Source organism: Daktulosphaira vitifoliae, unplaced genomic scaffold, assembly GCF_025091365.1.
Source record: "Daktulosphaira vitifoliae isolate Bord-2020 unplaced genomic scaffold, ASM2509136v1 Scaffold_5, whole genome shotgun sequence".
NCBI lineage: Eukaryota > Metazoa > Arthropoda > Insecta > Hemiptera > Phylloxeridae > Daktulosphaira > Daktulosphaira vitifoliae.
Genome location: NW_026099576.1, coordinates 8,182,825 through 8,236,658, shown reverse-complemented (window position 1 = coordinate 8,236,658; position 53,834 = coordinate 8,182,825). Strand labels below are relative to the sequence as shown.

Sequence of the window (53,834 nt, the reverse complement as noted above, 5' to 3'; positions counted from 1 at the left end):
GTATGTAGTGTTTTTGTGGGCTATTTATTGAGAAAACAACATTGAAGTTATTATTTTTGAATTTCTTGTAAAATTTCCTTTACTTGAGTTTTACTTTTATTATTCTAAGTTAAGAGAAAAAAAAGTTATGAGACATAGATCAGTTATTTCTATTAAATTTGACTCTTCGACTCAACTTAATAGGCCCGGGGGCACGGGTTAACCTTAACGGATCGGTCCCAAATTTTGCACAGCTCATTTTTTTGACCATTAAAAAAAAATTAAGGGGTAGCGTAAAAAAAAAAAAGACATTCGATTTTTGAGGGCCACCCTAATGTCACATATTATGAATATACATTACCAAAACAGGGTTCTCTTATTTAAAATACAAAATAACCAGTTAATTATGGGATAAAATCTACTTATTGTAGATATATTTATCAATTTAAAAACACTTAGTCTATTATCTAATTTTTTGGACTTATAATACTTTTCTTTAAAGAATTAAATGATACTTAGAAATTTTAAAGTGAATTTGTTTTGGTGAATCTTTTAATATAAATTAATTTGTTTATTAAATTATAATATTTTATTTACTTATTTTTCTTATTATAGAAATAAATGTGCAATAGTATTTTATACATTAAACCTTTTTTTTCTAACTATTTTATAAACCCAACACAACTTAAAATTTTTATTTAACATTAAAAATATATTGTGAGCTTTCCTTATTGGGTAGCTAGTCTCGTCACTCAATGTCATGTTTTAACAAACATCGTCCCAGCAGACAACGTAGAGAACCTTACGGTATATTTGTAGTGTTTAATTTTTGTCTTGGTTATTATTGTACCCAGTGCTCAAATTGAGGGGGGAGTGCGTAAGGGGAACGTAGCTCTTTTACTTTTTTTAAAATTTTTTTGCGCACCCAAACTAATTTTTTTTATTGGGACGGGAAGACGGTGGAAAATACGACCGCTTTTTTTTTTAAATATACATTTAAGAAATATTGGTGTCAATCTCTCAATAAAATATATTCTCTCAAAAGAAAATATCAATTCAACAAACGTAAGAAAATAATAAGGACAAATTATAAATTATATTTCTAATAAAAAATAGTGTTTGTAATCTTTTACAAATAAAATCAGTCTTAGACTTTGTGCAATTAAATCATATTCTTTAAAATTTGAATCGTTTTTGTAAGTAATTATAAGACTATAATGACGTATAGTGTAAATCGTATAAGTAGTGCATTTAGTACCAGATTCAACGTTGGATTACTTGAAATATTATTGCATTACATAGGACGTAAGATAAGTACAATTTAACCTATGCTTTCGAATCTCCATCAATCTATTGCGTAATAAACAATTAATAAAAAATTATACAAGTTAGACAATAAATATTTATCATCCAAATTTTCCACCACCAAGTCTGTTCTTTTATTTTTAATTTATTACAGACACAAACTTAACTTTACACATCAATAAGAAATAACTATCACTTATGATTTATGATTTATAGAATATAGAACATTTTTTATAATATAAATTAAAATTTTATTATGTAGCAAAATATTTAGTATAACACTACATTTACAAAAATTTTAGTTGAAATTTTATGAATAATAAAGTATTATTTCTACATATAAGCAATAATTTAAATATTTTTACAATACAAGTTTCAATTTGTAGGTATAATTCTTTTACTACATAAATTAATTAAATGTTATTCAAATACTTATAATTATTTTTTATCTATTTATATTTTAATATTGTTTGAAATTAATTAGCATATGTAATACAGTAAAACCTCGTTAATAGACTCTCAAAGAGTATATCGTATTACCATATATTAAACTGGAAGGCGTATTAAGTGAGATCCCTTTGATGCACTATAGAAGAGATTTAAATAGGATTTAAAACCAAATTATTAAGAAAAAATGAAAACTTATAACACTTTATCTATACATAAATATACATATATTATTGTACGATATAATTTGATAGTATAAAACGACCAAACTATCTGCGAAGGTTGTAAAGTACAAACTGATAAAACGTCTTATTTTAGTTGAATCGTTTTTTAATAAAATTAAGTTATTTCATTTGATGATAAATTGTTATATTTTCTTTGATTTTTATCGACGTGTTAAGCAGGATTATTTTAATATTTAAAAGTTAGAGATGCTTATAAACATATGCAGTTATTCGTATTAACTGTGATTTTTTTTAACGTTAAAAGATAAATGAATAACTGGGTTAATAAAAATCCGTGTATTAACGAGTTTTTACTATACTAATTTTGATAATCTTTCATGTCTCAGAAGGATTTCCTCCTATCCTAAATATAGCAATTCTTTTAGACATTTGAGAGTTTTTATCCAAGCTTTTTATGTATATATCTTCTATCATAACTCTATCATAAATTGCTTCATCAAGTTGAAAATCAAACATACATTGTCTTTTCTTATTACAACCACCATAATGATTTATATACTTAGTACCAAAAAAATTATGAAGCCCGCATAGTCTGCACAACATATTATTATCATTATTGCACAATTTCTCGTTATCTGAAATAAATATAAATTGGTGAAATACTCAATATTTAGCTGAAAGTGATAAAATTATTAAAATATTTAATTTAACTTAAAAAATATCTTAATTTGTTATATTAAGAATACATATAAATCTAACTATGAATTTTCATTCAGAATTTTTTGGCATTGGTAGTATAAATTTCAGTGGTGTATTGAATGGCATACTTATTTCTCGGTTTTTTGTTAATTTTGTCTTTCTAATTTTGGTGTAATATCTTGGTTCATGGTCACGGTAACCTGATATGATATTAGATGTTCGGAATACCAGATATTAGGAGCAATAACCACTTAACTAAATATCGGAGTAAATTTGCAACATTCTGTTCGTGGCAAAGTGTTTTCCCGTAACACGTATATAAATACACTGTTGGCTTATATATAGTACACACTATCAAAAATGATTGAGCGATGAGCCTAATGTATTATTTTTAACATACAATGACCATTTAAGGAAAGGGTATAAGACTATTGTTAAGAAGTTGAATGAATGTCACATTGTCAAAAGATCTCCACGTTCGTCTATCAACATTTTTAAGCGTAACATTAATTAATAAATTTACGATTTTATTACTAATATATTTTACACTGTCGATTTTATCGTAAAATTTTTGAAGTAAATAATTTATTTATAGTATCTTTTATAAATTTTAAGATTGCGATTGAGCATAATTGGACGATTATTGTTATTTTATTTATCTGGTTTCCATAGGCCTTTCTCATCATGAAAACTAGAAGCGGTACTTTAGAAGGTAAGTCACCCCCTCAACCTTAACTACCAACTAAGCAATTTGGTAAGTTTAACAATTCGGTAAAGAAATCGCTTAAAAAAAAAAATTTAAGAAAAGAACAAAAATAAAGTTTATACTCAAATTTTAGTTGGCAATTTTTTTTTTAAAATGTGTTGACTAATAAAAAACTCTTTAATAAAAAAAAAAAATTCCAGCTCTAAAAATAAGTCGGCTAACATTTCTAGGACCACTTCTATTGTACAATTATTTAATGAGTCCACGTATTGCGTTAAATATAAAGTCCATAATTGTTATTTAATACATACAAAAGCTTGTAATCAGATAATTATTTTAAAATTTACTGAAGTTTTTTTATATGAGACTAAAGATTTAAATACCGCTATTATAAGAATCCAACAAATGTTCAAGAGATTCCCATATTATATTCTTTCGATTGTTAAAAATGGTTTGATATTCGATATTTTCTGGTAATTCTGAAAATTATAAAAAATATTAACTCCAAATAAATATTTTGTAAAAAAGTTTTTTAAATTCAAATTTAGAAGAATATTTTTAAATAAATATCGTAACATAGGATAACTTTGATAGTATAATAATCATTTTTCATTTTATTTATGGTTGGTTTGTTGACTAGTCAAAATCTTTTTGGTTAATTAACTAGATTTTAACTTATTAAATGGTCAAATTCGGTAAAATTTGTTTTTTATTTTATTATAAATTTAGGCTGGATAAGTTGGTAATTTTTTCTAACTTGTAATGTTAAGAGTTATATAAAGTCACTAAATTGTAACAGTAAAATAAGTTAAGTTACTAGATATAATTTTTTACCCTAAGTTGAGTTAGCTAATAGAAATTTTTTCTATGTACATAAAAGATAATTTTATTTTCAAAAATAAGTATGAAATCGAATTACCTACTATAAAACTACAACAAGGAAATCAATTTTTTAAATTTTATAGTGTTACTATAAATATAAATACCATATAATTTTGTTATGGCTATTCATACATACATGTATGTCTTAGGGTGATTCATTTACATTTCAACGTTAATTGAACTTAACTTCCATTTTTAATACGTAAATTTGAAAAAAAGTAAAACAAATATTTTCATTACGTGACCAAATGTGCAAAAAGATTGTGTTTTATAGTAAAATTTTAAAATTAAACACACAGTTTGTATATCGACCAGATTATGACTGGTCAAAATGTTTTTGGTCAATTAACGAAATTTTAATCAGTCATTGACATTGCACTAATTCTAATTTTACTATATCCATATAAATTATTTTATAAATAATTAATTAATTTTTTTAAAAAATATGTATAATATGCACAAAGGATATCAAAAAGTAATATTTTTGTTTTACTTTACACAAATAGTTATAATGATCCTAGTTATTTACTTGAAATGATGCTATTAAAGTTAGGTTCGTAATAATATGTCTTTGATTATCTACTTTATTTTTCTTAATAATTTGCTTAATAATGTTATCGATATCAATAAAGCAAAAAATGTTATCGATTCCGTAATTTTATACGCATTAAGAGGATAAAAAAAACTATTTATTTAAGTTTTATACATGGTTATGTTATCAGCCATTAGTATTATAACAAGTTTTTGGCAATAATATTATTATATATGAAATAATTAATTTATCAAATTTTAACTCAATTCTAGGAGTTTCTAAATAAATACATTTTTTTTTTTAAATAACTATGTTATTGTGAAATCTTATTTTTATCATTCGAGTAATTTAAGTAAAAATATTTGTATTATATAAAATTAAAATTTATCACAAATAAATTATAATTTTAATTGACGTCATAAAAATTGGAATATTTTAAAAATATTTTAACTAGAAATATCATTGAATTCATGAATTTTTTGTCAATATTACTGATATTTTAGTAATTTATCAGCTTAATAATGTTATAGATATCAATAAAGCATAAGTGAAGAGTTAGTGATGAATTTAAGAAATATGCAAAATCATTGCACATATTAATTTCATGGTAAGTGATTTTTGTTTTAGAAAAAAAATATTGTTAACAATCAACATATTTTTAATTTTGTAATGCGGCCTCTTAAATATAGATCTAGTTCTTGAATATCATATTTATGTTATTCAATACTCTAAATATTTTATATCATAGCTAAAATTATCAATTAACGTAAAATGACATTACTATTTTTTATTAGACTGTCTGGATCTAATTCCAAACAACTGATAATTATATCCTCGTCAGAAATCGAATGATTACCTGAAAGTAGAAATTATGAAATTCTGAATAATCAAATATCATATATTTTGTACTACATAAATAATCATTATTAAACTAATTTTTAGCTTCGATGCGAAGCTGAGAAGGTATTAGTTTTACTAAGATGTGTTTTTTTTTTTATTTTTATTATTTTTTTTTTTTGTGTCTGTTACCACTTTTTCTCAGCTCTCACCGAACGGATTTCTTTCAACGATACGTCAAAAGATCACAAATCGTATCTAGTCGAAGACATTACCCTTCAAAATTGAAAAAAATTCCCTCGTTCCCTGTAAATGGGGGAAACCTCCAAAAAAATTACAAATTTAAAAATCGCTAATTTTCGAAATTTTTTCAATTTTTTTTACTAAAAACTGCCGTAACTTTTTCAAAAATGAACATATCAATATAATTTTTTTTTATATAGATGCTTGATGTCTTTACCTATCATTTGGTATATTTTTTTTGTAAATCTGACACTTAACCTGCCCACAGGGGGGGATTTAAAATGACAACTTTTTCACAAAAAATTAACTTTTTCAACTTAACTTTTGAAAATGTTCCGGAAGGTCTGACACTTTTATATATATCTTAAATTAAAGCTAATGTAATATACTTTAATTTGAAAAAAAAAAATTTGACCTCTGGACTTGTCTTCACGGCGAAAATGGCTACCGAATGCTATTTTCGTGTGAAAATTCTCGATTTTATTATTTATATTATATTTAACTTTATAATGCTATAACTTATTGAAAAGTTTATGGATCCACACAATTTTTTTATGAGAAATAATATTTTTTAATAAACCCTTTTTCATTCGACATACTTTATCTTAATCGAGATATTAATAAGGAACCAGCAGATCAAGTAGCTTTTGGAATAAAACACCAATTTTTTTAAAATTAAACACTATCTAAAGATTTGCATCGAAGCGTTTATTTTTGATAGTGATTTTAATCACTGTCAGATATCATTATACTTGATCCAACTATACCACGTCACAACTGTGCCGCGACCCCCCTGTGCTGGGTTTTTTTTTTGTGTATATTTATCCAATTTAATGTTCCTTCATAAAAAGTATTTTTACATGACGAATAATTATTATTTTTCTGAATTTTTGAAAGGACTAAGCTTCCCTGAACTCCCCCTAAATTTTATTTATGACTTAAAGAATTATTCATTTTATTAAATAATTTACAATTAATCAACTTAATTTAACTTTTATTTGTTTTCTTTATTGCAGTAGGTGTAATTTCAATTATATTTTTGGAGGGACTTTTCTAATTTCTGTAATATTCTCTTCTAAAAATTTTGGAAAATATCAAAAAACTCCTAGTATATTGATTGATAACACATTAATAAATTGACACACAGGGGTGCATTCAGAATGCACTGGTCGCAAACACACTGGGTGACACGTTTTAAGGTTTTACCCTTGAAAAAATGTTAGCCACTTATCCATCAATATAAATTATAGAGTTGAAGAATCCTTTGTTGCTCCTGTGATGGTGTCACGTTTTCATAATCGTGAGAATTATTTTAATAAAATACAGACAGCACATCCGCTGCCTGAGACTGGTGAATTAACAAATAATATTNCGTGTGAAAATTCTCGATTTTATTATTTATATAATATTTAACTTTATAATGCTATAACTTATTGAAAAGTTTATGGATCCACACAATTTTTTTATGAGAAATAATATTTTTTAATAAACCCTTTTTCATTTGACATACTTTATCTTTATCGAGATATTAATAAGGAACCAGCAGATCAAGTAGCTTTTGGAATAAAACACCAATTTTTTTTAAATTAAGCACTATCTAAAGATTTGCATCGAAGCGTTTATTTTTGATAGTGATTTTAATCACTGTCAGATATCATTATACTTGATCCAACTATACCACGTCACAACTGTACCGCGACCCCCCTGTGCTGGGTTGTTTTTAATTAACGCTGATTCATATATAAATTATTGAGTCATCAAAGTTCAATAATTTTAATTATAATTTTTATAATAAATCTTTAAAAAATACAACCAATTTAATGTAATATATTTGTTGTGTAATTAGATCAATTAAAGAAGATAAAACAAATAATGCAATGTTTAGATAATGAATCACACGGTAAGAATTTAAGATTTATTTAAATCACCATTAATTATTTTTTCTTAATCAATCTTTTATAAAACGAGCCTTGCACTATTGAAATCTTTACAATAATAATCCCATAATTTTCAACTCTAGCTAACGTGTTTTCTTTTAATTTTATGGTTATTCTGAAATTCATTAAAGAGGGTTAGAAGGTACACATACCTGTCGTATTTTTTTGGTCGTCGAAGTATTTCAGAGATGAAGAAAAAAAGTTTCTCATCTCACGTAAATTTGTTTGTTTAAAAATAATTTTGCTTGCTTGTTATAAGGCTTAGAGTGTTATATCCCTTACACAATGCCATCACTAGATTATGAGGTCTGGGGCGAATCATATTTGCGGAGCTCTTTATGCCACGAGGATAGGATTGATCCCTCTGTAAATTGATTACAAGATGAAATTAAATTTGTTTTCTTTTAGAGAGGGTTAATAAACTATTTTTATGTAATCTCGCTCCCCCTCACTAAAAAACCTTAACTACGCTAATGCAATGTGCTAGGCTCAGGGCAGCTGATCCACTCTTTACGTCCTTGCGTTGGCACAGTCGTATTATAGAATACTGTGGTTATATTGGGATATCAAATTCTCTAACTTTTCCCTGATTTACCAGTCAATTTTTAAAAAGTGATATAGAAGAGTAGGCATACATTATTACCGCAAGGCTGTGTAATTTTATCAACCCATATTATATTTATTATTATTTGCATAATCCCAATTAAAGGTCAAGAAGGGACTTAAACTCTCCAGTTGAATATTTATCCCACCAAAGTGTTAAAAATTATATATATTGTTATACAAACAAATTTTTAGAGAGTGAAATGAATTTAGCACGCCCCAAAATTTGAAGTTGCGACTCAAAACTTATACTTTACACCCTTCTTCTAGCATCAATAAAGAACTTAAATAAAAATTCTATATAAAATTATCAAATTTTCTGACCATTTTAAAAACCCCCAATTTTTTTAGCCAACACACATAACTTATTAAAAATTGTCTAAAATTGAATTAAAAATTACGTGAGGTTAAAAATCAATGTATTCGTTAATAATTTCCATATCAATTTCTACATAGTATCAAAAAAATAAAAAATTTTCAGTCACTTGAAAAGTTGTTCAACCTGAAATATAAACAAACAATTTAAAAAACAATAATGTTATTCTCATTGAGTCACTATTTTCACAATATTAAAGATATAATCATTGGGTTGTTAAGGTTATCCAAGTATTTGCCCCCGAAGTTAAATATTATTCCGAGAAGACTGCGAATTTTCATTGAAAAATGTATAAAATGATAATAAAAGATGTGTACAATTTTAAAACTTAGATATATGTCTATTGGTATAAAAAACTCATTTAACCATTGTGTACTCCACGGTACTTAAAACAAGGTGAAAAATACTAGGGGTTATTTTACTACTTATGCATTTAGATTTTGTAACAAATCTTAAATTTTTTTTTACATTTTTCATAAACTTTTAAAAGAATTAATTTTATTTATAAAATCCCCAATGTATAATAATTAAAAAATAAATAAATAATATTATATATATTGATTGGATCAAAAATTATTAATGATGACAGAACATGGTAGGCCCCCTGTAAATCAATTTTAGTGTATTTTATATAGCTAACTCATCCTTATTTTAATAAAAATGAGTTTGCTTGAATTAAATATTTAATTAAACTTTCTAATAACAAAATCATTTTACTACCACTGTGTAAAGTGTTATATTTATTTTTTCATTTATATTTCAGAAACCTTTAAAGAAGTGCTATTACCTACAAGTAAATATTCAGTTAGATACTACTAACGCAGTCGTAATTAAAGGAACTTAGGGAGTCTTATTCTTTTTTTTTTTTTTTTTAGTAACATATAATTAAGAAATAGTAATTAAAAATAATTAAAAAAAGAAGGTTTGTGGAGAGGTAATGTGAAGGACACTGTCTTAAAATTACTCTTACCTAAATATATTGAGGCAAGAGATACATCCAGAGTTATATCCCCGAAGAGATGATGACTAACGATGAGCAGCAATGATTAGTGAAGTAGAATGTCAACTATTTGACATTAGTGTTTAATGGTATTATTTAAAAAAGAGATTTGTAGTTATTTAGGAGTGTTTATTAAAAACATACGTGTTAGTTACATTGAATAAGGTATGTTTTCAGCTAAGTTAAAAAACAAATAAAACTAAGAGTTAAAGACTACACAAACATACACTACGTGTTGTTAAATTGTACAAAATCACTAAAATTACCCATATAGGATACGCAACTGACTGATATAAGAACAAAGAAAATGTGAGGTCTAATTTTTGAGACATTTATAATGAACTTTTATATGCGGAGGTGGCAATCAATGTATTATGTTAATAAACGGATACTCCTTATGATGCGATGAAAATGAAAATCTCTTATTACACTTAACTGTAATTGTGTAAACAAGAGCAAAAAGATGAAGATTAATATGGTGTGATAGCAGAGTTACATTTAAGAATTGTACCGACCGGAGTACTCGATTCTTTTGGCTCCCGTAACCGTTTTATTCTGTTTATCAAAGAAGTTTTTTTCTGCATCGCTGTTTTTTTTTAAATTTTAAGGAGTGTCGTAACACAGTAAAAAAGAAGATAATTNTTATATTTAGGTATTATAAATATAATAATTGCATATGATGTATTGGAAATCATACTTAGTGGCCTCATAAACTTCTTGAATGATTACTGCAATTGTATAGTAACCTAGTTTTGTCTAAACAAATTGTTTTTTTAAAATAACACATCAATACACTTAACTCGGTATAATGACGGACAGGTTTTTTACATTTATTCGTCAATAGACTATAAGGAAGCAGGATATACGGTACGATGGTTCAAGGCATTTATCGAGGGGTTTATAAACACAGTGTAATATGTATGGATTTGTCGTCCCTCGGTGGGATGACATGACAATTGACCATTTACGCTGCTAATGATTTTATTTATATGAATAGCACCAACAAAAAACATTGTGTTAGAAAAATCAAAAGGAAATTCTAATATTAAACATCGTAGTTTGGTTAGGCACAGGTGTGAAGCACCCAATGAAGGATACACAAAGTTGTTTCTTATTTTATTGCATGTAATCCAAAATTTCGACTTAGACCAATGTTCCGGCGTGTGCGCACGATAACAATAGTGTGTAAAGGAAGCAAAAATTAATTTTCTCGTAATAAGACATAAGGGTTGTCCGTGAAAATATATTACATAGTCGAAGGGCTTCGTGGGAATTGCTTACCAACCGAAACCGCATCTACGTGAGAACCTATGCTCATTACTATGTTTTTGATATACCAGCAATAATTTAGTTTATTAGCCTTTATGATAATTAATAAATGAGTAATACTCACATAAATTATTATTTGTAACTAAGCTCTATCAAATCGGATGCAAAAACTTCTAGATAAGTTAGTTTTACTGAGTGAAATTTTAATTCAATTTTGAGTAAGCTAATAGAAATGTCTTATATTAGTGTTCATACGTTTGTTACTAAAATATTTTCAAATACCTTTCAAACAGATAATTTCGTTAAGTAAGGTTATCTTTGAACTTTATTAAGATTGACAAGATGACAAGCTATGATACAATACATAAGATAATTTTTACCACTTATAAAATCATTATATAAATGATAAATTATTGAAACACTTGTTTTTTTAAATTCTTCATATTATGACAAAATAAATAGTACTTTACTGTAATTTCTGATTTTGATATGAGTAGAACGGAGTAGCCAAGTAGAGCTAAAGGGATATAGCTGACCCCCAATTATTACTAGAAATAGTGTGTGTTGTAAAATATAAAAGTTTATATAATATATAAATGTACTAATTTTAATATTGTTAATTTTGTATTTGGTTTTATAATAGAATTAATATTAAACCCAAAATATTACCAGTAATTTTGTAATTTTCCTTTAACACTAAAATTCAACTTTTACTTACGTTAGAGGATTGATACAATAAATTTAAGTAATTGGCTTTTTTATGTAATAATATTACTATTTTTATAAACTTTTTACTTTTAGTACGACTTTAAAATTTAAACCTCATAAAATGCACCGATAATAGCGCACTTGGTGATCATAATTTGATAAATTTTAATAAAAAAAAAAGTAATTAATGTAACCTATCAAATAACTATTTTAATATTAGTGAAAATTACGCTGTTATAATATAAGAAAAAATATTAATTATGTTTAAACTTATTAGGAATTTATTGTTAGAGTATTGCGCATAATGGTATTTCTATTATAAAACAAAATATAAAAAAGTTTGAGTAATACAAATTTAATGTAAATTGTATAAGCAAATTAGTCTTAGAAAATCTATTTATATGAAAATAAAAGTATATACACAGTTGTATACGTAGTCCAATTTGCTTTATTTAAGTATGAGAACTTCAAGTGGCGCACAGGTGTATTATCTATTGTTCTTTTGTACGCTCGCACATATATTAGCTCTGGAAAAGTGTCTTCACCAGAAAGTCTCACTTATACAGAGGTTCCTATAACATTGTATCCTTGCTGCTTACCTATACCTGTTTAAGGGGAATAACTGATGCGTGACACCCAGCATGTAACTCCTAATCGCTTCCTGTATGTTATTCATTATGTCCACCAACCAAAATATTATTATCATTGAATACATCTAGTATTTATTAAAATACTAGCAAAAAATCCATCTTCGTTCTAAATAATTTTTATATATCGTCTTTCAATCTTAGTAAATTTATTGTCAACTCCTAATTAATAATTAAACATAAATTTCCTTATAATTTTTTAATATTTCTAAAAATGCTTGTTGCGTCTTAATGCTTTGCAAATAAAAAACCTGTGTTTTGAACTGGGTTCTAAGAGACTATATTAAACATATTTTCCAATTCGGCCTAGCCCTCGATGAAAAAAAAAATCACAAGTAAAAAAGGACATGTATATCTCATAAAAATGGTTTTACAGATAAACTCAATTAAAAAAAAATAGATAATCTCATTTTTCATTTTATTATTCATATTTCTTCAATAAATCTTTCGTTAACAGCGTGATTTTCTATTCGGCTTGATCCTCGTTTAACAGTATTTGCATGTCAAACTGGTTTAATCACATGAGCACTCTACTATACAAGTATTTAGCTTAACACATATGTAGAGGTCAAATAAGCTTGTAGAGCCTCGCCTTTATCATTTTAAACCACCTTAGCAATTTGTCAGTTTTAATTTTAAGTTTTATTTTGTTAATTTAATACAATTTCTATGAAATTACACAGTATTCATCAGATATATCCGTGAAATTATTATGATTTTAATTAATTGATGACAATCAGCTGTTATCCGTTTATCTTATGAAAAGTACTGAACTGTAAATTACCGATTGAACAACAGGAGATACTTCTAACTCAGTCAATTTAGACTACATATATTTTTATAACAACATGTCATAATGGACAAATAAACATTGAGGCGTGTGTATGAATCTGTAAGGAAAAAATATATTTCTTTATATTAAAATGTTTAATATCAGTCAAATTTATTTGTCAAGAAATCCAATTAGTTTATCAACGACAAGAAGATAAAAAATATATTCTTTTTTTTTTAACGTGTAGATGAAATGAAAATCAAAGGTTGTATGTAGCAGTGATCGATTTAAATTGAACTTACAGTAGACGTTTAGACATATATTCAGTGAAGTGAAACATTAGGAATCTGGTGTATAAGAACGCGTGATGGAATGGCATGGTCATCGAGGTTAATCTTCTGCTAGATTAGGATGCGTCTAAAGTACGTGATAATATTGAAATTGATTATTATTGTAAAATAATTCTACTTTGATTGTCATTTAGGTATATAAAATATACATTTGACAATGTAGAAATAATTTTGATGTTGACTTATATTATGTGAATTTCTAACATATTTTTATTTTAACTACGAATAATATTGTTTAATCTTCCAAATAAATTGTATATAGACAATTCCTTAACTTATATACAGTTTATTTGGATTATATTAAACGAAAAATAAAAAAGAAGAGGAGTCCCTTTTAACCGAGATTGGTCAAAAATTATTTTATCCAAGTATACTTTATATGAATACACTGTAGTATATTATACAGTTTGAAAGCATGAGAATGCATGAAACCATATTGGAGAAAGGTTTTATTTGTTATTGCCTAGAGCAAAGTTTGAGGAACTTTGAATTCTGATTTGTTACTGAGTGACGTTCAATATTTTGTAATATGTATTACTACATTTTACTATTAATTTAGCCTTGGAATCGTAAAAGAAAAACAACATATAAATAATACTTGTTAAATTACAATATTTAGGTTTTTTTTGTATAAAAGTGATAAGTGTGATCGATTTTGGACAGAATTTATATATATATAATTTTTAAAATTATTACATTTAATTATACATCAATATAAAGAGTTTTAGAAACTTTTTTCGTCTGATAATTTTTTTCTTAATGGTAATTTTTTGTTACTGTCCTTTGAAATCGGAAACTTCATGTGTTTCTTTTGACCGTTGGATACATTGAAGGATATTATATGGTATACCATATGCTACCTGAATATTTATGTAGTTGATGCGCAGGTGTACCAAAAAAAAAGAGAAATGAGTTTTACTATAAGATTATTATGTGAAATGATCTTAGGTATCCCTGTTGTCAAAATACTCAAAGGTAAAAACTAGATTTTACCAGGACCCACCTTCCGTTTGGATGAATCAAACATAAGTATTTTTTTTTTTATTACTATTTAAAAAACAATTAATGTTTATTTCTTTAACATTGTTGTTTGTCATTTGCTGTATAATATATTATAAAATACAAATATTGATACATGTATACAATTTTTAATTTATTTTAAATTATTTTGTATTCAGTACATTCAATAATATTAATATTTTTTTACGAAAATGCTATGATTTGAGTGTTAGTACAATTTATTCTTGTCCCCTCACTTTAAATAAACATTATTTACGACTTTACAGTTTTCGTGCTTAAAAATTAAATTATTTTTATATATTTATGTGTCATTCATTTTACCACGATGTAGTATAATACAAATAGTGAATTGAAGATCTCTTAAAATAAGCGTAATCAGAACAGACATTGAAATAACTGGATAACATAAAAATTAAGTTAGATAATTTAAACACTGATATTTAGTTCTAGTAATGAGTATAGATATAAAATGATAATGTTTTCAAACAATGTTCCATTATAATAAAAAATACATAACAGTGATAATCATTATTACTTATAAAATATATTTCTATAATATTACTATGAACTACAATTCATACAGATATATTTTAATTTGTTTGAATAATATTTCAATTCGATAATAGTGTTATGAGATTTGCCAATATGAGAAAGCCAAGCGACCATCATATTCTTCAGATAATATATATAGATCGAATTATGCCAACAAAATATCCACGTCTGATCTTTAGGCGCCAATGCTAAATGCTGATGTACAGGAGTGGTCAGTATGTTTTTTCAATTTTTGGCGTCAACTCTAAAAAACATATATCGTATGTCTGAATGGTTTTCATTTTATTATTGTAATATTAAGATAACAATAGAATTTCTTTTTTTTTTATTGTGTTTACCCTATCTTGTTTGACGACGTTGCAACGATTATGATAACCTGTTGCGACGATTGTGTCGATACAGCTGTTTATCGCCTGCTTAGCTAGGGAAATCGTACGTTTTTGCATACAATCTACTTAGTAAGTATATTCTGTAACTCGATACTTATTGAATTGACAGATACGTTACAAGTGATGTACTAATATTATGCATTCGGTTGTTTGCCATGAGACAACTATTATCAAATGCTGTGATTTTCAAAAAATAAAAACTTAAAACTTAATAATTAAAGTTAGAGAAAAGAAAACGGCACGCGCTTGTCAATAACCAGTTTATGCCTAGTTTTTATTGGTCTGATCACGCGCGTTGGCAATACACCTAAGATTTATTAACGTCCATTATGTAGACAGACAAAGAACACGCGTAGTGGAATTATATTATTATATTAGTAATAATAAATTTACAAGTTAAGAAAAAAGTTATTATTATTACAGTATCCTTATAGACTGAGGTCGAACACAATAACCCCGACAGTCGCCAGAACCATTAACCAGTGACAGATCACAGACAGTTATCGTGCACAACCACTTTGAATTTCGTGATTTCTTTCTTTGTTTTTATTTTAATATAATAATTTTATTTGGAATAGCATAACTAGTTGTCAGGCCGGTACTCTAATATTCATTAAGTTACGTTACTAAATGTTAAGCTTTTTTTAGTTATGTAGTCAAATATAACTTTTTTAATGAGATTCTGAGCTTATGTGCAAACATGAATATTCTTATAAAAATACACAAAGAATTAATTTCGAAATAATAACTATTATAATGAAATTAATGGTTTACAATTTTTATAATTATGAGTTTATAAATAAAATTTAGGGAACTAATGTTTTTACAAAATATCGATAAGAATTAAATGCATGTTAGTTCAAAAAAATCTATATAGTTCAAAAAATTGTTTTATCTATAAATATTTAATAGTTTAACAGAATTATGTACTTCTTTAATTAGGTGCGCATAAAATAGCTTAGCATTAAATATTTTTCTTATTAATTTCTAATAAGTTTTAAGTATTAATTTTTGAAATATGACAAAGAAAAATGTTTTATCAATCAGTATTTTACAAAAGTAGAGTTTCTATAAGTATGTATGAAAACTATTTTGACTTAAGTGGATCAATTAATATGGAAAAGGTATTGTGAACAGAATAAGCTTTTTTTGAAGTATAATATAATATTTTATTACCCGGCCTCATAAAATATAGATTTGAAACTAGCCAGTGGAGAACGGAAACACAGATCATCTTTCATAAAACTTTTTAGTTTACATGAATTATACGCTTTTAGTTATAAAATATTTTTAAATTTCGCTAACCCGAAAATTCTGTTTAAATTACGCCGGTAATTGTGGGTATTTATTTTACAATATGTCCAGTTTAAATGTTTATCTCATCAACATTTGTTTCCATTTTACTGACGCGCATTGTTATGCAGGTCGCTTTTTAAAAAATACAAATTATAACTGGGAGAGTAACTATTAGAAAGTTAAGAGACTCGAAGAAGTTGTGCGTCTTATTTAATTTAGTGTTCTACGTAAGAAAAGTTGGGATAGAGGGTTAAACTATGTCGATATAAAATATTTTCATTAAAAATTTAAGGGAGGCGCAAAATGAGTGTATTTAATACTAATTTTCTTTTAATAGTAATGTTATTTTCTCTTGAAACAGTTTGCGTAACTCTAAATAAGGCTTAAGGTATATACGACCGTATAAAAGGTATCGTATGTTCTCAGTAATTTTTTGTTTCAAACACTCAAATTATTTTTATACAATTTAACACACAATAAAGAGCGCTATAGTATATAATATGTTCGCAATGATATATTAGTAAACTCATGATTGTGGATTCCACTTGTTTAGTTCATATTTATATACATCATGTTTATTGTGTTTTAGTAAAAACACAATTAACTATTTTTAGTAAAAATAAATTTATTAGTAATAACAATAATGTTAATACATATTTTTTTTTTAGTGTACAAATATCTTTTCATTCTAAACCTATTCAATGTGATATTGTAAATCTATTGTCATGAAATTAGTCTAAAGGGTAATTATAATTAAGGAGTCCGAGACACGTGCGATGAAGACTTGTATAAAACTTGACGTGTATAAAAAAGAAGTACCTTCGACTTCTTCTATTATGAATACGGGCGGCGCGTTATAATATCAGAAGTTGGTAGCAACTGCACGTTCGTACATAATATTGTAACTTACATGCGTCCAAGTAAACCGGTTTCTTTTACATATACGAGCACACAACACTCATGCTAGCGTACGCCACTCACGCCAACAACTTCTCGCACGTCAAATCTTCTGGAGGCTGGAGAGAAGATTATACGTTTATCTATAGTTATACGCTTGTAGCATAAATATATATATAGATAGGTACGGTGTTTTTCGATAAATAATAATATGGGTGATGCAGCACTCAATAGATGGCACGCACATACATTTATTCGTGTAAAATGTTATCGTGGTAATAATAATAGTAGTTTAAAGTTTGAATGTGTATTTAGGATTCTTCATCTTTAACATGAGTTGTACAATTACTCGCAAGTAAAAATGTGAAAATCGTCTAGTCGGGCGCAAGTTTTAAAAATTTGGTCGCTTTGTATCAGTCCTTGAACTCTTGCCGATATTATTAAAACAACATTAAATAATAATAATAATAATATTACTATTCTATAGTAAAAAATAAGATAGTTTCCTTCCTACGGTTCATGGCGCCCATTAATCGACTTTTACAGACGTTGGGCCCGATGTAATGATCGTAGGTGGCATGCTTCATCTTCTTACGTAGGACTTTTCCGGCCACCACGCAACCTCGCCTCCGAAGATCAATATTTGTCCCCATATCAAAAAAGTACTGCTGTTGTTTGAATAATTTTATAAGTTTAATGAAAAACTGTTTGAGAGGGTGGAATATTAGGTTTTGGTTGTACCAAACTTGAGTTCCGGTGAGCAAACAGTTCGTAAATGACACATGTTCATTATCTTTAGTTGTTGTACAAAAGTACACTATAGTTTTAACTATTAATATCTAAGAAACTAGAACTTTAAGTTCGTGAAACAGAAGTACCTATTAGTAGTTATAAAGTATAGTTTATAGCTACTTTGCGTTTTAAGTTCAATTTTTAACAGATATTTGTAAAACTTACTAAATGTGTACGTTACTTTTAAAACAAAAAGTTGCAACCATTATAAGGCAAAAGAGGTAGACTTACCTAATTACATCATTTTATTTATATGTATTAATAATGATTATAATGATTGTATATTTAAGCCAAACACAAGTTTCTTATTAAATCATCTTTCATGTTGTGAATTGACAGTATTCCGCTTATTATAAAATAATTATTTGATAGAAATATGTTTAATCGATTTTGAAAATATTTTTATCGTTCCTATATTCAACAAAAATTCGTTAAAAATAATAAAAATATCAAAACTTTATCTTGAAAACCACTGAACTTCTATTCACTGTCTTGCTACACTTATTGTTACACTGAACTTATATTAAACTGGCATATATAAATAAAATTCAGTGATAAATAATGTGTTTACTCAAGTTGCTGTGGGGGTGACATCAGAAATATAAAATTAAATGTTTGTTAAATACAATAGTGGGTTTTTGTGCGTACGTTTTCAATTGATTCTTTGAGTATGGAGTATAATTTTTATGGCGGGTTTTATTTTGTGTTGTGTTACGTTTATTACTTGCGTGCTCTTAGATATACAATCTCTTGGTAAAACGGTGTAGTAAAAGTCGTAGTAAACTCCCTATGGGTCCTGGAAACCGGTTTCTGCGGTACCGATTATTCAGGACTGCCAACCTCGTCGTCGCGGCGCGAAATTCAAGGGTAGGCATAGATAATCTATGCCTATTTATAATAATTAAAAAAATGTTGAGAAATTGCATATGAAATTTTAAATTTCGGTTGGATGTGTTATAGTGCTATCATTACCTTAATAAACTATAAGCAATTTTAATGTTTATAATTTTTAGTGTTAATAAAACCTTATTGCTTTTCTTAATTTAGCCCAGTAAGAATTTATCTGATTAAGCTAAGTTAATATTATCACACTAGCATTTTTTTTGTCAAATAATATTAACTTAACATTGTTCATGTCAACTAATACTTTGTTTGCTAACTACATTAACAAATTTTTAATAATTTTTAACTAGGTAATTAATCAGTTGATTTTTTTTCTCTTATATGTTTTTTTCATTACGTTACATAAAAATGTTTTTATTACTCATTTTTTTATCTATAATTTATATGTGTAAACTATTATTTTATTATATGTATCGGCATAAATATTTTGGGTTTATATTTTAATTACATATAATAAGAAAATTCTGTTTAAATTTCAATAATATAACTTATGCTGTATTGATGAAAAAGTCAATATTATACGTGTCTCGTAACCAGGAGTGCGTTCATCGTTATCCTGTACTAAGTGCAAAGAAATACATCTTCAGGACTATTACGTTCTTACAACGGCTATGGTTTGCAGGTGGTCTTATGTATATGCGGTACACTGGACGACCGCTTTCCCCACCACTAAAGAAAAGAATAGCGCTAGGATCTGTGCACCTGTGTTACCTGTTACCCAGCATTCAACCAGTCTATTGTAATAGTGGTGTTAGGCCGGTTAGCTGTTAAATTTTATGTAGTTTTTCATGAAGTAGTATGATTTTTTCGAGTTTTTGTGTTTTAAAATGAAAAAGTGTATTAGGGTGGTTAAGAAATAGATCAATTCAAATGGATAAAGGAGAACATCGTCAGGTTTCTTCGAACAAGTCGAAAAGAAGAGCACTTTTTCATATCACCAAGGTAAGAGAAGAGCATGACATTAGTATTCTCTTCTTCTCTGTCCCGCGCTATCTCTCTAGCCGGTCACTAAACTCACTGGACACCCGCCATTTTGATATTGAGTTTATTTTCTTATATCATTGATTAAATGACAATATTTACCGCAGTAATATTTTCTCTATAATATATTGAACATATTTAATAAAAATGTTATTTTTTATAAAAAAAAATTATCCATTGATTGACAAACTTGAATAAAGTTTATTATATTAGTATTATAATATTAATGAAAGTTGTATTAAATTAACATAATTAATGTTATTGATAGATCATAAAATACATTAATTTTTTTTATTGGTATGTTTGAACTGCTATTAAAATATTTGAGAAATTTACTTTTAAAAAACTTGTTCTTGATTTTTTTCTGCTTGTATGATCTACTTGCTAATCGATTATAATAACTTGTAGACATAGTATATATAATACTGAATGTAGCAAAATATAAGCTGATTATTATTATTTAAAAGATGAAAGTCATGATTTCGATGGTCACGACAAACGGTTTCAACATTTATGTTCGCGAATTATTTTAAGAAAAGGTGATGACATTTAATGTCATAAATATAATAAATAATGGGAATTATATGTATTTGAACATTTTATTAAATTATTCCGAAGGCACACACATCATCAGCCAGTACGAATTTTTATTGATTGACTTGAAAACTTAATAATGTTTTGTTATTGAGGTTATAATTTTGGGATTTGAGGGTTTATTCTTTCTTAAATGTGACATATTTCTATCAAATATATTTTTTAATTTTATTTATTTATAATATTTGGAAATGCAGGGACGTTCTACTTCACTTGCGCTCATGCACTTAAACAATTCTAAGTATTTTTTGAATACAACGATTTATGTGTTTTATTATTAAGAAATTAAAATACAGTATTTTATAGTAAAATTTAAAGAAGTAAATTTGAAGAAATGCACAACTTCATCATCTATATGGTAGCCTTTCTATTCTGCACTTAAATGACAGAATTCACAAAAAAAAAAATTTTTAATAGTTTCTAGCTTAAATATAGATGTATTGTAATTTGGTTCATATATTAGAGACGCATATTCTAGTTGACTTCGAATTAATACAAATTGAATAATAGTCCCTTAAATACCTTCCGTATTACGTTTCGATCGTAAAAAAGAGATAGTAAAATTTATTTAAATACATATACTATAGGTTAAATAAACTTGGTGAATTATAAATTGAATTTCTCGACTGTTACGAGTATAAAAAAAGATGTTGGATTGTAGTCATGTCTTTACTATGACTCATGTAGAATTTGTTAGGTTGAACTCTTTTTAAACAGTACAACCCCTACTTACGATACATATTGTCGGCCTATCTTGTCATATCCAACCAGTCGTCTGAAAAAAAAGTTAATTAAATTTTAGTCTAATAATATTTATTTTAAAGGTTTTTGAGTCTTTTAAAAATGTTAGACTTAAATTTACTAAACGACTTACACATTTATGAAAAGTGATGAATTCGATTATAATATATATTTAGTATAATTATGATATTGTAGATTTAAAAATCATACAAAACCTAAATAGTATTTTTATTTATTATATAGGTACTATGGCACTTGGACATATTCAGACGAAGTTTCCGAGAACTTTATGGACATGCTTGTATGGAAGAATCGTGCATATTTTGTGCTTTAAAGGTAAGAGACATAATTTTGTTTTAAATTAAATAAGTAGAAAGCAGAAGTTCTTTTTTGTTTTTCAATTATTATCGGTTTTTATTGTCATTTTTTTTTATTGTCTATTCATGTCGTGATTGTATGTTAGTTTCTTTTTACATTGTTCTTTCTAAAAATTGACATCATATGTGAAATTTTACAATAGGTGTTTAATATTTACGTGGATCTATAATTTTTTATTTATATATGTTTAAATTTCATATTTCCTTCTTATTATGGTCACTCATATAATATATCTTCTAGTTTTTGCACACATCTTATATTTAATAATTTTAGTAAATTAATCTAATAGACAGTTAACAGTTTATTCATAGACGTGATTTTAACAAAATCATAGGATATGAAAAATGAAAATAGGAGCAATTATTGTTTTCAACTTGGGAATGTTAAAGTTCCAAAGATAAAAACAATTTTTTTTATTCCTCTTCAAATGGTGTTCCCCTCCTTTTCTATTTTTAAGTAAACAATTATGTATATCATTTATATATATATACAGAGTGTTCATTAAATAAGGAAACGAATTTCTATTGTACTCATTGTTTGTAACAATTTAACTGTTTCCTAACTTACTGAACACTCCGTATATGCATTTTTTCCTACTATTGTAGTATTAAATATAATTAACTGCATTATTAGTTATTCAACAAAAATGTAAAATACACATAGTATACTGATGACATCGTACACTTATAATATTAAAAATCAAAGTAAAATAAAAACAATTATTATTTGTATAATATAACTAATTATTTTATTTTTTCTTGCAACATTTTTGAAGAATGATGAAATGGCTTTTGATGCTAATGTCACTCCAGAGGGCGCTAAGTAGCCAAAGTATTCTATTATTTGCGCCTATAGTCAGGAAGGGTATTTTGAAATTTTGTAGGCCCAACCATGCCCCCCATATTTGTTCCTATGAATACATTTTTAAAAACAATTATCGTTTAATTAGTTTAGACGTATTTACATGTTTTTTATGATAAAAATGACACCTTTTACAACTCAATAGCGTATTATGTAGAATCTATAATACTAAATAATATTATTTATCAATAACAGAAAATGATAAATTCGTTCCGTGTATATATGTTATATTTTGAGTTACCACTCTTGACTACTCAAAGTGCGATATTTATACTTATATTTATTCATTTTTCGGTTCCTTATGCATTTCTTTTTTTATAATTGCATCGATTATCTTCGTGAGCTGTTTGAAGGATTTTAGGTACTGCGTGTATTTCGTACACGTAGTCTATATAACTGTTGATAATGACAGTTGGGTTGGGTTTGTAGTGGTGGTAGTAGTGTACCTGATTTCAATGTAGCAGTTTTTTCGAGGGAACCGGTTAACAACAGACCGCTCTCTATAACCCCCTGCGGGCAATAAAGAAGTTTGCTCTATCGACAACCTATCGAAAGAATATTGTATTTAATTAAAGTACGTGCAGCGTCCCACAATAGTTCAAAATCAAGTATTTGATGTTTAAAGAAAAGATCGACATTCTATTTTTATTATCATCATCCATCGAAGATGATAAATTATCCACCACAGCTAGTACCACAAATTACATTTTACTTATTACCATTACTATCAAGTGCATTTGAAATAGACGCGTTGAAAAATGATTCACTGAAAAATAGTTGTCTTTCTTTAAAGAAAGACAACTATTTATTAGATTTAGATAATTAATAATAATTTAGACAATTATTTATTAGATATATAGGTGCAATTAGTGGGAATCAAAAAGTAACCCCTATTCCAAAATGTTTTTATTTTATTATATGTGTTATAATTTATAATGTTAATAAAAAGTGATTAAGTGAAATCTTCAAAAAATTTCGTGTTAAATAAGTTTGTGTTTAGTTATAATATTAGAAAATTTGTAACTTAGCTGTTATATGGATTTATAGAAATTGTTACCCGTGTAATTTGATACTGAAATTCAGCATGGTATATTAATTTTAATTAATGTTATTACTCAAATTAAAAATCTGTTTAACTTTTATTTTTTTTAAATATTACAAACTTTATTTATAAAATATACTAAAGAACCGTATTCTTAATTTGTAGTTTGCATGGATTTTTATTTTACATTCGATATATAACTTTTAAATATTTGATTGTATCATTACAAAATGTAAAACAAATTAGCAAAATTCTATTTCATATAATTCATTGAGATAGGTAGACCTTTTTTTGTTTAATTAAAAATACGGCATGTAAAAAAATTATTGCATGTTTGTTTTATTCTCATCCGGTTGTATAATTTCAGTTTTATTCTAAAAACTATTAAAAATTTTAATTAACTTAATTTTTTGTAGTTTCACGTGTGTTATTTTAATCTGCCTATATTACGTACAGTTAACTGAATTTATTGGTCTTATCTTCTCTCCTTTATCACTGTCTGGCACAAATCGATCTCCTTTTATTTTTTTGCTTAAACTAGGCCATAATCGTCTTCATTTTAACTCCTGCAATGTGCCCTACAACCATTCTCCTTTTTGTCCAAACATTCGATGATGAAGTTTTCTGCTACACTCCTCATTTAATTTTAACTGTCCTGCTTTAGAAATTAACCGTTTATTTTATTTAATTGTTTATCTTGCTTTAATATCTCCACAATTAATTGTTCCAATATCTTAACTAAACGATCTCCTATGTAATTAATTGAGTTATTTCTTTTGTCTATTCGGCTGATTTTTTAATTTAACTTTTTAAGTACATTTATTGAAACTAACAATATTTTTAGTCTGTATAATTTTTAAACCTTATGACTTTTCTTGTCTTTTTTACCATGTAACTCTGTATCAAATTATATCAAAAAGCTATAACAATGTTATGTATTTGAAAGCAAAATATTTATATATATATATATATATATATATATATAATTTAATAATAATTTCAACCAAATGAAATTACCTTGATCTATTAAATTTATTATACTTTGTTTAACTGTTTATCATGTTGGTACAAAGTGTAGGTGGAGTAACTTACATTTTTCAAAAATCTATATAAATCGTGATAAACCCATGTCGCAATAAATTACGCTACATTTCCAAGAGCTTCAAAACAATATAACTTATAATTAAGATGATTTATTGATATATAAAAAACTATAGATTTCATATGAATTGTAGCAAGTTCAGTTCTTTGTTTAAATATTTATTCTTTGTATTAAGAAAAGAACTGCTATTAAACCTCAACATTTAACTATGGGAAATTGTTGTGAAAACAGTAAATAACGACCGGATATTGTATTGTTTAAATATTCTCATAAAATCGTATAAGCCAGTGACTGCTTCGAACAGAATAGTTATGTATGTAAATCTTAAAAAGCAAAATATCTTAATTTTATAAGTATTCACGGCTTAGTAACTTTTATGTTGATATAACAACTAATATAATTGATCTAACTAAATAATAATACTAAGTGCAATTTATTTAGAATTCTACCATGACAACAACAAACTAGTAAACATTTTTGATTTTTTTTTTTTTTAGTATATATATATATATACTAATAATTCAGAACAGGTAACAGACCACCCTTAAATTACGTTTCTGCTTATACGGGAAGTGTCTTATTATTTTGTTGATAACTCAACCAGCAAAACTTAAATCTTTGAAATTTTCCCATTTTAAAATGGCTTCACATCATGGGTTATATTTTTTATAATGCTCTAAACTACTAGAGTCTAATCTACACTTCAAATTTCAAAAGTCTATCTTAAGTGGAAATAGAGATACAGATGATAGAAAAGACCGGGTGGATTGTTTCTTGTTAGTTCTACCGTGCTCTCACATTATGCTAATAATCGTTATACTGATACTTCTTGTATCTGAGTAAGCTTTAAGCTAGTTAAAATAATTGTTTTATCTCAGTTTTGTCATATAAGAATTTATGAAATGATCACTATAAAAAAATTCTCTGTAAAATTCTCACTATTCTGTATTTGTGTTCTATTATTCTATATATTTTTTTAATGATCCTAAATTTAACTAAATGAAAAAGTAATAATAATTTAATATATTTTATATTACAGGAGTTATTTACAGCACTAGGGTCCAGTTCAGAAACTGCTCTTCCTCCAGATGCTTTAAGGAAAGCTCTTGCTCAATCCTTTTACGATCAAAGACGTTTTCAATTAGGGTTTATGGATGACGCAGCAGAATGCTTTGTAAATTAAATATTTAAATGAAATAATTTTTTTTTAACTAATTTAATATTTTATTTATATATTAATTTTTTTAATATTTTTTAGGAAAATATTTTATTACGTATTCACTATCATATAGCTAATGAAGAAGCAGAAGATATGTGTAATGCTAACCATTGTATATCTCATCAAAAATTTGCCATGACCCTTGTCGAACAAAGTGTTTGTGGAGCTTGTGGAGCTACCTCTGAACCTCTACCGTTTACTCAGGTTTGTTTAAAATACTATTAACATTAGAATAATTTTTAATCACCCTTTAAATTGTTAGATGGTTCATTATGTTTCTGCATCTGCTTTAACTGCTCAAGTAAAACAATTTCCTACTACAGGTCAAGCTGATTTATTTGGTCAACTTCTAAAAAAAGCTGGCGGAATGGGGGATATAAGAGATTGTCCGGTAAGATCTTCTTTTTGCTAATTTGTTTATAATTAATTATTTTAAAATTTAATAAATTTTTTTATTTTCTTTTTAGAGTGCTTGTGGTGCTAAAATTCAAATTAGAAGAACATTAATGAATAGACCTGAAATTGTTTCTGTTGGGATTGTTTGGGATTCAGATAGGCCAACATTGGATCATATAATGGCTCTCCTAAATACTTTGCGTACTTCTTTACGCTTATGTGATGTTTTTCACGGATCATTCGATGTAATTGATGGGAGTTTACCCTTACAACATCAGCTTGTTGGAGTAGTTACGTACTATGGAAAACATTATTCTACATTTTTCTATCATACCAAACTTAAACTTTGGATATATTTTGATGATGCCAATGTTCGAGAAATAGGACCGAGATGGGAACAGGTCAGTAGAATATATATAATGTTTATTAATAAATATGCATACCATTTAAAAAATTAAAATTGATTAATTTAGGTCGTAGAAAAATGCAAACGTGGTAGATATCAACCTCTTCTTCTCTTATTTGCTTCTCCAGAAGGTATTCCAATTGATGCATCGACTGCTCCTAAAACTATAAGTAAAGCTACTAAGCTTTCATTTTGTACAAATAATGCTCAAGGATTAACACAAGGTCGTAGATCTTTAACACCTAGTCCTGAAAAACCCATTTCTAATCAAATTCATCGGAGATCATTAACCCCAACCCTTGATTCTTCAATCGGGATATCAAAAACAGTAAGTTACTTTAATATGGTTTTTATCAATAAAATATTTATAAATAAATTAAATTTTTCTTAGATTTTAAATTCGTCAGGAAACGAATATCAAAATCTGGCACATTATCAAGCAGTTATTAAGGCTAAAGCTACCGAAATGTATAATATAGATGACTTCAATGATCAGCTTAACTCGCCCAAGTCTATCACACCAAAATGTGATTTAGTTCGTCGAGATTCTGGTAATTGGAGTGGTGATAGAAACAGTGCATCATCATCATCGTCTACTTCATTAGAAAATCCTTATCAGTATTTTGTTGGTAAAATTCAAAGCAGGTGTGTAATCATTTTAATATGATAGTTAAAAATAATTTTCAACATATAGATTAATTTTTCAGGAATGGAAATACATTCGGTGGCGCTCCTCGAAGTCCCAATAAGTCTAAAGATTTTACAACAAACAATCAATTTGATTTAGGTTATGATTCATATTCATTGTCTTCCAATGATAGTTTGCCTTTACAACAAAATATTAAGCATAACTTACAGGTAATTATTTTTTGTGTAATTAATTATTTAAAATAACCAATTTTCTTTTATTTATGTGTTTGATTTATTAGCTTGCTCAAATTCCTGAAGGTCATCAAACTACTCATACGACAGTAATCAACAGTTCAAAACATTCTGGTACAAGTTAAATATTTTTATAAATACATTTATTATTATTTATTGATGGTTAAAATGTTTAGCAGTGGACGAAGTGGAGCGACTTTGTGCTGAGGCTGATCAATTATTAGGAAAATCTGAAGTTGCTGAAGATTTAATTTTGGCGTTGTCTTTGTGTAATGCAGCTGCTGGTAAAGCTCGAGCAGCAATGGATGCACCTTACAGTAATCCACAGGTAGCAAGTTTTGCCAGAATGAAACATAATACATGTGTAATGAGAGCCCGTAGTTTACACAAACGGCTTGAAGAGCCACTTCACTCAAATAAACGTAAGTAAAACTGTTTAATAGTTCAATATTCTTCCATTATTTTAAGTCAACATTTTATTAAATGAAATTTTATTTTGTAGATGGTGAGGGTCGACACAGTCGAGAAGGTAGTAGCTGTAGTAACAGAGGTTCTCCAGGAACACACAGTCGTCAAAATTCAAAAGATAAAACTACTCAACATACAAAACAGAATAGTAAAGAATTACTTTCTTCATCACAGCAATTGTCCTATATTCAAACATCACCGGTAGATAAATCTGTTAAAAGTATTGAAATCTATGCCACTTTACCGAAAAATAAAAAAGGGCTTTTATCACGATCATCGACTAAAACAAAACAAGTAGTGGAAGATGAAGAGTATCTAATGTACGAGAGACCCAGTAGAAGTTTACAAGCTAAAAGCAAAGCCCATAAAAAAGAAGGTGAAAAAAGAGCAAGAAGTGAGGAACGTGGAACTAAAAATACTAAAGAATTCGTGACTAACTCATTGACAAAGGATAATAAAAAACAAAAACCAGAAGAAAATAAACAAGTTAAAAAACAACACAAAATAAGAAGAAAACTATTAATGGGAGGTTTAATCCGACGAAAAAATCGAAGTATGCCAGATTTACGAGAAGACGAATTACAAATAAAGGGATCGCCAGTGAAGGAAAAATCAATGTCCAAAGACGATTCAATGGTAGACTCTGTAAGCAGTCAGCATAATTTAAGTGGTTATTTATCAGAAGGACATTTGGAAACTACGGAAAATCCAAATTTGTTGAGAAGTAAATTAATGAAAAAAAGTTTTTATACCAACAAATTTTTGCATTTTGCTAAAGTTCCTCCTCCTCCGCCGATGAGAACTTCTTCTCAGTTAAGTAAAGATTCAAACGCATCACAAAATGATTGGTTTTGTGAGCCACAGTCACTTCCGTATATTCACCTACATAAAGAAGAAGTGACATATGCCAATGGGGGAATACTTATAGAGAGAGATAGAGAAAACAAAAATGTTATGATCACACAAGCTCAAGTACATCACAACCCTGAACAAAATGAAGTCAATAATAATATTGATGACCTTGGATTTCCGTTACCACCTTATCCAAGTCCATTAAATTCTGTAAATCATTCTAGACAACCAAGTGAAGAATTTCCACCACCACCTGTTGTAGTTGATGAAGTAGATGGATTCTATCCAAGTATGCCAATGGACCAGGTAAAATCAGAAATAAACCATGAAGAATATAGTGATCTTGAAATTCAGCCTTCTCTAGTTACTAAAATGTTAGACGTTCATGCAGATCATCCGTATCAAGATTTAGAATCAAAGTCTATTGTAAAAGACTTAAAAAGTAAATTTGAACAAAAAGGTATTATTGACAACTTGATTACACATGCTATTAGTAATTTGCCCGCTGATAGTATTAGTGAATTTATTAAAGTTGAAGAAGAAAAGAAGACCGATAAAGAATTAAAAGGAGCACTTACCAAATGTCAATTTGATAATAATGATTTTAGAAGAAAATCAGGGAAAAAGAAGAATGTTACTTTTTGTGAACAAGTAGTTCTAGTCGCGACTGCTGAAGAAGATGAGGTAGATAGTTATATACCTAATCCTATTTTAGAAAGAGTCCTTAGATCAGTTCTTCATAAGGATGTTCCTGCGATTGAGTCAAGTCGCGAAGTAACCAAATCTGTAATTCCATTGAAAAGAAATGATTCTGGTCAGTTCAATCGTAGTAACTTGACCTTAAAACCATTTGATAATAGTTGTGAAGATAAATCAAATGTTGAATTAAATATTGATGTGCCATCAAAATCATATTGTATGTCCCCAGTTAAGCAAATAGTGCCACCACATTCTCCAATAGTTCAGAACAAACAGAAGGCACTATTACCTGAACAAACTCAAAAACCAGCCGAAACAAATAAAAACTACCGTACGTCACCTATTCAACAAAATGTTACACCATTAACACATTCGCCAATTACCCAATCAAAATTTAAGTCGACACAATTAAGCAATACATTGTCGAACTTAACTATAAACTCAATGGAAAATAATCAATCATCATCTTCTAACATAACTCATAGGTTTTACCCTAAATCGCAGCAATCATCCCATTACCCACAGCAACATCAAAGTCTTTCACCTATGGTTCAACAAATGTCCATCTTAAATAATGAGTCTCAGTCCTTAAATTATCAACAAATAAATGAAAATAAACTAAGCTCTTCACCAAATTCAAGATCAAATCAATCGTCTTTAGAAAGAGTTGCTAGACAGATTAATACGTTGCCCAATAATTATTATCCACAAAATTCGTCTGTAGATGGAAGAAGTAATTTTCGTTTTAATGGCGATACTCAATCTCAGGCTAGACAACAAGATAACCAGTCTAGTTTAGAACTGAATTCACAACTAAACTCGTATCAAGGATCCCCTGGAACTCCTAGAATGAATTACTCACAAAATGGACTACGATCTACTTTGCCAAACACAGAATCAAATAGTAAACACCTAATAAACGAAAATCGATCTTACAATCAATTAACAACAAATCAGTATCAATCTCAGTCATCCGAAAAGGGAAGTAATAATTGTGCAAAAAGTTTAATGGAGAATAGAACATCGTGCTATGTGCGCCAACCGAGTCCTGAGAAAATACATTCTGTTAACTATATTAATCCTGGAATTAATGATCATAGGCAGAATTATCTACCAGTAGTTGCTAACATTCAGAATATTCAACAACAACAGTGCGAAAAATTAAATCTTTTGCCAAATAGTACTAATCAACAATTTGAAAATCAAAATATGTCTCAGCGTAATAACAATACTGTAAATAATAATAAATCAACTGGTGGTTATCTTCAACAAGGTGTGTCTGCTAATCAAGCTCAACTATTAGAAAGAATGGCTCAGCAATACGATGCAGCTAATAAAGCTGGTGGGTACAATCAAAAAGGACTTCCATCCTTGAATGGTCAGTTTTTAACCAATAATTACATATCTAATGAGTTATCTAGAGGTGGTAACTATCTAGCACAAAGTTCTACAGCTCAACCGAGTAATCATAAAATGTCACCCATTATACAACAAGGACCTAACATAATACAAAGACAACGAAGCATGGTTAATGGCTTTCATTCTATGCCTTATAACCGTACTGACAATGTTACACATTTACCTCCTGCTCATCCTAAGAAAGATCAAATGCAACCTCAATCTTCTAGACCCCAACCTGATGCTCAGAGTATTTCGTCTACTAACTCATCTTCATCATCTTCACTTGATCGCAAGCAACTTCAACAATATAACTGTAATATATCTCAGTCTGATGGAGGTCAACCCAGTCTGCAATCTAAAAGTCGACCACCAATAAATTCACCAGTACAAAAAAATAACATAGCAACTGTTCGTAGACCAATAACAGTGTATGACCCTCTTTCACAACAACTACCACCGTATCAGCATCCACCTCCACCAGTTTCATATAAGCAACAACAACAGTCATGCAGAAGTAATAATAATGTAGCTTGCAAGCCTAGAAGTACAACTCCAAATGGTAATAATGATAGATATATTGTTTATCAACAACCCCCATCACCCAGGCTACAAGACAAGTCAACAATTTCCTCTAGACTGTCTCCGTGTAACCTCTGTCGTAAAAAAATGGTTAACCATCCGTCCATATATTGTTCTGACTGCGATTTTTATATGTCAAGATTTAAACCTAATAAAGCTCAATCAACCACATGCTAATAAAATGTATGACTGGCTAAGATTATAAAGAGATCTCCTGTCATGTATCTGTGATATGTATAGTGGTATAATATAAAATGTAGCTAAAATTAGGTATCCTTAAAGTATTTAAATAAAAAATTAGTAAACGATTGAGTTATTTTATTTTATTATTTTGTAAAGTTCAACCATGAATGATATTCACAATTTTTTTGTATATGTGTTATTGCATACAGGAATTTGTATTTTTCATTTTATATTTTTAGATATTTATAAAAATTATTGTTATTTGTTTGATCTCACTAAAAATTTATGTTATTAATTATATATTATTTGTTATTTATGAATATAATAGTAATAATTTTTGTAATATTATAGAAGTTATTTTAAATAACTCCTTTAAAATTATTTAAGAAACCATTGTCAAATTAGTTTGATATAGTTTTATTTGTAATTTTTACCCATCACGTTCACCAAATGAAATATTTGGTAGAACAATAGTATTTTGTAAATAGTTTTAGATTTATAACTATAAAGAAAAAGAAATTATGAACAATTTATACGATTTTGTTTCTAATAAAACATTGAACAAATGAATCATACATTTCTCTATTTTATAAAACTGACTTCTTCTTTTTCCTTGATTTAATCCCAACTACTTGGAGTCGACCACCCTTATACTAAACTTCCACTTGACACGATCCCCCACATCATCTACGTTTACATCAGCCATCCTCATATCACATTTAATAAAATTCCTTCATCTCTTTTTTGGTCTTCCTCTTAAACTTCTTCCTTCAACATTCATTTCTACAACTGTTTTTCCAGCTTCCGATTTCTCTCTCCTTATAACATGATCAAACCATCCAAATCTATTTTCTCTCATCTTATCCACGATTGACGCTACACTTATACTCTCTCTTATATGTTCGTTCCTTATCCTATCTTCTCTAGTCATTACACTCATCCATCTAAGCATTCTCACCTCTGCTCTATTTTCTTGCCAACCGCCCAACACTCTGAACCATACATCATAGTTGGTCTTAATACAGTCTCATAAAACTTACTTTTCAGCATATCAGAATTCTTTTATCGCATATTGTAAAACTAACATACTTTTGAAATAATATTATAAAAAATATGTTGAAATAAAATTAATATATAACAAATTTTATATATTATGATTGTTTTAACTGTTTTAAGCTATCTGCTATTAGTTTCAAATAAATGTATTAATGATTGTAATGTAATATTACTAATATTGTCAGTGACGTAGTTTAAGGTTTGAATTTTTTTTCACCAAAATAGTATATTTTTGAATACGGCAGTCATTTTCACCATGAAGACAGGTGCGAAGGAAATTTTTTTTTTCAAATTAAAGTATATTACATAAGCTTTAATTTAAGATAAAGAAAGTATAATATATAAAAGTGTTAGTATTTTCGGAACATTTTCAAAAGTTTAGTTGAAAAAGTTGCCATTTTGAAACCCTCCCTATGGGTAGGTAAAGGGTCAAATGTTCACAAAAATATATCATATGTAAATACTTAAGGTAATCTATTAAAAAAAAAAAATTATATTGATTCGATCATTTTTAAAAAAGTTATGACAGTTTTAAGAATTTAGAATTTAATAAGAAAAAAAAATTGAAAAAATGTCAAAAATTACTGATTTTTAAAATTTTAATTTTTTAAATGTATTTTATGAATACTTATTTTAAATTACTTAAATAAACTAAAAATTATATTATTTTATTTTAAATTAATTATTTTTTAAATAACTATAAATTATATAAATTAATTAACAATTAACAATTATAAATTGTTTTTGGAGTAATTACTTAATAGACTTATTTTAACCTAATAAATAAATAAATAAAAATGAAACAATAAATCGCCTTTCAACTAGTAAAATTTATTTTTAAGATTCAAGCTGATCGAAAAAAATTTCAAATCAAAAAATATTTACTGTATTTTTAAGTTTAGGTTACATATAAGGGTCATTCCATGTGAAATCACCTTATGTGTTTGCTGCTATAGTTCAGAAATTTTTGAAATTTATATCATAGACTTCTTAAAGGTCAATGACAACAAAAATAATATATTTTTTTTTTTATTGTTTTTTTAACAGATAGCACATTTTTTATAATTAAAAACATGAAAAAACACCCTATGTTCTAGAGCCTATAACTTCACATTCAAATAAGCTATCACTGTGGAACTAGCACTGTTTTACTCATATTAAATAGTACTTAAATTTCATTCTTAGGTTTATGAATTTTGATTTTTTTTTAACATTAAACAAATTTACATAGTATTTACCTTTAAGCAATTAAAACGTCTGGTGAAAATTTGATGATGGAGAAATAATTTTAACGCTACTTACTGAATTTACAATTTACGTATTATGGAAAATCCACAAACTACGTAATTTTCAACGCTCAATTTTTATTTTTTGTATTTATTCTGCGTTCTGTAGTAGATTAAGTTATTGGGACTCATAACAAAATTATGGGAGCAATGGCTAAGTTCGGAAAAGCTCAATTACTTTTCTTTATAAAGTTAATTATATCAATAAATATTGTTGATTCTTCGACTAATATACTGTAGTATACGAATACTATATACCAAATATATAAACTCATAAGGATTTCAATTGTACTAATCTCCGAAATTAATTAATTAGTTTGATTTTTAATTAGCTGATCATGTGTTGTATCTAATATTTCACATAACGCATCAATAATTTCTTGAATGCGACATGAAACTTTATTGCTTTAATAGTATCACACCTTGTTTTTGACCATTTTTTTAATGTGCTCTTTTGGCAATATTAAAATAATATAATTTTAACACCACTTATAGAGTTTCAAAATTTATAATTTACGTATTATGGATAAGTCATAAATTACGTAATTTTCAACATTTTTTCTACACGAAAATAAAATACTATATATCATGTATTATGTATTTTAGATCATATTTATTTTTCTAAAAATATAATAAAATGTGTTATATTTTTTAGTGTATTATAGAATAATTTTTATTATCAATTTCCTTATAATTTATTCTACATTATAAATTAATTCTATTTATATATTTATATATATTAAGTTATACATTAATAGGTTAGTTTTTAAAAACTAAAAATTATTAGATCTAAATATATAGACTTGGTATTACATCTTCAATCTGAAGATGAAAAAGATTTTTTTGCGTATGATTTATTTGAAAAATTCCTAATTTGTCAAAACGTAGTTGAAGAATCAACAATATTTATTGATATAATTAACTTTATAAAGAAAAGTAATGGAGCTTTTCCTAACTTAGCCATTGCTCCTATGATTTTGTAATGAGTCCCAATAACTTAATCTACTACAGAACGCAGAATAAATACAAAAGGTATTAGGTGATTTCACATGGAATGACCCATAACTGATTAGACCCTCATAATCCGTGTGCCCAGGGGTCTATCCCCTTGGACACCCTTTTGGAACCTTTTGATTTTTGCTGCATTATAAGTTTTGACACGACTTACGTCGCAATAATGTAGTCGACACTGGTTTTGAGGGTAGAGACTCGTGAGCCGTTATTTAATGAGCAACAACAGGTTATTTAAAAAAAAACAAACGAACCGTTAAGATGAACACAGTAATAATAATCTTCGTATAATACCGCGGTACTTTCGCTGGCGTCGACAACGTGGTGTCTGGCATGATCCTCGGGTGTCAAAAAGTTAGCAGCATTGGTAGCGACGGTGCGCGGGTGCGGATCGGCTCGTCAAGTCCGAAGCCGGTGGTGTACATCCTCGACGTTGTCTAAGTGACAACGGTAAGAAGACTACACATATCATTTGCGGCACTTGCTGGACTTTGCACCGTGACGTATGGCACGCGATGTTGGTCTGTCAAATTCTCGTACTAGGGCAATGGCTGATATAGGCGGCACGACCCGCGGGACATCGTGTATAACGAAGTAACGCGGGGCCGTGTCAGTTTGTATCATAGTACTCCTTTACCCATAATTACTTAAAACCACCACGTGAGCAGCATTATGATAATTATGTTTCTAATTAAAATTAAAAATTATTTCATAACATTTAATTTTTTTGAGAAAAGGAATAATTAAATGAAATAAAATAGAAATAAACCCAACCCAACCTATTTCAATATAAATACTTTTCTTATAATTTTTAAAGAAATACTTCATTTATTTTTTACTAAGAAAAATAAAATATTTGTACTAATCATTTCATTTCATTTCATCTTATATATTTTATTCTCTGCTGTTTTTTCAAAAGAGAAACGTTGATTTTATAAGATACTAATTGTCATGTAATGTTAAAGCTATTTTGGCATTAAATATTTTATTATCACTTATAATTTTATTGTTGTTGCTATTTATCAACATATTAATTTAATTACAAAATTTGTAAGTGATGTTATGTTTATATAATTCTTATTATTTAATATTTTTAACCTTTATAATAATACTATAATATTTTAAAACTTATGTAGGGATTACGAAAAACGTTTAACACATAAGATCTTTTTTGAGATTGTTATTAATATAACATATCAAGAGCAAATATATGAATATAAAAGTCAAATATTATAAATCGTATTGTATATAATTTGGTAAGTAAAATTGAAATACACAGAGACCGAAATTACACTATGAATCAATAATTTAATAACTTTATTTTAATAGTAATATTTATTTTATTAGTAGTGATTAATGTTTGCAAAATAGCTATTTTTATAAGTTACATTGTCAAATTAATTTGCACGTGATAAATTTTTATTTTTCACTTGTAGGNAATAGCTATTTTTATAAGTTACATTGTCAAATTAATTTGCACGTGATAAATTTTTATTTTTCACTTGTAGGTTGAAAAAAAAAAAATCCTAAAATAAAATTTTAATTTACCTAAAATATTGACCAATTTATAGATTGGAAAAGTTACAAAGTGTAGAGCTCGCAACAGAAAAAATTATTCTTTTAAAATTATTATTTTCAGGCTACCGAAAATAAAAAAATTGGGTAGTCACCGATAGCAAGAGATGATCGACTATAGGAGTCGAATCACTGGGCAACTATCGGATTTATAAAAATATAAATAATAGAATAAATTGGGGTAAAAGACAGTACGAGGTAATAGTCCAATATTGAAATAATTAATTAAATTCTATAGTTATGAACATAGGTTGATGAATACAGAATCTTAGATCATTTTTACAAGTATTTTTAGTCGTGACAAAATCAAAAATTAAATACGTTATATAGACTATAAACATTTTTCATACTGTTATGTTATAATTCATTCTTTAAGAATACTATTTTAAGTTTATAGTGTAATTTTATATGACNTTTGCAATTATCCATCAATTTTTTAAAATTAAACACTATCTACAGATTTGCATCGAAGCGTTTCTTATGATAGTGATTTTAATCACTGTCAGATTAAATCTAGACTGAACCCAACTATGTAATGTCTCCACTATGCCGCGACCCCACTGTGCTACCGTTTTGTTTTATTGGATATAGAATATTTTTATTTATCAATATTTAATAATGACATAATTTTAATTAGACTCGACTTAATAATAATGAACACTAAACCTCGTCTTTACTTTCCTCTAAACAACACGGAACAAAATCAATATTAAATTATAAAATATCTCATGCCTCCCACAAGATCACTCACATATCCGTTACATACGAAAGCGCCTATCAATAAAATGTTATAACATATAATTATTCTATAAAGCCTATAATGGTGACCACAACATCACATCACCCTAGTGGACTTTAGTAATATGTCTCTATTAATACCGTTGCTCGTAACTTATAACTAGCAGGAGATTTTTAAACGAATAAAATATTAAAAACAGGAGTCCGTTAATGATAGAACGCGCGAGAGAAAGATGTTTGTTTTATGTTACACTAATGTGCACTTTATTAAGAAAATTGTACTAAAAATCAGTACTTAAAATACAATACTAGCCCAAACTGAGACTCTCCGAAGAACAGGAACAACGGACCGATATCGGCTGGAGTCCTATAAAAAAAATTACATTGTTTTTTTTTTTTTTTACATAGTCACTCGTGTAAAATACATAAAATTAAAGCTGAAACGCACAAAGCAAAAAATTACAAAAATATAAACGTCAAAAATTACGCACGGTCGATAACTAACAAAACTAGTTTTGATAATAGTTTCCAACAAACGTACACACGCCATTGGAAACATCGTGACGATCCGAAAATTAAACATGAGGCTTTGAAGAGATAATTGAGCTTTTATAAGAAAGATAATGAAAAGTACTAAAGTTGATATGATGTCAATTGATCAAAGAGATTTTGACCGGTCATAATTTGATCAATATTAAAAATCTCTATTTAAATTCTAAATTTTATTTATACGACACATTTTTTTTGCACACTTAGTCGTTATTTTATGAAAGTTTTGTTTTACTTATTTTCAATGCTGAGCATTAACACATTAACAATTTGAAAGATAAGTTAGTTTAATGTATAAACTTAACTAAACAACTTAATAAGTAACTTGGTTTTAATTTCGATGCGAATCTGAAAAGGTAATAATTTTATTATGATGTGTTTTTTTTTTTATATCTATCACCAATTTCTCAGCTGTCATCGGACCGATTTTTATCAACGATATGTCAATAGATCACAAATCGTATCTCGTTGAAGTCATTGCACTGAATTCTGGAAAATTGAATTTTAAGCGCTCATAAGTCCCATTTTAAAATGTACTCGTAATGTTAAAATAATTATGAAAACTCAATTCTAGTCTAGTATATTGCTTAGACAAATTATAAAATTTCAAGGTCACATTTTAATTCGGTCATTATTTATAGTCATTTGTAGTATAGATATGGTTATATTACGGTTATTTCAACATAAAACAAGTCTTTCGTTATAAAGTTTTTTAACAAACTAAAATCACAATACTAAAAATTACCCTATTTTACCCAAGTATCAATGCATAGATATTGTAGAGTAACTTCAATATCTATGCATTACTACAAGAGTATAGATTTCAAAAATATAATTTTTTTTGGGGGCGGACAAAAATAACTGTGCGTAAGGCTAATAAGATTAAACCAATTCTTCCATTTTTTATTTACAATTAGCTTTCATTTATTTAAATTTCTGATATTGAATTGTTTAGGTTATTTATTTCATCTTCGACGTTCGATTCGGAAATGACAAATAAATTTTGCACATCAATAGAAAATTTATTTATACTTTTTTTTGAAAATAATTTCATTGAAGATATATATGAATCACTTGATACTAATAGCATATGCATCAAATCTTCATTGGTATTATACCTCGAACTTTTTCTAGTGTGGTGAAGTCTTATTTTTTTATAATCTTATGAGCGCTTAAAATTCAATTTTTCAGACCACTGTGCATTGCCCTTAAAAATTTTCCAAACATTTACAAGACTAACATTGCCTTATAAATGGAGGAAATCCCCCGAAAAATTACAATTTTTAAAATCGGTAACTTTTGCCATTTTTTCATTTTTTTTTTAACTGCTATAATTTTTTTAAAAATGAATGAATCAAAATAGTTTTTATACATAGAAACCTTAGCTATTTTCCTTTCATTTGATATACACTTTTTTATAAATTTATGTTACTAACTATAAATTAAAAAAATAAATATGTCCCGACGACGAAATTTATTTTATATTTATTCATATATTACACTCACATGCCATAAAACTTGAAATCAGGATATAATTAAGAAAATAAGATTTTATTTAACTTTTGGAATATAGAATTTAATTTTAAGAAAATGGTGGATATTTTCTTAAAATTAAATTCTATCCACAGTTTTACATAGGAGCGTTTCTTATGATAGTGATTTACTTTAAAATATCATCTGTACTTGTCCCAACTATGCCACGTCATCACAGTGCTACCATTTTATTTTTTTGTAAGTTCAATTATGGTTTACAAACTATTTAGTATAGTATTGAAATAAAGTCTTCAGGACAAATTTAAAATATTTTTATCAACTATATTGGAAATAGTTGATGTAAATAGTGTTTAGTACGTAAGGTATTCCATTTCCTTAGATCAAAAAAAAAAATTTCTAGCCACGCTTGAAATTATGTAATCAATTTTGTTTGTAACTATTGATAAGTGTTACCTAGTTGTGGGATTAGAAATAAATTGTATGAATGCTTATAATATGACAATAATACAATGTAATAGATCTAATAATATTAGACCAAAAATCAATTTTTACTAAGAAACTCTTTAATAATTGTAATAAAGACAATGCCAACTTGTATCAAGTTGTTAAATATTGTTAAAAGCTCATTAATTATGTTAAAAATTATTAATTAATTAGAAAAAAGACAAATTAATCACCTTTTCCCAGATGTAGAGCAAAATAATATTTTAATGGGATAAGTTGACAAAAATTGTAGTGTAAAAATATTTATAGCGGAAAATCATCCTTGACACCATCTTTAAGGTATGTTTCTGGAGAATTATTAGTTATTTTTAGTAACTAAGCTAGTTCAACTAATTATGAGTAAATAATTTTTTATATAAAAATTTTATATATAAATAATAAAAAAATCAACTTTTCTCATTTATTTTTATTTAAAACTCTATCTTACATTCCTCTAAATTGAATAAAATTATAATTTCAAATACATTTTACTCTCAATATTTTTTTTAGCTATTACAATAAGAAAAAATGTATTTATTTATTCACGCTCAAATTAAAACCTTACGTCGTAAAACAAAAATATTATATCATTTTTGTAAAAAAAGTATAAGTGCGATTTAAAATTATTTTCGAACAATTTGCCATTTTTTAGTTATTATATTTTTAAAACATTACTTTATTATTTTAAATAATGAACAAGCAGCATAAAAATGAATTATAGCTAAGTTAAACAACAAAGTCTAATACTCATTTATTAAAAAAAATTCAGTTTAGCGATGACTACATCTGTTTATGTGCACGTGAAAAAATGTGATAAAAAATATGTATATATTATAAATGTTATTTTCTAAAAGTAATGGGTGGGACCGTTTTCGGAGGGGTAGTAACTTGGTCTAGTCTAATTTTTAAAGAAAATTGGGGCCGATAGTTCCCGCGCTCCTACGTTGAAAAACCTGTTTATCATTAAAACAAATATATAACAATCTAAGAAAATGTAGTAACAACGAAAAAAATAAAGACGCTTAATATTTTATATTTAAAATATTATAAAAACTCGTTTTTAACAATATCTCTGTTATTCATAACCATAATGAGATACAATACAATATTTAAAATTTTTTTACTTATAATTGTTAAAATGATTTTAGAAAACATTATGTTTTTCAATTTTCATATAAAATTTAATAGGTATGAGTTTTTAGGGAATGAACTATGAGTGAAAATAGCGGCTTCGTGAAAAAATGGGCTGTTTAAATATTTGCCCCAACCTAGTAAAATCTGAAATTACTCATCTGGTAATAGGTACATACATTATAATTTTTTTAACATTTCATGACAGGCGAGTGCTCTTTCACGGGTATAAGGGTAAATTAAATTTTCTGAAAAATTAAAAATAATTAAAAAAATATATGAATTATAATCGTGTGTAGTTATTGAACTGTCTACGTCTTAAACACCAAAGACAGAATTTTGTGGTATTTATGTGTTATAGATTTCCTTATTGTAGTTTTTATAGTAGATATTTAGAATTTTTTCTTTCTTTCGAATGAAAAAAGNTATTGTAGTTTTTATAGTAGATATTTAGAATTTTTTCTTTCTTTCGAATTAAAAAGAAAATTATTTATTATACGGAAAGAAAATAATTTCTATTAGCTAAGCTATCTTAGATTAAAAAGTTATTATTACAATTTGAAGTATCTAGTAACTTAACTAAATTTACTATTAAAACTTAGTAAATTATAAATTATAATTTTTACTTTATTTGTTTAAATCCAATTTAACATCACTATTAGAAAAAATAAATAGCTTCTCCAGTCTAAATTTAAATAAAAGAAGATTGATTTGGTTAATTGTGTTTTAACAGACATAGACAAAACTAGTAATCAATTTAAAATAGGCCCATGTGACCAATACAAATGTTGAAATTTTTGCTGTTTAAACATAACCCTGTTCAAAAAAGCTATAAATCTCATTTTTTTAGGTCTAATAAAAGTTCAAATTGTTATTATAATTTTTTATTTTTTATCATTTGTCTTGATAATAAGATGATATTAATAATAATGTTATTTATACTTATTATTATTTTCTTATAAATTTATACTTTGAAATTATTTATGTAGCTACACCATATTATGATTTCTTTTTAAAAATAAATTTTTCTTACTATACATTTAAATAATTGAAAAATACATTTTTGCGAAACAATCAGAGTGTTAATTGAGTTTTAGCTAAATTATATATTCTTATAAATCCAATATTTTTAAACACCAAATTTACATGTAATTTTCATTAATTTTTAAGGGCTGCGATTAGTCAATAAATAATTTTAAAGTAATTATTTAGTTACTTTCATTTAAAAATTTAGACTAGATAAATGCGGTAGCATTTAGGGTTTCTATATTTTTACCAAATATTAAAATAAATTTTGTTAAAAATGTATATTAACTACTTCTTGTATGTCGTTGGTGCTTCAAACTAAAAATATTTTAAGTGAATACCAATAATACTATATTATTTTTATAATAGTGTAAAAATATGAATTATAGTACATTTCAAAATGTAGCAAATAAGCATTGCGGTAAATATTTTATTTTAATCGTTAAAAAAAAAATGCTCAGTGTCCAAGTATAAATCATATAAGTTTATTATTATACTACAGTAAATACATTAAAACAATCATTTATCTTAAAAACATAAATCATACAAAAAATATCTAGCAATATAGTTAAAAATATACTGAAATACTGCAGAAAATGTTTAATTCAAATAATTATTTATAGTGCCTATAATGCCAGTTAACATGAAATGTACACTTGAAATATATCTTTAATATTTATCTACAGCTATTCTTTTATCCAAATAATATGACACGACTTATGTCGCAAAAATGTGGTCGACACTGGTTTTGAAGGTAGAGACCCGTGGGCCGTTTATTAAATGAGCGACAACATATTATTTTAATAATAAATATAGTTTAAAAAACTAAAAAAACACGCTTTTAAAGTACATCGAACTAAAAAGTTAAAAATAATTTTTAAAATAATTATGAACAAAAAATACTAGTATTATTGTGATAAAAGCGTGGGTGCTTTGTGCCATATTTTTCGTATATTGAGCGCCCGACGCTTTTATCACAATAATACTAGTATTTTTTGTTCATAATTATTTTAAAAATTATTTTTAACTTTTTAGTTCGATGTGCTTTAAAAGCGTGTTTTTTTAGTTTTTTAAACTATATTTATTTTTTACTTTTTAGTTTCATGTTATGATAGTAGTTACTATCAATATCATGGTTGTTACGGGTAACGGGAAATCAGGGTTCGATTCCGGGAAGGGAGTCTGAGAAACGGCTACCACATCCAAGGAAAGCAGCAGGCCCGCAAATTACTCACTCCCGGAACGTGGAGGTAGTGACGAAAAATGACGATACGGAAATCATCCCTCGTAATCGGAATGAATACTTTATATCTCTTAATTAGAATAAATCGTGTTAATATATAAATTTTAATAGTAATTAGAATATATATATATACAAATAATGCGACTTAACTACGTAAAAGTATCATGCACTATGTATAGCTGTGTTTTGTGGGGGGGTGGGTCGGACTAACATTATACCTGAGGTATTAACGGCGGTACGAATATATACGTAAGGCGCATTAGACGCGGGCGTTATTGGTCAGTCAAAATAAAAATTTGTTTATATATATATGTATAATATTGATGACAAGCACGCGTGTACGGGTACGATAACTAAAAATAAATTTTTATAGGAATAGTGTGCCGTCGTATGATGAGCGTGGCGTGGGGAGAGGTGAATGCGTTACGACAGTCTAGTCTCAAGGCCATAGACGACGGGATAGGCGATAACGCGTGGCGTTTGAAGAGTTACATACATTATACATACAAACATACATACAGGTGAAACTAATATAAGTGTGTTAAAAATAAAACAAACCGAAAAGATAAACACAGTAACAATAATCTTCGCATAATATAGCGGCACTTTCGCTGGCGTCGACGACGCCATGTCCGGCGCAATCCTTGGACGGCAAATGGTTAGCAGCGTTGTAGGCGACGATGCGCGGGTGCGGTTCGGTTGGTCGACGTTGTCGCTTCACAACGGGAGGAAGACTCTGGCACCATTTGCGGCGGGTCGTCTTCGGCCGTGCGGCATTTGCTGGACTTTGCACCGTGACGTATGGCACGCGATGTTGGTCTGTCAAATACTCGTAGTAGGGCGACGGCTGATAAAGGTGGCACGAGTCGCGGGACATCGTGTTTAACGAAGCGACGCGGGCCGTGTCAAATATATTTGAATAAATTATTTATAGATCAAAAATATAAAATGCTAAAAGGTGAAAATTCATATCATAAGTAAGTATAATTATATTATTCAAATGTAGTAAATGACATTGAAATTAATTTTTTTTTTAGGTTGATAAAAAAATACTCAGTGTTAAAATGTTCATAAGCAAAAAAATAAATCATATAAATTTATTAACTATAGCAAATACATTAAAGTGACGTGAAACGATATATGATTAAAGATTTTAAAATTCTTATTTACAGTTCAAAATAGTTAAATAGTATCATTTTTGATAGTTCCCTAAGAAAAATAAAAATTTTACTATTGAACTTTGTTAATTGTTTTTACAAATAATATGAAATCGTTCACTATTGTAGCATTATCGTTCATCTTGTTCAATGTGTTTTTATTGACATCGTGTTATGAGGAGATAGTTATTAATATATTGAATTCAGTTCTTATGTCTGAAAGATGGACATTCAATCATGCATACAAGTGGTATGATGCCGAAATTGATACGTCCTTTGAAACAGAAGATTTACTCATAACTGATTCCAACAGTGAGAATATTGTTACCGAAGAAAATGTATTTAATAAATTAAAAATGGGTTTGCAATTGTTAACTTTTGAGTACGCAAAAATTGTACACTGGATTAGTAGCACGTTATCTTTTATGAACAAAAAATTGTATGGCGATGGTGAGATTTATAGCGAGACTAAAGAACGTTTGAAAACATTCAAATTAACTTACAAAGAAGTAAATAGGGTATTAACACGCTTTTGTAGCGCATTAAAATTTATGAAGAAAATAGAACCAAGTCCATTTGTAGTACAAACGAAGGAGCTTATTAATATATTGTCTAGGTTAAATCATAAAAATATTAAACGAAAAGTCGCAAGAGCGTTAAAAGTTGTTGATTTGGATTTTACATTCAACACACTTGAAGAATTGATAAAAGAATTAGTTTCTTCAGAACATATTTTATTGTCCTGTTGTGAAATTAAAAATATTTTTGTAGGTGTAGATACTCATGATTTAGTAAATGATAAATTAGATGAACAGTATCATAAAAAATTAATGGAAAAGCCAGATGAAAAATCCAAAGATGAATTCACATATTTTGTTTTTTTACATGAAACTATTCTGAATAGTGTCGATGAAATTATTACAATCTATTATACTAATCTTGGATTCAATTATGACGAGAAAAAAAATAAAAGTAATTATATATTGCCATAAAAATATTAATAAATAACAATTTATGTTTTAAGTGACATTCTGACTGTATCAGTTTCAAATTTAAATAAAACACTACATTTTAATTGTATATTTTATGCAATCAAAAAAATATATTCATTTATTTTGCGTTCGAATTATTTATTTCTCAATTAATGTACTCCACCTATAAATAAATGCTGTGTTGAATTCAGAATCATTCTCTAGGGGGTAGTCTAAGCATTTGTGTAAGAAGAAATTGAGGAGCAAAAATAAAAACTCTATATTAAACAAAATATTGCCTCAATTTTTGAAAAGAGCTATGTTCTCGTTGTCACTCTGTGAATTATAAGAGGAAAGAGGCAAAAAAGTTAAGCGGGGCTCTAACCTCCTCTGAAGTATATCTGGATTTAACATTTAATGTATAATTGGGTATATAAACTTATATTAACTTAAGTTTTCATTGCATGAGCAGAAAAAGCTGTTACACAGAATGTTTAATAAATTATAAAACTCCTATTTTTTTGAGCCGCTTTTTTTTATATATGTATTTTTAAGATAATTGAGTAATTAAATGTATCTTTTACGTTTAAAATTACAGATAGACTATGCTCAATGTAGTAATAAACAAAAATAATACAGAGTTTCTTTAAAAATAATAATATTTTATCCAATTAAAATTTAAATTAAAAAGCCACAAAAATACTAAAAAATCTGATAAATGTGTTTTGGGAACAATTTTATCATTATCAGCGCTAAACCATACTATAATATTTATTTTTAGTTTTAAATTAATATTAAAAATATATTTTTAATTAAAAATTTTTTTTTACCCAAGAGATCAATTCTTATTATTAACATAATTATTAAATGATGATGATTTCTAGGAAATTTTAGTATTGTGAAATAGTTAAATATTAATGTTAATTAATAACAAGTAACAAAATACGTGAATAACTACAGTATAATACTGTGTAATACTGTGTAATAACATAAATAAAATAATATATTAATTAATAATTATTATAATTTATAATCAATTATTATTTATTTAAAATAATGGAAAAGTTTATTTTACTTTTGATATATAACTCTGATTTGTATAATTTTCATTGCAAATGTTTTTTGCTGAAAAGGCATTAATTTTATTATGATGTTTTTTTTTTTGTGTCTATTACTACTTATTCTCAGCTTTCACTAGACGAATTTTATGAATATGTTAAAATGTCACATATCGTATCTTACAGTTATAATTGCGATAATAATCGTATCTGTTGACCTTACACTAAATAATTGAAAAATTTTCCCACGTTATCCATAAATGTTAATCGACATTTATTACTTATAACTGACATAACTTTTTTAAAAATTAATGTATTAATGACTTTTATGATACAATAGGTATTTACCAACCTACCATTTGGTATAGTTTGAAAATCTGACTCTTTACCTAAGCACAGGGGTTTATTATTCAAAATGGCAACTTTTGGAGAAAAATTTAACTGAACTTTTTAAATTGATGCGGAAATTCCAACACGTTTATATATATATATCTTAAATTAAAGCTTCGCAAACGTTTATTTTGACTATAAAATTGTACAACTTTAAAAAATATTTCTATAAAGAAATTTTTTTCAATTTTGTATGTTTTCCAATGTCATAAAAAACGTTGGGTTGTAATTTATTTGGAATAGGGTTCTCTTCCAAAAATATTTAATATAGAATTTTCTTTGTGCACATTGTTTTTTTCAATTTTACTCCGTTACTTATTAAAAAATATACAACTAAAAATTATTTTATTTTCGAATAATAATAATGAGGAGTTGCTATAATACTTTAGTCACAATCTTAAAAGAGGTAACTATAGTATTGAGGGGTCCGATTTTTATAAGATCTATATTATATAAGATATAAATCTATATGAATCATTGAACATACACTTAAACATATTTTAAATTTTTTGCTTCTTTATAGTCGAGAAAAAAGACTCAAATTTAAATTATATTAAATTATCTTTTCTGTCCACCAATAAGTGCGTTGTACGATTGCCCAGTCAGTAAGGCTAATGTATTTTGTTTAACGATACAAGATTCGAAATCTGCTCGTCACAATGACATTTTTTGTACTTTTATCCTAATTCTTTTGAGCATAGAAAAAATTTCAAAATTCATTTGATATTTATCTTATTTAGATTGAATAACTTCAAAAAATATCAAGGACCACCCTATCACTGTAGTCTCTTCCTATGAGAATGAATTTCTTAATCATATTAAAAATATTTTATTATGTGTTTTTTTTTTGTATCCATCATACTTTTTTCTCAGCAACATGTATTAAGATTCAATTACAAAGTTAAATAATTTACTTTGTTTTAAATAAATTTCATCGACTCTATTTGTGTTGTCTCCTACCAATTTATAGTGTTATAATTTTTTTGATAACACGTTATTGTATAAATCATTTCTAAGAAAAAAAAAAGATTTTGGTTATCAACTGAAATTACTATGAATTTTACAATTATAATCAATTTTTATAATACGTTCAATATATTAGATTTTTTAAACATCCTTATGATAGGTTTATTTAGTTTCAATGCGTAGCTATGAATATATTGGTATTGTAATGAATTTTGTTTTTTTATGTCTGTTTAGAAAGTCCCATAAAATAGTTTTTGCTAGCTAGTGGGTATAGTATAGCGGATACTAGGACAAGAACAAGGTCGTTGATGTCACAAGGTGATGACGTCCTCGTGTCCTAAGATTTCTATGACGTCAAACGGGCGATGACGAATTTTGTCCTGAGATGAAGTCACCAATTGCGGCCTAACATTGTGCTACGCACACGATGGCCCTTGTGCGACGGTAAAATCCGTGCGATGGCTGCGTGGCGTCATCGTGTGGCCCTTACTACTGTTCACCCTACTAGTCTTAGGCTGTACTTGTTGACGTTAGTCCTATTACGTGTGTCGTTGTATTACTACTTAAAAAAGAAAAATCATTTCCCAGACAGAGTTCGTGCTAATCCTTGTACGTGGAAAAGTACACGTCGCGTCCGCGGGTATTGTGTGCGCCACACCTCTATACGCAAATGCCCCGACGTCCATTTCTTACCTGCCCGACCGTTTAAGTTCCGCCAGAAAGTTGACGCGATCCGGTAATGTATTTGTTGTTGACGACTACTCCCCGCAGTCACATTATATTGTTTATCTTGTCTCGGGCCACGACCACGTTATGAATGTATAATATTCAACCAATGGAAATTTCTATGTACACTATGTATAAATGTAATCTTTGTTATAAATACACACTTATCACTTGTGTGTGTGTGTGTACTAATGATTATTAAGATCTAACGATTTTCTGCTGCTAAATGTTTAATGAGTAAACCCTACTCTGACCACGGCCGCAGACGTTATTTATATAAAAAAAATTGGGTATTGTTAGGAAAGCGGTGTAGACCTGTGGACATTACAAACGCTAAAATTCGTTGACGTTAACCAACGACAATTGTATCACGTGATGGGATGGAAGACCCACCGCGACTGTGTTTAAAAAAAAAAACTGACTAATGATACTTTTATTATATGGTAGATACTTTAGGAACACATTCAGTTGGAGCAGAACTTGGTCAACTGATGTTGCCAAACATATAGAATGCTACAAAGCCTATTGAGCTATTTTTTCATAGAGGGAGGCGAGTATCTAACCTATGTGGTGTTGGTGCAATCGTCGCACTATCCATTCCATCACTCTATCCCTTTATAAACAGCTACATGAAAAAATATATACACTTATAAACATAAATTATGCTATATTAACGATAACATTAATACAATGATATTGTTGACATAAATAAAATTAAACATATGTGTATAAAATATAAATATAAATTGAATGCTATTAGTATTTAAAATTATTTTACTTTTATTATAAAAAAACAGACCCAAAGTAGACTGCATCAAGAACAATCAAATCTCGATGAAGGTCTTGAAACCTAACTAACCCAGCCCGTAGTTATCTTATGTTGATATTTTTTAAATAGAAAACCAGTATACATTTCGTAATATAATACACCTTTATGACTTGTGTGTACTAATGATTATTAAGATCTAATAGGATATTGGCAAATGTAGATGTTTTCCATTTTGTTTATGGTATTCAATTAAAATAAATCAAAAAGTTTTAACCTAATATAATGTGGTGAAATTCGAAAAAATATTATTACATAATATATATTATATAAATTGTTTAATTTTTTATGATTATAGTATATGAAGTTGCCAAACATATACAATGCTACAAAGCCTATTGAGCTATTTTTTCATAAAGGGAGGCGAGTATCGAACCTATGTATAAAATATAAATATAAATTGAATGTTATTAGTATTTAAAATTATTTTACTTTTATTATAAAAAAACAGATCCAAAGTAGACTGCAACAAGAACAATCAAATCTCGATGAAGTTTTTGAAACCTAACCAATTAACCCTACTAATTAGGATATAATCAAAGAAATAAGAGTTGATGTTTCTTTTGGAATAATCCACCAATTTCTCTAAAGAAACACTATCTACAGATTTGCATCGAAGCGTTTCTTATGATAGTGATTTTAATCACTGTCAGATATCATCTATACTTGTCCCATCTATGCCTCGTCCACACTGTGCCTCGACCCCACTGTACTACCGTTTTTTTACTTATTATTGTTAAAATTATTTTAAAAAACATTATGTTTATCAATTTTCATATAAAATTTAATAAGTATGAGTTTTTAGGGAATAAACTATGAATGAAATAGCGGCTTCGTGAAATAATGGGCTGTTAAAAAATTTGCCCCAACCTAGTAAAATCTGAAATTACTCATCTGGTAATAGGTACATACACTATAATTTTTTTAACATTTCATGACAGGCGAGTGCTCTTTCACGGGTATAAGGGTAAATTAACTTTTCTGAAAAATTTAAAATAATTAAAAAAATATATGAATTATAATCGTCTGTAGTTATTGAATTGTCTACGTCTTGAACACCAAAGACAGAATTTTGTGGTATTTATGTGTTATAGATTTCCTTATTGTAGTTTTTATAGTAGATATTTAGAATTTTTTCTTTCTTTCGAATTAAAAAGAAAATTATTTATTATACGGAAAGAAAAATATTTCTATTAGCTATCCTATCTTAGATTAAAAAGTTATTATTACAATTTGAAGTATCTAGTAACTTAACTAAATTTACTATTAAAACTTAGTAAATTATAAATTATAATTTAACTTTATTTATTTAAATCCAATTTAACATCACAATTAGAAAAAATAAATAGCTTCTCCAGTCTAAATTTAAATAAAAGAAGATTGATTTGGTTAATTGTATTTTAACAGACATAGACAAAACTAGTAATCAATTTAAAATAAGCCCATGTGACCAATACAAATGTTGAAATTTTTGGTGTTTAAACATAACCCTTTTCAAAAAAGCTATAAATCTCATTTTTTTAGGTCTAATAAAAGTTCAAATTGTTATTGTGATTTTTTATTTTTTATCATTTGTCTTGATAATAAGATGATATTAATAATAATGTTATTTATACTTATTATTATTTTCTTATAAATTTATACTTTGAAATTATTTATGTAGCTACACCATATTATGATTTCTTTTTAAAAATAATTTTTTCTTACTATACATTTAAATAATTGAAAAATACATTTTTGCGAAACAATCAGAGTGTTTATTGAGTTTTAGCTTATTTATTCTTACTAATCTAATATTTTTAAACACTAATATTTACTAATTTATACCTTCAATTATAAAAGTACATTTAATTTATTATTCCTAATAATTGTTAAATAATTTTCTGAAATTTGTTCAAACATTAGTTTTTTGAATTTTTTTTGGAGAGTTCTACGCAAGAAAATTTTTTATTCCTCTTTTTAAATTGTGTCTCATAAACATAATTTTTTTTTTTTGTTGTTGTGGACAAAGGCGCAATTTAAACAATGTGTAGGATTTAATTTAATTTTTCCGTTCCTTAAAAATATTTCTATATAAATTTACATTTAATTTTTATTAATTTTTAAGGGATACAACTAGTCAATAACTAATTTTAAAGTAATTATTTAGTTACTTGTATTTAACAATTTAGACTAGATGAATGCGGTAGCCTTTAGGGTTTCTCTATTTTTACCAAATATTAAAATAAATTTTGTTAAAAACGTATATTAACTAATTCTTGTATATCGTTGGTGCTTCAAACTAAAACTATTTTAAGTGAATACCAATAATACTATATTATTTTTATAATAGAGTAAAAATATGAATTATAGTACATTTCGAAATAAAATATATAGCAATATAGTTAAAAATATACTGAAATACTGCAGAAAATGTTTAATTCAAATAATTATTTATAGTACTTATAATGTCAGTTAACATGAAATGTACATTTGAAATATATCCTTAATATTTATCTACAGCTATTTTTTTATCCAAATAATACATTTGAATACTTATAAATGATTTATAGATCAAAAATATAAAATGCTAATAGGTGAAAAATCATATCATAAGTAAATATCATTATATTATTCAAATGTAGTAAATAAGCAATGCAATGAATTTTTTTATTTAGTTTGATAAAAAAATACTCAGCGTTAAATGTTCATAAACAAAAAAATAAATCATATAAATTTATTAACTATAGCAAATACATTAAAGTGACGTGAAACGATATATGTTTAAAGATTTTAAAATTCTTATTTACAGTTCAAAATAGTTAAATAGTATCATTTTTGATAGTTCCTTAAGAAAAATAAAAATTTTACTATTGAACTTTGTTAATTGTTTTTACTAATAATATGAAATCGTTCACTATTGCAGCATTATCGTTCATCTTGTTCGACGTATTTTTACTGACATCGTGTAAATATGAGAGGGCTATTAACATATTTAATTCACTTCTTAAGTCTGAAAAATGGACATTCAATCATCCATACAAGTGGTATGATGACGAAATTGATACATCCTTTGAAACAAAAGATTTACTCATAACTGATTCCAACAGTGAGAATATTGTTACCGAATATAATTTGTTTGATAAATTTAAAATGGGTTTGCAATTGTTAACTTTTGAGTACGCAAAAATTGTACACTGGATTGGTTACATGTTATTTTTTATGAACAAAGAATGGTATGGCGATGGTGAGGATTCTAGCGAGACTCAAAAAGATCGTTTGGAAGTATTCATATTAACTTTCGAAGAAGTAAAGAAGGTATTAATACTCTTTCATAGCGCATTAGTATTTATGAAGTCAATAAGACCAAGACAATTTATAGCAGAAACGTGTGGTCTTATTGATTCATTGTCTGAGTTTAACTTAAATTCTAATAAATCAAAAGTCGCAAGAGCGTTAGAAGGTGTTGATTTGGATTTTACATTCAACACATTTAAAGAATTGATAAAAGAATTAGTTTCTTCAGAATATATTTTATTGTCCTGTTGTGAAATTAAAAATATTTTTGAAGGTGCTTTTGATGAGAAAGAGACTTTTGAGTTAATAAATTATAAATTAAATAAACAGCATCATGAAAAATTAATGGAAAAGCCAGATGAAAAATCCAAAGATGAATTCACATATTTTGTTTTTCTACATGAAACTATTCTGAATAGTGTCGATGAAATTATTAAAATCTATTATACTAATCTTGGATTCAATTATGACGAGAAAAAAAATAAAAGTAATTATATATTGCCATAAAAATATTAATAAATAACAATTTATGTTTTAAGTGACATTCTGACTGTATCAGTTTTAAATTTAAATAAAACACTACATTTTAATTGTATATTTTATGCAATCAAAAAAATATATTCATTTATTTTGCGTTCGAATTATTTATTTCTCAATTAATGTACTCCACCTATAAATAAATGCTGTGTTGAATTCAGAATCATTCTCTAGGGGGTAGTCTAAGCATTGGTGCAAGAAGAAATTGAGGAGCAAAAATAAAAA

General features: G+C 27.1%; 2 protein-coding genes and 2 long non-coding RNA genes across 8 annotated transcripts; 2 read left to right on the top strand and 2 right to left on the bottom strand.

Annotated features, from left to right (window-relative positions):
• Positions 1-1,584: 1,584 nt before the first annotated feature.
• LOC126907575 (uncharacterized) lies at positions 1,585-5,635 on the bottom strand. The gene is made up of 3 exons (XR_007704566.1): positions 5,517-5,635; positions 3,705-3,800; positions 1,585-2,551 (listed from the first exon to the last, which is right to left on the bottom strand). It is a non-coding gene; the product is annotated as an uncharacterized LOC126907575 (long non-coding RNA).
• An 8,974-nt stretch (positions 5,636-14,609) lies between these two features.
• Positions 14,610-19,231, bottom strand: LOC126907563 (uncharacterized). Its single transcript, XR_007704564.1, has 2 exons — positions 18,655-19,231; positions 14,610-15,293 (listed from the first exon to the last, which is right to left on the bottom strand). It is a non-coding gene; the product is annotated as an uncharacterized LOC126907563 (long non-coding RNA).
• LOC126907506 (uncharacterized) lies at positions 16,539-32,548 on the top strand. Of its 5 annotated transcripts, none has more exons than XM_050688843.1 (12): positions 16,539-16,562; positions 21,886-21,978; positions 26,065-26,199; positions 26,284-26,448; positions 26,507-26,635; positions 26,712-27,041; positions 27,114-27,374; positions 27,438-27,691; positions 27,754-27,904; positions 27,976-28,042; positions 28,108-28,350; positions 28,431-32,548. In XM_050688843.1, the coding sequence occupies exons 1-12, from the start codon at positions 16,554-16,556 to the stop codon at positions 32,102-32,104; spliced, it is 5,511 nt and encodes a 1,836-aa protein (XP_050544800.1). In that variant the 5' UTR covers positions 16,539-16,553; the 3' UTR covers positions 32,105-32,548. The 5 variants fall into 5 exon arrangements, with proteins under 5 accessions (XP_050544800.1, XP_050544799.1, XP_050544798.1 ...); XM_050688842.1 differs by having other exon boundaries at positions 28,105-28,350; XM_050688841.1 differs by having other exon boundaries at positions 27,976-28,048.
• Positions 32,549-44,322: 11,774 nt separating this feature from the next.
• LOC126907541 (uncharacterized) lies at positions 44,323-53,700 on the top strand. Its single transcript, XM_050688907.1, has 3 exons — positions 44,323-44,679; positions 44,740-45,377; positions 53,094-53,700. Exons 2-3 carry the CDS (start codon positions 44,967-44,969, stop codon positions 53,577-53,579), a joined length of 897 nt encoding a protein of 298 aa, XP_050544864.1. The 5' UTR covers positions 44,323-44,679; positions 44,740-44,966; the 3' UTR covers positions 53,580-53,700.
• The last annotated feature ends 134 nt before the right edge of the window (positions 53,701-53,834 follow it).

Bases quoted from the DNA above. Each gene is read 5' to 3' on its own strand.
- LOC126907506 (XM_050688844.1), top strand. From the start codon at position 20,197: ATGGATAAAGGAGAACATCGTCAGGTTTCTTCGAACAAGTCGAAAAGA. The intron at 26,200-26,283 runs GTAAATTAAATA...AATATTTTTTAG, and splicing joins ATGACGCAGCAGAATGCTTT to GAAAATATTTTATTACGTAT. The intron at 27,042-27,113 runs GTCAGTAGAATA...TGATTAATTTAG, and splicing joins TAGGACCGAGATGGGAACAG to GTCGTAGAAAAATGCAAACG.
- LOC126907541 (XM_050688907.1), top strand. From the start codon at position 44,967: ATGAAATCGTTCACTATTGTAGCATTATCGTTCATCTTGTTCAATGTG. The intron at 45,378-53,093 runs GTATTAACACGC...GAAGTAAAGAAG, and splicing joins CTTACAAAGAAGTAAATAGG to GTATTAATACTCTTTCATAG.